This window comes from Oryza brachyantha, chromosome 9 (genome assembly GCF_000231095.2).
Source record: "Oryza brachyantha chromosome 9, ObraRS2, whole genome shotgun sequence".
In the NCBI taxonomy this organism is placed as follows: Eukaryota; Viridiplantae; Streptophyta; class Magnoliopsida; order Poales; family Poaceae; genus Oryza; species Oryza brachyantha.
In genome coordinates, this window is record NC_023171.2 from 3,653,823 (window position 1) to 3,723,824 (window position 70,002).

Below are 70,002 nucleotides of genomic sequence, written 5' to 3' on the forward strand. Positions count from 1 at the left end.
TGTTCAGCAGGTCTTCCAGGTGCCACCACCGACGCCCTCCCCCTGGACAGCTCCGGCACCGTACCAACCCATGGTGGGGTCCCCTGCTTAGGACCATAACTCTCTGGCCTCTACGTTCAGTACCATGACCGTCACCCCGCCGGTAAACAACGAATGGTACCTTGATGCCGGTGCCTCCTCACATATGACCTCCCATGACAGTACTCTTCTCACTTTTCCACTCCCCGGTATCCTTCTCCCACCTCCATTGTTGTTGGTAATGGTTCGCTCCTGCCTGTCACTGCCACCGGTACGACACACCTTGGCTCCCTTGTTTTAAATAATGTTCTTGTTTCGCCACAGCTTATCAAGAATCTTATTTCTGTCCACCAATTTATTATCGATAACAATTGTTCTCCTATTGTTAGTGTCTCTGGTTACAAATACTACTTAGTTGTTCTTGACGGTTGAAATCTGACACCTTTGCCTGTGTCTACCCAGTTCGGCGCCCGTGTCAAGGCCGTCCAGAGTGACAACGGCACCGGGAGTTCGATAACTCCAGCGCACGCTCCTTTCTGACACATGGCATCCTGTTTCGCAAGTCGTGTCCTTACACATCCTCGCAGAATGGTAAAGCTCAACGAATTATTCATACCACTAACGATGTCATTCGCTCCCTCATGTTTCAGGCGAGCATGCCCCCCCCCAGTATTGGGCCGAGGCGTTGCATACTGCAACTCTCCTCCTCAACGTCTTGCCAACCAAGACCCTTGATTTCTCAACCCCACACATTGCTCTGTTTGGCAGTGCGCCGTCTTATGATCACCTGCGTGTCTTTGGCTGTAAGTGTTACCCCAATCTTTCGGCCACTGCTCCCTACAAACTTGCACCACGCTTTGCTCTCGCATCTTACTTGGCTATTCTGCTCACCATAAGGGATACATTTGCCTTGATCCTACCACAAAGAGAATCATCATCTCTCGTCATATTGTTTTTGACGAGTCTGTCTTCCCTTTCGCTGAGCAGGCCTCCCCACATACAGACGTTGCACCACGCGTGGCCATGATTCCCTCATCGCCAGGCCCACCGCCATCTGCGCCACGCGTGGCCACGACTTCTGCCGGTCCCGAGCCACACGCGGCCACGTCGGCTAACTCCGCACCACGCGCGGTGTTGTCGTCTCCACCAACCTTCCCCGTGTCGCCACATGCGGCCCTGCTCTCCGCACCTACTCCAAACGCCCTAAACCAGTCGCATCGACACCGGCCGCACCTCTAGCGCCAGTACCGCCCCGAGGCGCTGTTGCCGTCACCCCAACCGTGAACCAACATCGCATGATGACTCGTGCCAAGGCTGGCTTTCGTATGCCATCTTTGTTCCATGCTGCGTCCTTGTCTCCAGTCCCGAAGACCTTCCGTAGTGCCCTTGTTGATCCCAACTGGCGGACCACTATGGAGGAAGAACATGCTGCACTTCTCCAGAACAAGACTTGGGACCTGGTTCCTCGCCCTCCGCACGCCAACGTTGTTACCAGGAAGTGGATCTTCAAGCACAAATTCCTTGCGGACGGTTCGCTAGAGTGCTACAAGGCTCGTTGGGTTCTTCGCAGTTTCACTCAACGCCTCGGCATTGACTTCACCGAGACATTCAATCCCGTCGTCAAGCCCGCCACAGTTCGCACAGTGCTCTCCCTTGCGATCTCCCACCAGTGGTCGGTTCACCAACTCGACGTCAAGAAGGTTTTTCTTCATGGCACCCTAACAGAGACAGTGTTAGCTACTCAGCCCTCTAGCTTTGAGGATCCGACTCGCCCACACTTCGTTTGCCGTTTGAACAAGTCGCTCTATGGGCTCAAGCAGGCTCCCCGTGCTTGGTACAGTCGCTTTGCCACGCGTCTGGTCTCCCTCGGGTTTGTGGAAGCCAAGTCTGACACTTCGTTGTTTGTGTTTCGTCGTTGCGCCGACACTGCCTACCTGCTCCTTTATGTTGATGACATCGTCCTCACCGCTTCTCATCCCATCTCCTGCGGTAGATTATATCGACTCTCCAGCAAGAATTTGCCATGAAGGACTTGGGCGAACTACATCACTTCCTGGGGATGCAGGTCAAGCGCAACGCTGATTGTATCATCCTCTCTCAACGCCAATACATGCTTGACATCTTGGACCGTGCTAGGATGGCGGAATGCAAACCGTGCACAACGCCTGTGGACACTAGCTCCAAGGTTTCGGCCCACTCTAGGGATCCCGTCGCCGACCATCGGACTATCGAAGTCTTGCTGGTGCCTTGCAGTATCTGACCTTCACACGGCCCGACATCGCTTATGTCGTGCAGCAGGTTTGTCTCCACATGCATGATCCTTGAGAACCTCACCTGGCTGATCCCAACTGGCGGGCCGCTATGGAGGAAGAACATGCTGCACTTCTCTAGAACCAGTCTTGGGACCTGGTTCCTCGCCCTCCGCACGCCAACGTTGTTACCGGAAGTGGATCTTCACGCACAAGTTCCTTGCGGACGGTTCTCTAGAGCGCTACAAGGCTCATTGGGTTCTTCGCAGTTTCACTCAACGCCCCGACATTGACTTCACCGAGACATTCAGTCCCGTTGTCAAGCCTGCCGCAGTTCGCATAGTGCTCTCCCTTGCGATCTCCCACCAGTGGTCGGCTCACCAACTCGACGTCAAGAATGTTTTTCTTCATGGCACCCTGACAGAGACAATGTTTGCTACTCAGCCCTTCGGCTTTGAGGATCCGACTCGCCCACACTTCGTTTGCCATCTGAACAAGTCACTCTATGGGCTCAAGCAGGCTCCCCGTGCTTGGTACAGTCGCTTTGCCACGCATCTGGTCTCCCTCGGGTTTGTGGAAGCCAAGTCTGACACATCGCTGTTTGTGTTTCGTCGTTGCGCCGACACTGCCAACCTGCTCCTTTATGTTGACAACATCGTCCTCACCGCTTCTCATCCCATCTCCTGCGGTAGATTATCTCGACTCTCCAGCAAGAATTTGCCATGAAGGACTTGGGCAAACTACATCACTTCTTGGGGATGCAGGTCCTGTGCCACGCTGATGGTATGGTCCTCTCTCAACGCCAATACATGATTGACATCTTGGACCGTGCTGGGATGGCGGAAAGCAAACCGTGCACAGCGCCTGTGGACACCAGCTCAAAGGTTTCGGCCCACTCTGGGGATCCTGTCGCCGACCATCGGACTATCGGAGTCTTGCTGGTGCCTTGCAGTATCTGACCTTCACACAGCCCGACATCGCTTATGTCGTGCAGCCGGTTTGTCTCCACATGCATGATCCTTGAGAGCCTCACATGGTTGCTCTCAAGCAGATTCTTTGCTACATTCGGGGCACTCTGCACATGGGTCTTGATCTCCGCCCGTCGACTGAGGATGACTTGGTGGTCTATTCTAATAATGACTGGGCCGGCTGTCCTGATACGCACAACTCCACCTCGGGCTATGCGGTATTTCTAGGTGACAACTTGGTCTTCTTGTCCTCCAAGCGCCAGAACAGTGTCCCTCTCCAACGCTGAAGCCGAATACCCCGCTGTCGCCAACGGCATTGCCGAGGCCTCTTGACTCCATCAACTTCTTCACGAGCTTCACATTATGCTTCGTCGCGCTACACTTGTCTACTGCAACAACGTCAGTGCGGTCTACATGTCCTCCAACCTAGTCCAACATCAACGGACGAAGCACATTGTGATTGATCTTCACTTTGTCCTTGAGAAGGTAGCCATGGGTGTTGTGCAGGTTCTTCATGTGCCCACGACATCTCAGTTTGCCAACGCCTTCACAAAGGGAGTGCCTTCTTTGGTGTTTTCGGAGTTTCGGTCCAGTCTGAATGCCCGTGGCTAAGCATTGACGTTCTGACTATGGGGGGGTGTTAGCGTGATGTGTTTAGGCCCATGGGCCCAGGGGAGTTTGGCTGCAACCCTAATAGGGTGCGACTGCTGCCTCCCCCCTGGTTTTGGTTAGTTGATTATGTTTGGCAAGGATCTCCTAGATTATAGCTTTCCTATTGTTAGGGATATCCTTGCTTATATGTACTTGAGCCCCCGGCTCCTCCATAATCAATCAATCTATTTTCCCGCCATACTGTCTTTCAATGGCCAACCAAATAAAGAACTTGCACCAGAGGGAGCCCAACACTTCCAGATGCGTTTCCAAGGAGCAAAACTGATTGAACCCAGGAAATAAGCTTCATAGGTAGATTTACAAGTGTAACTACCATCTGCGGCAAGTTTCCACACATGTTGCAACTTGCCTTCTACGTACCTGGCTGAAGAATTGCATCTTGCAAGAGGAATAGAATTTTTCCTTCAGCTTGTGACATTTTCCTAAAGTACATCCAAACAGAGGAATTAGTCGTGAAAAGAAGAGTAGAAACAATGTTTTTTTTCTAGAAATAAAAAGGATATATGTAAATGTATATATAAATGTTCAAAACCCAGATAGCTAGCTTTGCGCAGCTATTTAACAGGCTAACATCCAATTTACATGGATACATAGTATTTGTTTCATGAAAAATTTGATTTAACTAAACCAAATCCCCATTTCACATGCTAATTGTCTATGGAAATTTAAGAACTGATGTATCTACTATAACTTCACATGTACAGATAAACCTACTGCGCATATGCATCAGGATTATTTGTTCAATCATTCAAATAACATATTCACGACCAATTTATTAGGTAGAAGTTTATACACAACACGTCTTATTCTCACATGCAATTTATATACAACATGTGTCTTCATTCTACCATACCTCCACATATTGACGATCATGTACAACACTGGTTAGTAATAAAGCAGAGTAGAGCTAGGAACATAGCTTGAATTATAGAAGCACACTTACAAAGGTGAGGATAATAAAGCAGATAGTTTGTATATACATTAATAGAAACACCTGTATGGAAACATGAACCTCATTTCATTCTTTGTTGCCTGTAAGATACGGACAGGTTAGTAATTACATTTTTATAATGCTAGCATGGATGTGGGGCTAAACAATTTGGCAAATAAACTTAGAGAAGGTAGTGAGCACCTAAAAACAGTAACGAACTCATTTAATTCTTTGTTGCCTGCAGCATAGTGACAGATTAGTAATTACATTTTTATAATATTAGCATGGATGTGGGGGCTAAACAATTTGGCAAATAAACTTAGAGAAGGTAGTGAACACCTAAAAACAGTAACAAATTCATTTCATTCTTTGTTGCCTGCAGGATAGTGACAGATTAGTAATTATATTTTTATAATATTAGCATGGATGTGGTGCTAAACAATTTGGCAAATAAACTTAGAGAAGGTAGTGAGCACCTAAAAACAGTAACAAACTCATACCTTTTACTTTCATACCCAAAATGGGAACTATATGTGCCTTCTAGAAGTGGAAGATGTACATTAGCTACACCATATTGCTTGCCACAAATTGTTTACATCCATTTGTTAGGTTATCAGTGGTCGCCTATCAACCTGAGAAGAAGCATGATGGTTGAATCACCTTCTGCAGGCTGAATCTGAATCTTGACTTCCATATTATCCATGAGCAACGTTATATGTAGTTTACTGAGTATTGCTTTATGAAGTATACATGTGCTGATGTTTCCACCTGGTGCTCCTCAAAGCATGTTTCTAAACAAATCCAGCCAAAACATTCAGTTATGTTGCAATGCGCTATAAATACTATTGTTAGCTTAGGGCACGGAAGATTGTAAAAAGCACCAAGGAGTGAGCATGCTGGAGACCCTGATCCATATGAGCCAGCTTCAATTTGATGTGGTAAAGTTGTTGAATTTAAACCTACAATACCATTGAAACATGAGTTTAATTGAAGCGACTGAATAGTATTTTAGCATAGTTTAACTTCGCTGCACGTAATTCTCAAATTGTTCACCTTGTTTTGCAGCTGTCTTCTATGCACAAACAAACCTTGTCATGATCTGTTGACAGCAAAATAAAAACAAGAGAACAACCACAACACAAAATTCGAAGAGACCAGCAGTAACAATGATTGACTGGTTAGTCAACCAAATGTGATGATAATTAAATAGGTAATGATATTGATCTAAAAAACCAGTAAAAAATTTCCAAAGTTCGAAACCAACAAGGCAAACTCTAGTGAATCAAATAACCCACAGCTCTACAAATAGGATTATCCACTTCAAAAAAAAAACTGAAGAGTAAGAGCAGAAAAAACAACCTTGGCACAGCTACCGCGATGGGTCACTGTCGTCACCATAGTCATGACCAAGCCGTTGCTCTCCCTCCTACTCCCCTAGCCTCCAACCTTAGCTTGGTTGCCCCACACACCCGATGCTCCTGTGCAGATCTGCCACATGGTGGCATGAAGCGTGAGATGTAGAGGGCGAAGAGGGAGAGGATGGGAGCCCATAGATGGAAAGGAGAGAGAAGAGGGCAGTGACTGCCACATTACCACAAAACTGCTAAATTCGTACAATCACTGTTACTATTGCAGGATTACAGAGAAGAATTATTACTACCTTCTAACAAGATCCCCAGGAGCAACTAAAACTTGGAGCCCATCTATATTTCTCCATCAAACCTCATAACATTCTTTCCCATGAACTTCTCTGCTTTACAAATGTAGATACTAAGCCATGGTACTGGAATCTGTAAATTAGATAATTAGACTTGAGAAAGGTACATGGAAAATGTTTGCTTCAGATGAAGCAAAGCTTTTACCTCACTCAACAAGGGCTTTATTCCTACTGCTGACGATGCAGAGCGAAGGTATGAAAACCTCCGAAGTTCTCTCTCAGCAATCTTGGGAAGTATATATTGATCTGGAGACATATACAAGAAAACAATTCTGGACATTCCATATCTATTGCTAGAATATGTTACTCCCTTCCTATTGCATAAACTAATAAAGCCGATAATAACAATTGAGGATTTCATAAATACCAGTTTTCTCTGGGCTCCAATCTAAATATTCCCCACATATTTGTTGAAGTTGTGGGTGATAAAATGGATGTTGTCCACGTACCCTATGGAGATAGAAGAAACAAATCTTCAGCACAAAACCATTTAGCAACTGCCTATTATCATTTCCCCATGAATCACCCAAAAGTGATAAGTCGAGTGCATTCTGAAAGCAAAGCATCATCTCAACAATTGGGGCTGAACGTGAACCTGACTATCTGAGATAAATAAACCATATGGTGAAGTAGTTTTCCACGAACTCTTTTACCTCTGCACAGCTTATGAATCAGGCGGTTACATTTTGGTTCCAGATATGCATTTATTGAGTCTTGGGTCATCCCAACCTCTGTAAAACAAGGGCAGTGCATAAATAAAAATTTCTAATCCTGTCAATGACATGTTTTCAACAGAGGTAACTACTTAAATAATTTTAGCAAAAACCATAGCATATTATTTTTTTACATGTCATCCACCTTATTTCCAAGCCTATTCTTGTTCGAGAGTGTTGGGCAAAAATCGTACAGAGTAATTGATGACACTTACAGAATTCCAAGCCTTCCTGTGCCAGAAGCAAAGAAGAGGTGCCCGTGGAAGAGATCATATCGACTAAGAGATACATTTAATCCCACTGATGGTCCATGTGCCACAATCAATTTTAACATCGAACAAAAACGCCAAGTATGAATTGATGTCCTGTTGACAACACAAAATATGATCTGAACAATGTCAACCGAAAAGTAAAGGATTTAATATCTTTCAAGCACATCTAGAGTAAAAATCTGCACCTTGTTACCAAAGCGCCTCCCATATGGTGTTCTTGTGAGGAAGATGAATTTCCGGTTCAAGAGGAGGGTGCAGCTACAGAACGTGGGCAGTGGAAGGATGGCAAATCTGATATAAGCTCTGAAGTAATTAATTTAGTTGAAAACGTGCAAAAGGTGCCAAGCATCAGCAATAGAACCTGAACTTCTACAACATTGCACCTAATAGTGGCATAAAAGCAATTGATTTAGCTAAATCTGAAGTGAAAGAGCACATTTTTTTTTGTACAAATATATACATTGAAAAGAAGTGATGAGGTAATGAGTGTGACAAAACTGTGGGAGGTGAATGTGTAAATTCAATGGCAGGTGCAAGTTGTGGAAAACATGCAAGCCCTAAGGAGATGGAGTGTTAAATCGATTGTACAAAGTAGAATAATTCATAAGTAATTCATCGGAATTTGGCGATAGAGTTTGAACAACCGTATCCACATGTATGTTAATACAGAGCTATATTATTTAACTTGACTGTATTAGTGTTTCAACTGAGAAAAAAACAGTCGTGTTATATGGTCAAAGCTAACCAAATATTGGTTGTTACTGACAAAATAGTAAGGGCAAAACCTTCTTCAGCATAGGAAATTTGGAACATTGAAATCAAGGTGGACCTTCTTTGACAAGGTTGAGTTTAAGCAAGTGCCTGGAAGAAAAGACGAAACTACTACAATAATCCAAAACCGATTTGGGCTTGCAAGAAAGAAGGCAACAATTATATAAATGAGTCTAAATGACGGAGTGTGTGGAGCTGACATTGATCTAGGACTGGTCAGCCACCACTACTGTTCATGGCAAGACAACTACCTGGAGATCAGAGGCTTAACAGGATTGACGGTGCTACTCCTCTTCATAAAGAAGAAATGCACCAATTTCTTGTAAATACATATCCTATTTGTCTTTTTCGACATGTATATAACTCCAAACAAAAATGAACAATAGGAAACTAATTTCTTGAGGGTAAAAAGCCAACTAACAGAAAGGAAAAATAGCCTGGTTTTATACTTATTTTTTTTTATTTTCTAGCAACATAAAGTAAGGTGTGAATTAATTAATTACAAACAGAGCAAGAGTGGCAGTTCCATCATTGGTAAACCATTGAACCTAAATTACCTTCCGAATCTTCTGAGAAAAAAGTAGAGGAAAAAATATCACCAAGCATGATGGAGTAACTCAAAGCATGCAATTCTCAAGTATTTGGTAATCATGGAGTAATTTAGGACAAAATACAAAGTTCTATCCACCACATTGTAGGCCGACGATAAAGGCCATGGTACAATGAACTAAATGATCTCATCAACAATGCTAATTAATCAATCAGGTGTAAATTTTTCCATGTGTGTTTGAAGAACAAAGGCAAATAGCAATTAAACATCGTAACACCTGTGAAGTAATAGATAGATGATTGGCACAAATCTATTGAGCACACATCTGTATTTGAACGAATCAATCCGTAACCACTTAGCCCACCTGCCAACCTCAAATAATTTCAGCCTAGCCTATACAAACAGGTTGTACACTACAAAATGACACCATCTATTGTTGTACTACAAGAAAAGGTATAGAAAAGACATGCCACCTATGTGTGGAAGAAAGCTATCTGGTACTAATATTGGGAGAAATAAATCACTATTGAATCAAACAAAGCTAGTTGAAAAGCAACACAGAATCTAGCCAGCTATAATTGCCTCTCTAAGTTATGAGGGAGCTGCAAAATACAGAAGAAAATAGATGGCTGATCATATTAAGCTTGGAAGCACTCCTTTGTTGTACAAAAATGACAACAACCCTTGTGGAGTTGTGGTTGGAGGGTAGGCGCAAAGTAACCGAAGCAGTAATATTCATCGTCAAGAAACAGAAATACCTTCTACCATGCTACAATAATAAATTCAAGATCAAAAACTCAGAAACAATATAACTATATCTCGGTATTTCCACAAATAATTTTCTAATTTTGGAAGCCGTAAGAAAAATTGTACGTATGATCTGCATTTTTTTTGGATAAAAGGCTCTCGTTTGGATTTAATTATTCCAAAGCGAAACAAGTACTTACAAGGCTAGGGACATAGGCAGCTGCTCTCCATCTACATCCAGAACACTACAATTATTACGCATAAATTTTAACAATGCATAATATTGCGGTTGTAATGTATTTCATAGCCATATTGTGTAACCTAGAGTGCAGAGTATTATAATGCATAACAGAAAATAACAGTGAAAAATGAAGTTTTCATTTATAAACATTCAAAACAAATATAGATAATGAGCAATAGAAAAGAATTCACTTTATATGTAGAAAACTACTCCCTCCGTTCCACGTTACAAGACTTTCTGCCATTGTCTAGATTTATAAGTGTGCTAATGAATCTAGATATATATACAAAAATATACATTGATACATGGATGAATTTATGCAAATCCAAAAAAGTCTTATGGAACTGAGAGAGTATGATGTAAGCATCGTATCGAACCCATAGGGGCTATCGAAATTGATGTTGAAAGGAGAGGAAGCATAACTCACCTGGTTAAGCCATAGCAGTGCCTCTAAATAACAAGAGTCTTGGTAAATGGGGAGCCCGGATAGGTTATTAATCACCGTAGAGGACTCCGGCAAGGAGACCACCTATCACCAATGCCTTTTATTCTAGTTATGGATGTGCTGGATGCTATTGTGGCTTGGGCTGACCACGAATTGCTGCTGGAACCTCTTGCTGTCCCGCAAATAACTCACCGGATTTCTCTGTATGCAGATGATGTGGTCATGTTTTTGCAACCTACAGTTGGGGATCTATCTCTTATAAAGCAAATTCTGGAGTTTTTTGGTCAAATTTCAGGGCTAAAGACCAATATGCTGAAAAGTTCTTGTACTCCAATCCACTGCCCGGAGACTGATTTGGAACTAATATCTAATGAGTTATCTTGTCAACTATCAAGCTTGGGCTGCCCATTACAATCAGAAAGCCAACCAAGACAGACTTATTCCCATTGGTAGACAAAGTTACAGATAACTTACCGGGTTGGAAAGCTTCCTTGATGAATAAAGCTGGCCGGCTCACAACTGTTAGGACGGTTCTCTCAGTCATCCCCATTTATGCTATGATGGCCTTGGATCTTCCTAAATGAGTGCTTAGAGACACCGAGGTTTCTTATGGAAAGGAAGTGGCACTGCAAATGGAGGAAGCTGTTTGGTTTCTTGGGATCAAGTGTGTCGACCCCTGTCTCTGGGAGGACTTGGTATTCTTAATCTTGAAAAGATGGGTGGGCGCTGCTCATGAGGTGGCTTTGGCTCCAAAAAACAGACTCTTCTAGGCCTTGGGCAGGTTTATCCTTTAAAGTGCCTATGAACGTCCACTCCCTTTTTAAAGTAGCCATCAAAACAATAGTTGGTAATGGAGAAAATACCAAGTTTTGGAGTGATCGATGGCTGCAGGGAAGGACAATCGCTGAATTAGCTCCCAATCTCACTGCCTTAATCCATAAAAGAGCAAGAAAACAACGTACAGTGGCACAAGCCTTGGCGGATAGGAGTTGGGTTTCTGACATCCGAGGAGGGCTTTTGTTTCAGGTCCTTGCTGAATACCTGGTCATTTGGGAACTAGTAGAAGAAGTGGTGCTGGTTCATAATGTCCAAGATCAACATGTTTGGAAACTCAGCGCAGATGGTAGTTACACTTGCAAATCTACATATGAAGCTTGTTTCCTGGGTTCAATCAGTTTTGCTCCTTGGAAACGCATCTGGAATTGTTGGGTTCCCCTCCGGTGCAAGTTTTTCATTTGGTTGGCTATTAATAATAGGTGCTGGACAGCCGACCGTCTGGCTAAAAGAGGATGCAACACTCAACTAGCTGTCCCCTTTGTGATCAAAGCGATGAATCCATCCAGCACATTTTGATCTCATGTGTTTTCTCTTGCCAAGTCTAGACTACAATCTTCATAAGACTGGGTCTAGCTGAGGCTGCGCCACAACCCACTACCGGTCGTTTCCTTTGGTGGTGGAGCCAAGTGACCAAAAATCGGCCGAAGGAGATGAGAAAAGGGATCAACTCTTTAGTGACTAGTGGCATGGGAAATTTGGAAGCACCGCAACGACTGTATCTTCAATGGAGCCAGCCCTAGAGTTGTGACGGTCTTACAAGTGGTTGAAAATGAAGGATATCTTTGATGTGTTGCAGGAGACACTGCTCTCCAAAAGCTCCTAAGTAGGGCGGCTATTCTAGGCAGCTAGTTTTAGCAAGTTGGGCTAGTGTGTTTCTGTTTTGAGTGTGTGCTTTTTGTGTTTTTCTGTTTTCTTTGTATTGTTTCGTTTATTTCCCCTTATTGAAATGAAATGCAGCTCTCCTACGTTTTCGAGAAAAAAAAAGCAGTTGATATATTGTACGGACAAAATTGCTAGGAGCAATACAATTGCTTTATGACAGGAGGCTATGGATAAGCTGATCATATAAGATAGAAGGCTTCTTGCATAGGGATTTATGGGGCCTAAAATCAAACAAGGAAAATCAGAGCACCTTCAATTTGGTTAACTACAAGGACCTGGATTAGACCGTACCTACAAATAGTCTATGAATCTAATAGTGCTCAATTTTGGCTGCTGAAAGTACAGGACTATGGATGTTTGCATCTTATGCAAAGAAAAAACATGGAAATAAAGGAACCGAAACATTAGAACGGACTGATCAATATATTATATTGAAAAACAAATAGACTAATTCAAAATCCATCTAGTCTATGGATATGAAATCACTACTCTTTAATCTATCGTAAGAATTGAATAGAATCAAGTCTAGATAGATGATAATCAAACTGTAGATAGAGACAACATGGAGGCAAAAAACTAATGCGTAAATGAATACAAAATTGAATAAAACATAGGCAAATTTCTTACATTTCATCGCCAAACTCGTCATTCATAATTTCCTGGATGCTCTCTCTAAAATGCATAACTTCAATCTGTGTCCAATATATGATAAAAGAATATTGATAAGAACTGCCATTATATGTACCTAAGCAGTACATCGGACTGATCAATATATTATATTATATTGGAAACAAATAGACTAAATCAGAATCCACCGAGTTTATGGATACGATACCACCACTCTTTAATACTCCCTCCATTTCATAATGTAAGATGCTTGACTTTTTTGCTCGCAATGTTTGACCATTTGTCTTATTCAAAAAATTATGAAAATATCATTTATTTTGCTTGTGACTTGCTTTATTATTAAATGAACTTTAAGCACGACTTGTCATTTTTTATATTTGTACTAAATTTTTGAACAAGACGAATGGTCAAACGTTGCAACCAAAAAAATCAAACATCTTACATTATGAAACGGAGGTAGTATCTCTTAAGAATTGAACGAAATCAACTGTAGGTAGATGATATTAAATTGTAGACAGAGGGAAAGATCCATGATTTATTACGTGCTGCACTGCTGCCATCACCCACCACTTCCCGTGAGGAACATCTGCTTCAGTACTACTTCAACCGACTGCGTTGTATCAGCAGATCTAAAAAATAAAAATGGAGACGGTAAGACAGGGTTCGAGGTTGAAAGGTAAGGACGGAGCAGTTCATAGTTCTTTTGTAGCTTGGTAGCAGAAATCACTACTAACGTTAGGATTGGAGTTAGACATGAAACAGAAGATAATGATAAAAAACTGCAATCTGAATGTGGAATGATCTATAATTGTTTACGATGACAGTGAATAAAAACAAATGGTTCAGCACATTACCATCTAATATTGCTCCACTGACGTCTCGTTCCCTGAGGGAACATGATGCAGCAGCTAGTACCTATAGAGGAAAACCTGCAAAAAGATGTTATTTTTTTGTCCTTTGATTCAGACCCATTAAAGCATTAGCAAGCAAGGGGAAAATGGGAATTCGTCTATGAATTTCTAGCCATGTGCGCATGCACTCATAGTCACCTATTAATCACCAAGGTCTGTCCACCTATCTTACCATAGAACCTGTTCATAAAATACATAGAAACCTCTTGTAGCCTCAAGAGATGAGATCCAAGAAGCCATTCAATATCTTCCAGAAGTACTTGGACAAAGTTGTGAACATCAAAGTAGGTCAGCTCCCTGCAAACATTGCATAACAAATTGAATAGTGATAGTCAACTGATTTATTTCTTAGATTATTTAACTCAAGGAAAAAAATTAAATGCCTACCTGTTTGCTGATTGGAATCATATCATATTGAATGAATCAGTGACATGTTCCCCTTCACAAATGGTTAAATTTGGTGACAAATGGATAAACCACCCAATATCAATAAAACTAATGAAAATGAAGGTAGCAGGCAGGTAATAAGGAGAGGCTAGACAGATCCTTGACACCGGGATACTATAACCTGGGTACATAAAGGGATAATCCCAGCAGACAAAAGATTTTGCAACAATTTTGCTAACAACATGATGCTACTAAAATCACCTCTTTGTTTTATTAAGCATAGCCACACAAAAAATACAAATAGACTAAGTAAATCTTTGAAAGGTTGAAACTCCCATAACATAGTTCACATATATTGTTCAACTTAAAGAGACATTACCCAATGACCAGACTATTTTCAACTTAAAGAGACATTAACCAAAAAACTCCCATAACTGATAAGCAAAATAACTCTGCTTCAAATGATAGTTCAAGTTCACCAAACTCTATTCCTAAACACACTTCCAAGGTTAGAACTGCAAATCCAATTATACCATGCAACAGTGCATCCTCATGCCTAAAAAAGTTTCTAGGTAAACCTGATGAAGTGTTATATAAGAATTTTTTTCCTAGATGACCATTTACAACTAAATGTGCTCATCTCCACTAACAAAATTTGTTTTTCATATGGAAAGTCAAACAGAAAGGATATATTATCCTTAATAAAATAGAAGTAAATGAGGAAAAAGGACGATGGATTTGAAATCATAATAGAAACATCCCACTATAGTGCATTATAGTACTTAAGCCATTATATCACACGCCTTTGCACGCCACATGGATGTTCATTCACAGAACAAACAATAAGTACTTGCTTACGAATATATTTATTTGTCCCTAAAAGATTTTATTTTTCGTAATTATATTATATTTGTTAAAATGGAGAAAAGTGTACTAAAGTTTGAAAACGTAGAGGACAAACGCATTAGATTTAAAAATCCAAATGATATTATAGTTTTTATGGCTTTTAATTGAGATACGATCAAAATGGATTTTTTTTTTTGTGTGATGAAGTATCTCTTTTCCAAGTTTTCATCCTCCCCTTCACCTATAAGATTCCTTTAGACCAACCTGATTTGTGCTTCCTTTCTGTTCCAATCACCTATAAGATTCCTTTAGACTAATCTTCGCTTTATTTATTCTCTATCATATGATGGTACATATCAAACTCTCTTTACCACTTGATTATATGTATAAGGTTATATATATATTAGAAATACAATATATGAATGTGTTGTTAACATTAATTAGAAATAATTTTCATCTCATATTTCAAAATAAATTAGCACATGTAATGTGAAGATTATCACTGTAGAATAACAGAATTCCTTGTCTTTTATATCTTCCTGTAAATGTTAAGATATTGCTCCTTATAAAGTGCTTTAGACATACTGTAATTATCATTCTGTTTTTGATTGGTTAGAAACTTTATAGTCTTCTTAAGTGTTCGGTCATACTGTAATTACCTGTAACTTCCTTTTCTTAATGAAAATTCACTGCTAGGAAAAGTCCTACCAGTTTTCTGGTCAAAAAAAGTGCTTTAGACATGTATCTCCAGTTACAAATTATAAAACGCTTAGATGTGAACAAGTGTCAAGTACAGAACTTCACTCGCTTACGACACTTTTAGTGGAAGATTTAAACATTAATCTGCCTTCTTAGAGCTTGCACTGGTACAGTGATACTAGATTATCCTTGAGACATTTATTTGTAAAGATCTATTTTCAGTAGTAGACCATTCTTCTAGAAAATAGATTGACAGCAATTTTGTGAATGTTTCAATTTAATTAACTGATGTGCCTTCCCTATCTTATTTATAATCCAATATTATGGCTGTAAGATTCTGGCAAATGAGAAAGTATGGAACTATGGATGTATTCAACATTTACAATTCTCAAAACTAAACATATATGGAAGTGGGTAATGGACGTGTTCTTTTGGTTGATAAAAGCTAGAAACTGAAAGATTATTTGATTTTTTGATAGCTTTTTAATAGTATAAATGATGAAATTAAAAACTTACTCTTCAAAGATGAGCTATTAAACACCTACGTAAAAACTTTTTGTAAAAGATGCACTGTTTACCAGCCTAATAAATGTGCGAACAAAAGCTAAGAAATAATCTAGCCCAAAAGAATACAAAGCCCATGTCCTCATTTGTTGAGTGGCAACTTAAATTTTGATTTAAAAGGCATGGTTGAATGATACCAAAACTGGATAGGTAATGACACTGGTGGGCCTCCTTGGCTGACTTTATTGGGTGTGCAGCTTTAAAGCGACACAAACATGTCCAAGATGATAAAAAAATAATTTAAAATGAAGACTTCTATATTTCTACTCTTATGGGTCCCAAAATTGAAGCCGTGGGACTTGTGACACTTAAAATTCCTTAAATTAGGCTCCAAAAATTCAAATTTGTCACTTCAAAAGAGTGTCTTCCCAAACTAATTCATAAAAGGTATAAAGTTATTTTAAAATTCCCAAGAAGCACACAAAGTAGCTAATTCAAAAATTGTGTAATTTTATTTTGAAGATAGACTGCTCTGGCAGCACTGATGTTTATGAACTCGAAGCAGAAGAGTACAAACATGGGGTGGTTCTTTTAGATAATCCATGCAAGAACAGATGAAATGCTTGTACATTAAGAACGGAACCTCACATTTTGATATCCCCACCGACAACTTTGCATCAAAACCAATTATCAAGGTTAGCATTGGCATGAAGAAGGTAGCTTACCATTTTGTGGAGCCAAGCTAAATAACGCCTTCGCCCTTGAGGAAGGGCAGGAATCACTGCAACTGTCTGTTAAGAGGTAAGCATCCTTAGATGAAGACAAACAAGGAAGCTGACTGTAATAAAGCATGAAAGAAACAGCAGCAACACCTGTATGGCTGCACAAAACTGGTCCTTCATCTCTAGCAATAACTGCATCGAGATGGCATTTAAAGAGTTAACAAAACAAAATTCAAGTTAATTTTCTACAGGAAAACAAAAGAAACCTCCAAGCGTTGCCGTGGAGACCATGCAGAGCTCCAAAGTTGCAAGCAAAATGGTGAATCTGCATGTATGATTGTTGTCGAGACCATCATTGGTATTGAGTACTAAGTTCACTTGACCGCACAATAGATGCCAATTGCAAATAGAGCTTAACTCGTGCCCCCCAAAAACAAAAAAGGATGCCAAATCGCCTTACACGATAGTCTGAACAGACACACATGCTCTTTTTCAAAACAGAGGCTTAACTGGGCAATGGTTAAAATAAATCTTACAAATAGAGTGCAACAGTCAATCCTGTATCATGTTCTTCTGTCTTCGATATTACCCTGCGCTATGCAAGGTAACCATGAGTAATTATATTGTTGCTGTTAATCTAAAACATATTTGGAAGTCAATTGATGGAATATATATTAAAATTATCGAACTGGCGATGGAACACATGAAGATTAATGTTGTTTAGGTATAATTTAGTTACATGTTGAAGCAACCGAACTTAAATACCTATAAGCAGCTCAGTATATGTGTTGAGATTAATCTCCATTTCCATTTTAGCATAGACAAACTAATATTAAATGTCCCTTCAAATTCAAATTCAAATAGTGATGACTTCAAACAGTGGGAAGGTACATATTCAGAACTTTAATCCCTATCCTACATTTCTATTGATGTTAATCTCCATTTCCATTTATTAAATTAAAAGCTAACATGTGAATGACCGAAGCATCTAAAAATTCATCTAGCATTGTGGCTCAACTTAACAAAATGGGAGAAAAAGACACATAGTAAAACATAGAGAAAATCTAACAAATGCCATTGACAAACACTTAATTCTAAGAAATACCATCGACGAATGCGAGTTCTAAGAAATGCCATTGTACAAACGAATTTGTCTGAGAAATGCCATCGCCGTTAGGGTTCCGTCCAAATTTTCCGTTAAGTGCTATAGCATGAACAGTGTATTTAACGGTAGAAACGGACGGAACCCTAACGGCGATGGTATTTCTCAGACAAATTCGTTTGTACATGGCATTTCTTAGAACTTGTATTCGTCAATGGCATTTCTTAGACTTAGACGTTTGTCAATGGTATTTTTTAGATTTTCTCTAAAACATAAGATTTGAGGTTTTAGAATAATGATTGAACCTGGTGCAGCCAAAGTTCTCAAAAATGTTCAATGGCTAATAGACTTGGTGGAAGTGGTACACATGACTCACTGCATTCTGAAGAAGCAAGCTGAAAGCAAAACCAAATGGCCCAAAGAAGTCAATTTAGTCACTAACGCAATGAAATCGGAGTGTTAAAGCATTGCATATACTATATGTTATATAAGCAGTTGGTATAGCTGAAGGTGAGCCAAGTGTAATTCGAACAACAAAATATGTATATTACTTAAGCACCACAAATACAAATAATAATTAGAGACATTTACTGTTAGAAGTAGATTTTCTGAACTAAGTCATCTTTTTAAAAGGGGATATAACCTTATAGTGCGGGTGAAGCTTTAAGAGTGATCCCACAAAATAAAATTATTACTATAAATCAACAAAAGGAAAATAATAGGCAAGGAAAAGAAGTGAGACATGATTAAAATCCATATTTATAAGGTAGATTAAATCAACTTGCGCAAATGACATTATGTAAATAATCATATTAATGGCATGCAAGAACAGTAAAAACGCATAAGGTCACGAAGATGTACCATGACTATAGTTGTAAGATCTAAGAAAAGCATTCCTTAGATGTCAGATTCTGAAGTTGTCTAATTAAAGAGTTACCATCAAGCTAGATCAGCAAATATTTATGTGTAGACAACATTGTGTGTGCTGTTTGCATATTTAGGAGGATTATTCTCAATCAAAACATGTAAACCATCTGCTGATGTTACCCGTGATAAAGCCACATAAAGCTGTGCATGAGAAAAGACCGGGCTAGGCAAGTAGACACCAACTCCACTAAGTGTTTGCCCTAGACTTTTATTAATTGGCATTGCATATGAAGTTCGAACTAGAAATTGCTGTTGTTTTATCTTACTAGCGAAATGCCCGTGCGTTGCGACGGGCTTAAACATAACTTGGAAAACTATAAAATACTCATTTTAAGATTATAGCTGGCCACAATGTCCATTTGCAATTTTGTATTTGAGCTTGAACTTTTTTTAACACGGAAAAGGGGCAAATTCCAAATATATGAATGAAAATATGCGGAAACGGTATTATTAATTTATTTCATGAATCCAACTATTTAGTGTTCACTTCAATACAAAGTTGAAAAAAAATAGAAAAAATAAATTTTAGAAACTTCATCCGTATCCAAATATGTGCAGCGAATGTTAAAAATATTAGTGATATCGATTTAATGATAATTTTATCTAATTAAAAATATCGATTTAATTACAATTTTAAAAAGTGACCAGTATTTTTTTATTTGGAAAATATGTTTTTATTTGATTGACTGATTAATACATATACTGTTTCTAGACATGTTGATATGGTATATTGTGATGAAAATATATCAAATCATAAATTTCTGTTTTCAAGTAAACATGAATTTGAATAATAGAAGGCTATGAGAATACTTACAAATACAATCTTGCATGATCAGGCATTGTGATAACTAAAATGGTTGGCGTTGAAGAGGGTACAGATTATAGTAACGGTAGAGAACTGCTCACAGTTCTCATACATATATACATGCATGTGTAATTATTTGCATGCATGTGTAATTATTTGCAAAATCCAGTTCTCATACATATATACATATATCTTTAGCTGAAAAGAGGTTTAATCATAAATCAGAATGCGGACCATTAAATAGTTGAAATGAAAACTTTGATACAGTACCATCTGTATATTTCCCCTCAGCAGCATTTTCACTGGCTGGATGGAGTAAACTTCCACAACTTCATTTACAACGGAAGGGAGTGCGAGTTCAGCATCTTGTACAAAATAAAATGATAAAGGTAATAATATTCACATATTTAATGAAGCAAAAAAAAACAAGAGTACCTTTGTATACAAAGGTTCATAAAGCTTCTGGTACTTCGCTTCATGCGCATCTCGCTCTTCAAAAAATTTTGCCTCAATTTCATCTTGTTGGCTCTGTATTAGTATAGGGTTCCTTCCTTGACAAAAATATATCACAAATGTAATGGTTTGACTTTTTTTATAACACTAATGTAAGTCTAAAATAGAATCATAAGAATTAAGGGTCACTCATAAAAAAGCAGCAACGTTGTTACGTTGATAAACCTGACTACTAATTATATCCTTATAAATCATTGTCTACCAGAAGCTAAATCTAAAAGTTATATTCCAGCACAAGAATATCTGGCAAAACATTCATATAAAAAACAGAAACTGGGAAATTAATGGCAAGGAAAATCCATGTCCACCTGGATCTCCCTGAAATATTCAACACGCTTCCTGACATTGGGCGAGAGCACCTCAGGCATGTCTGTATGCTGACCCGCCAAGCTCTGCAACTTGCCCTAAAGCCAAATCAGACATAAGGGATGAGAAAACCAACCAACCATGCCTCGTGCCTGCATCCTACACCTCAATACCGATCAAAATCAACCATACCTTTAGGGCATTGACGAGGCTAGTGCGGTCCTCGGGGCTGAGCTGTGGTCGAAACGCAACGACACGGATCGATCGTTTAGGGGACGGTAAGAAAGATATAGGGCACGACTCAGCGGCGGCACGGGAGTTTTACCTGCGGCGGCGGCGAGCAGCGAGGCGTTGAGGTCGGAGAGGTCGAGGCTCCTTGTCGCCGCCCATTGTAGGGGAGCTCTTCGTCGCCGATGCGCCGCCACGGAGAGGAGGCGAGAAAGCGAATGATGCGGGCCTACGGCCCGATAACGAGACCGCACGTTGGCGCGGAAGTGGCCCACTCGGGCGAAGCTCAGTAACGCAGGCCGACGGCCTAGGTGGCGACAGACGAAAATTCCAGGCAGAATCGTTACTGCTTTTTATAATATATATAGATTAAAAGGCCACTTTTGATCGGTTGATGTACTAACTATTCTTGGTATATATGCTTTACATCGTTTAGCTTTTCGAGTGATAATTAGTCCTTCAATAACCCTTCGATTGCATAGGCCTTTTGTTGGGCTAAGATTACGTAGAAACATTATTGGGACTCCAACCTTTAGCCTCGAGTGATTGTCAAGCAAAGCACTCATTTGTATTGTATTGAGGAACTCTGTTGGATAAAGAGCATCAAGTGTGGCACGGTTACTTGTATCATCATCAATTGAGTCAAAGCTATAGTACGGCATCTCCTCTGTTGTTAATTGGGAGACCATATGTGAGATTATAGCGGAAGCGATCTCATTTGTCGGTGCCAAGATAGCTCTCTCACAAAGATTAATGATTGAAGATTTTTTTATTCAGGAGGCAAGAGCAAGTACTCTAGAATCTCAATCCATGAAGCATCACGTTGATCAGTAGGAAAGCAATTAAGTATTGTTCCTTCTCCAACTTGGAGCAACCAATCTGCGAAGTGGTGAAGGCACTCTCGGTGAGTGTTAGACAATAGTGGGGATCGGAGACTCATATTTTCAGTAAGATTCATGGTGATACAATGGGGCCACAAACAGGAACGTGTGATTGAAGCATCCAAGATTTGATTCTTTTTAGCATTGGGTAAAACAGGAAGAGTTTGTCTAAAGTCCCCTCCAAGTATGACAATGATGCCTCTAAATTGTTTATCCCTAAATGTCCTATCAAGGGCTTCAAAGCAGTGCTTATGATAAATTGGTGCTTCATCCAAGGCGACCAGTTGAGAATTGGAAATCAGTAGGAATGTCTCTAGTGGTAGTCAATGGTGGGCGTTTTCGACATTTTCAAGTAATAGATGCACTATGTAGCTGTTGTTGCTCTAGTAAAGAAGCGAAGTGGTAGCATTAGAACTAATTCTATACTTTAAATAATGCTATTAAGTGGCAAGTGCCACACAAATTAATTTCACAAATGAGGCTAGACAGGTGAAACCGGAATATAGCATGTTAAGTAAGGATTTCCTTAATAGGTGATAACTACATAGGCAAGCACACAAATGGGGCTGACAAAGGTAACAATAGATATTGGAAGTACAAAGTGGATACATTGGTGTAGCCTTACCAGGGTGTTGAATAGACATACTTCATCGAACTAAACATGTAGATGGCAAATGAAAGCTCGCAGGAAAATAATCATCATTGTTCTGCACTGTATACTCTTGATGAGAGGAAGAGTGTCAACACAGGATTGAACAATTCTAATTTAAAAGGGAAAAATAGTATGACCATAATTCAACATGAGGAGAAATATGTATCATTATACAATAAATGTCACCCCAATTGGTTTGGGATAACATAAATATGTTAGATAGGGCAGGGGAGCATGCACATAATTTAAACCATGAAGCAAGAATTATGTAAGGTAAACATGCATCTCATAGTGTTTCTAAGAGAACGGTATAATGAGTCTACATGTGCTATACCGGTAGGTTGGATAGATTGCCGCCGCCGTACAGAACGTTGTGGAACTGAATTAAAACCATTAGGGAAGTCACTATTCTCATATACATCACTGCTGAAATACCAACATCTGTCAGAAACAAAGTAAGTTTGGACATTATACATGAGCTTAATAATAACCCATCGAGAGTAGCAGCCACACAGAATTATTATGTAGAACATTAGGAGTAAACATTAGGAAAACTGGCCATACCACAAGTGCGCTTATGGCTCGTAGGAAGCAGGAATGCACTAGAAGATCCAGATATTGTATTATCCCTGCGAAAAGCATGGTTAAACTCCAAAACACAAATAAAACACCGGCTGAAACATAGCGAGATCGATGAATAGCTAATCTAAGCATAGATGAAACACCGGTGAATCTCCTTGATCTGGGAATAAAAAAAACCCATAAACCAACAACTGAGTGGCATTTTTGTTCCTAACTGAAGAATAGCAAAGAGAGGGAAAGCATAGTATTTCCAAAAGCTAACCAATACATTTCAGATTTATGTCATGCCAACACTTGTAAATCACTAATACATCAACCAAGCACCATGGGCCCATGGCACACCCTAACCGAGTAGGAAGACCATCAATGGAACTTCACAACTTGTTGGCCGCGCTTATGCCTGGAGCAGAAGGCGTACAAAATAATATATATTGCTATGTCTTGCTAATTACAATCCTATGTACATCTATCTACACATCCTGTAACATTTAGGTGGCTAAGTAGCCTAACAGCGGATACTCTCTAAAAATATATATTGCCTGAATTTTCTTTGTTGCTTGCTCTCAGTCCTTCCACCAAAAGACAGATCAAACAACGAAAAAAATCAGAGCAATGTCTTGGTTCGACCAAAGTGAGCATGCTCTCCTAACAGAGAAGGGAAATTGCCTGAGTTGAGGTGCATTGCATGAAACCGTACAGATTCTAGCATGTACTCCATACAGACAAAAACAAACCTAGTGCTCTCAGATGCAGACACGCCTAGCAGTAGCCATTGATAGGTTAACCCAGGAAAATGCCCATGAATGCCGGTGACACACCTAGCAGACACACCTAGCAGTAGCCATTGATAGACACACCTAGCAGTAGCCATTGATAAGTTAACATAGGACTACGCGTCCCAGTGACGGCCGGTGACGATAGCAGAGGACGAGTTTGCGAAGATCCGTTGTCGGCACGACAGACCGATGGCCGCAGACGCTAGTGGAGATCCTAGCTCGGTGGTCAGAGTAGGGCCTATGAGAGAAAAACGACGAGGATGATTTCAATAAAATAGTGATCTACTTACATGGGCAAGGAGTGGAGGTATCAGCAACCGACGGGCTGGCAGGGTGGTCGCTGACTGCAGGGACGTTGTTTTGTGGGGAATCCCCTTTAGCCGCCGCCGTGAGTAGAGGCAGGGGCGTGCAGCATGCAGGCATAGATACTGACTTTACCTTTTCTTTTTAGCAGAGTTTGTTACGAAACCTATCTCTACAAATATTAGTTGGATTGTAAGGCTATATATAGCCGGTTAGTTAGAATTAATAAAGGCAAGAAGAAATTCAATCTAATTCCAACTCTCTCTCGTATCTTCCCTATTCTCTAGATCTCCTCTATTCCTACTGGTGCAAGACATGATTAGGGGTTATAAATTATAGCTCCTAACAGACGCGTGTAAGAACTCGCCAGAGAAAATGGGGAATTGAGGCCTAGAGAGGCAGGAATGGTAGAGATGGGAACAAATCGGGAGTTGGAACCTTCTAGGTTATAACGTACGGCTTGATTTAGGAAACCAACAAATCGAACGGCTGCCAGACTTTGGACATGACCGCAAAAACTATAGATATCATATGAACAAACCTCTTATCAATGCAATATGCACTATCTCAAAAGCAAATTAACGGTGATTTGTACATTGAAATTACAACAGCCCTAGTTTTGAATAGTGTAAGCATTGTGCATTATATGTCTAGACCAACTAACTTATGATTTGATATCAACATTAGGAATTGAAATGTAATTTCAGAAATTGAAGCATATATACTTCAAAATTTGAGCTACAGAACAAGAGCAATATCGACCAATGATGCAAAGTTAAGAAACATAGAATTCTAGAATAATTAAGAATCTAAATGGTTATCCCATCATGGCCTCCAGTTGTGACATTAGATAAATAGATAATCATTATGGCACTACTACTACCTATACAAAGTAAAAAAAAAAAGGAGTTCTTTTTGGTCACACCAAATTGGTTGGAGCCTCATCTACAGCTTGATCAGGCTGATCTGGTCCAACACTGCTAAAACAGCCACTTTTGCATCTCATATATCTCGGCAAGCTGATTTCAGCAACAAAAGATTAACAAATATATGTTTTTGAGCCAAGTTGTCACATAGGATGTTAAATCCATCATGAATAAACAACTATAGTGCAAAAATTTTAGATTTTGAACAAATTAGGATGTACATTCAATCAATCATGTTAAGATATATGCTACTTTCTTATCTTTTGTAGTTCTACTACTGCATTTGTATAATGCAACACAAAGAATCCTTGTCTCTTCAATCTACAGTTATGTGTGCTCCATTTGTTATTTTTCTAGCTAACTTAATCACATGTGCATTACAAAATAATATGATGATTTAGATGGTTGTGTGTATCTAAACTTCTCCAACAAAGAAAATGATAAAGCCAGATTCCAATCGAACAGGGAGTAGCAATTAACCACTGTGGCTCTAGGATAGGGTACAAAGCTAGCAGACAATTGCTATGTGTCTACCACGGCAGCAAACCAAACCGGTGCCATGATCGCTAAGCTTTACCTGAACCGATGCTCTCGCGTTGTGCCTTGTTCTACCATGGAAGGAGTTGGGGATGCTCGACACCGTGAAAACCTTCACCACCAAGTCGAGTGCCAGCTCCACCGCCACGAACGCCTTTTTCAACAGTGCAATTCATCTTATGTATATAAGGCAAATAACTCTTAATAGAATTGATGCATAATTAGATAGTGATTAAAACATATTTGTACTTTTGCAACATGCCTTGTACGTACCTGACTGAAGAATTGCATCTTGCAAGAGGAATAGAATTTTTCCTTTAGCTTGTGACATTTTCCTAAAATACATCCAAACAGAGGAATTAGTCATGAAAAGAAGAGTAGAAGCAGTGTTTTTTTTCTAGAAATAAAAACTATATATAAATGTTCAAAACCCAGATAGCTAGCTTTGCACAGCTATTTAACAGGCTAACATCCAATTTACATGTACATAGTATTTGTTTCATGAAAATTTTGATTTAATTGAAGCCTAATCCCCATTTCACATACTAATTGCCTATGGAAATTTAAGAACTGATGTATCTACTATAACTTCACATGTACAAATAAACCTGCTGCGCGTATGCATCAGGATTAAAGCGGCTGAAAAGTTTTTTATCATAGACTCATAGTTGAACTTCGCTGCAGGTAATTCTCAAATTGTTCACCTTGTTTTGCAGCTGTCTTGTATGCACAAACTCTTGCTTAACCTTGTCATGATCTGTTGACAGCAAAACAAAAGGAAGAGAACAACCACAACACAAAATTCGAAGAGCCCACCAGTAACAATGATTGCCTGGTTGGCCAACCAAATGCGAGGATAATTAAATTGGTAATGATAAGAGTCCTAAAAAACCAGTAAAATAATTTCCAATGTTCCAAACCAACAAGGCAAACTCTCGTGAATCAAATAACCCACAGCTCTACAAACAGGATTATCCACTGCAAAACATATATATATTTAAACTGAATAGCAGGCTTTCTAGCAATTACCAGCCACACGTGGTAAGAGTTTTCGTCGCTCTGCCATGAAAAGTCCATAGGTAGCTAACTCCCTTTGGCTGCCTTGCCATAGCGCCAACGAACAAGAGGGTACACCGACCGTGGCAAGGAGTACATGTCCCCATTTCTTGGACCATGCAGTGATGTACAGCAGCACCCTTATTAGCCCTATGAAATCCAAAAAAAATAGAAATGCAATCTTTGACCTTGTTTTGCCCGCGGAAACTCACAAAGATAGTGTGACTACAAGTACAGGTCAAATAATCTTTCTGTAGGTCACAATAAAATAAATCGATTAACTAAAGAGTTTCCATGTAAATCACAAAGAGTGAGCTAAACAGAAGCGAAAAACTTCTTCGGTGGCCACTAAAGAGTACCAAAATATAACATTGTTCTTGTAATTTGTAAAAGATGTCAAACTATTTTGTACGTAATTAGTCATGCAATCCAAGGGAGAGTTGTTCCAACTACTCTTAAATTAGATCATGTTTAAGTTAAGTTGTAATGAAGAGGGATACATCTCCTATTGGACTTGAACATCTCTCTACAAATATGGCAAATTTACCTGATGATATGTTGCAGAAATACAATTATGTGTTCTTGCTTCGTACTGTCTCTTCGACATGCATATTGGAAAAGTCAAAATTAGAATGCCAGGAGGTAATTGAAACGAAGTATATATTAGGCATCTCAACTAATTAAGTATATTGCTGATAGAGAATGGAAAATTATTCTGGATCACTCGCTGGAACTGTAATGCATTAGCAGTCGCTCATGTTAGTTCACGTACAGAAATGGCCTAAGCGATGGGTTGGCTCTCCTAGAGAACAAAAAGGCAAAGAGTAAGACCAGAAAAAACAACCTTGGCACAGCTACCGCGATGGGTCACTGTCGTCACCATAGTCATGACCAAGCCGTCGCTCTCCCTCCTACTCCTCTAGCCTCCCAGCCTTAGCTTGGTTGCCCCACACACCCAATGCTCCTGTGTAGATCTGCCACAAGGTGGCATGAAGCGTGAGATGTACAGGGTGGAGAGGGAGAGAGGAGGGGAGCCCAGAGATTGAAAAGGAGAGAGAAGAGGGCAGTGACCGCCACATTACCCCAAAAACTGCTACATGCCTACAATCACTGTTACTATTGCAGGATTAGAGAGGAGAATTATTACTGCCCTCTAACAAGATCCCCAGGAACAACTGAAACTTGAAGCCCATCTATATTTCTCCACGAAACCTCATAACATTTTTCACATGAACTTTTCTCTGCTTTAAAATTGCACATACAAGCCATGGTACTGGAATATGTAAAATAGATAATTAGACTTGAGAAAGGTACATGGAAAATGTTTTCTTCAGACGAAGCAAAGTTTTTACCTCACTCAACAAGGGCTTTATTCCTACCGCTGATGATGCAGAGTGAAGGTCTAAAAACCTCCGAAGTTCTCTCTCAGCAATCTTGGGAAGTATATATTGATCTGGACACATATACAAGAAAACAAGTCTGGACATTTCACATCTATTGCTACAATATGTTACTCCCTTCCTATTGCATGAACTAATAAAGCCGATAATAACAGTTGAGGATTTCATAAATACCAGTTTTCTCCGGGCTCCAATCAAAATATTCCTCACATATTTGTTCAAGCTGTAGGCGCAAAAATGGATGTTGTTCACGTACCTTATGGAGATTGAAGAAACAAATCTTCAGCACAAAACCATTTAGCAACTGCCTATTATCATTTCCCCATGAATCACCCAAAAGTGATAAGTCGAGTGCATTCCGAAAGCAAAGCATCATTTCAATAATTGGGGCCGAACGTGAACCTAACTATCTAAGATAAATAAACAATATGGTGAAGTAGTATTCCACGAACTCTTTTACCTCCGCACAGCTTCCTAATCAGGCGAGTGACATTTTGGCTCCAGATATGCATTTATTACATCACAAAATTGACCATATGAGTCTTGGGTCATTCCAACCTCCATAAAACAAGGGCAATGCATAAATGAAAATTTCTAATCTTGTCCATGACATGTTTTCAACAGAGCTAACTACTTAAATAGTTTTAGCAAAAACCACAGCAGATTACTACCTCTGTTTCATAATGTAAGATGTTTGACTTTTTTGGTTGTAACGTTTGACCATTTATCTTATTCAAAAATTTAGTAAAAATATAAAATATGACAAGTCGTGCTTAAAGTTCTTTTGATAATAAAGTAAGTCACAAGCAAAATAAATGATATTTCAATAATTTTTGAATAAGACAAATAATCAAACATTGCAAGCAAAAAAGTCAAACATATTACATTATGAAATGGAGTGAGTATTTTTTTCCAAAGGAACTTGATTTGGGGCACATGTCATCCACCTTGTTTCCAGTATTTCCCCCCCTACATTTTCTTGTTAGTCGCACAGAGTAATTGATGACACTTACAGAATTCCAAGCCTTCCTATCCCAGAAGCAAGGAAGAGGTGCCCGTGAAAGAGATCATATCGACTAAGAGATACATTTAATCCCACTGATCGTCCTTGTGCCACAATCAATTCAAACAAACACGCCAAGTATGAATTGATGTCCTATTGACAACACAAAGATGTGATCTGAACAATGTCAACTGAAAAGTAAAGGATTTAATATCTTTCATGTACATCTAGAGTAAAAATCTGCACCTTTTTAGCAAAGCGCCTCCCATATGGTGTTCTTGTGAGTTGGCATTTGTTCTTCTTCGCCACCTAATGTCAGGCAACTAACAAATTTCCACAATAGAAGTTTTTCGGGAAATCACTTCAGGATATACACTAAAAACTTGGCAAAACAAAAAACTTTCACATATTTTCACATAATATACACTAAGAAGACCGAGATAAATGAGTGCTCACCAGAACCAAGGTGGGGTCAAGCGCGCGGTTGATAGAAGAGGGGTCGCTGCCGGAGTCGACTGCAAGGCGTGCTAGCTCCATGAATTTGGCGATAGAGTTTGAACAACCGTATCCACATGTGTGTTAATACCATAGCTATATTATTTAACTTGACTGTATTAGTGTTTCAAATGGGAAAAACGGTGACATGTTATATGGTCAAAGCTAACCAAATATTGGGTGTTACTGACAAAATAGTAAGGGCAGAACCTTCTTCTGCACAGGAAATTTGGAACAGTGAAATCAAGATGGACCTTCTTTGACAAGGTTGAGCTTAAGCAAGTGCCTGGAAGAAATGACGACGACATAATCACCGCCACTCCAATAATCCAAAACCGATTTGGGCTGGCAAGAAGAAGGAAACAATTTTATAACTATCGGTCTAAATGATGAAGAGTGTGGAGTTGACATTGATCTTTTACAGGATTAGAGAAGATATATCTAGGACTGGTCAGCCACCACCATTGTTCATGGCAAGACAACTACCTGCAGATCATAGGCTTAACATGATTGACGGTGCTACTCCTCTTCGTAAAGAAGAAATGCACCAATTTCTTGTAAATACATATCCTATTTGTCCTTTTCGACATGTATATAACTCCAAACAAAAATGAACAATAGCCAACTAACAGAAAGGAAAAACTAGCCTGGTTTTATACTTATTTTTTTTATTTTCTAGCAACATAAAGTAAGGTGTGAATTAATTAATTACAAACAGAGCAAGAGTGGCGAGCGACCTGGATGTTGGAGATGGAGATGGCAGTTCCATCATGGGTAAACCATTGAACCTAAATTGCCTTCCAAGTCTTCTGAGAAAAAAGTAGAGGAAAAATATCACCAAGCATGATGGAGTAACTCAAAGCATGCAACTCTCCTAAGTATTTGGTAATCATGGAGTAATTCAGGACAATACACAAAGTTCTATCTACCACATTGTAGGCCAACAATAAAGGCCATGGTACAGTGAACTAAATGATACTATCATCAACAATCTAATTAATCAATCAGGTGTAAAGTTTTTCATGCGTGTTTAAAGAACAAGGGCAAATGGCATTTAAACATCGTAACATCTGTGAAGTAATACATAGATGATTCGCACAAATCTATCGAGCACACGTCTGTATTTGAACGAATCAATCTGTAACCACTTACCCCACCTGCCAACCTCGAACAATTTCAGCCTAGCCTATACAAACAAGTTGTGCACTATAAAATGGCACCATCTATTGTACTACAAGAAAAGGCACATTAAAGACATGCCACCTATGTATGGAAGAAAGCTATCTGGTACTAATATTGGGAGAAATAAATCACTATTGAACCAAACAAAGCTAGTTGAAAAGTAACATAGAATCTAGCCAGCTAAGTTATGAGGGAGCTGGAAAATACAGAAGAAAATACATGGCTGATTAGATTAAGCTTGGAAACTCCTTTGTTGTACAAAAACAACAACCCTTGTGGAGTTGTGGTTGGAGGGTACGAGCAAAATAACCAAAGCAGTAAAATACCTTCTACCATGCTATAATAAATTCAAGATCAAAAACTCTGAAACAATATAACTATATCTCTATATTTCCACAAATAATTTTCTAATTTTGGAAGCCGTAAGAAAAATTGTACGTATGATCTACATTTTTTTTGATAAAAGGCTCTCGTCTGGATTTAAATATTTCAAAGTGAAACAAGTACTTACAAGGCTAGGGATATAGGCAGGTGCTTTCCATCTACAGCTACCAAAATCACATCAGTGCAGAACACTACAATTATTACGCATAAATTTTAACAGTGCATAATATTGTGGTTGTAATGTATTTCATAGCCATATTGTGTAACCTGGAGTGTAGAGTATTGTAATGATAACAGCATACAAGAGGGAAAAATGAAGTTTTAATTTATAAACATTCAAAACAAATATAGATAGTGAGCAACAGAAAAGAATTCCCTTTATATGTAGAAAACTATTCCCTCCGTTTCACTTTATAAGACTTACTGCCATTACCTAAATTCATAAGTGTGCTAATGAATCTAGATACATATACAAAAATATACATTGATACATGGATGAATTTATGCAAATCCAGAAAGTCTTATGGAATGGAGGGAGTATCATTTAAGCATCGTACTAAACCCATAGGAGCTATCAAAATTGACGTTGAAAGGAGAGGAAGCATAACTCACCTGGTTAAGCCATAGCAGTGCCTCTAAATAAGCAGTCAGTATGTTGTACGGACAAAATTGCTAGGAGCAATATAGTTGCTTTATGATAGGAGGCTATGGATAAGCTGATCATATAAGATAGAAGGCTTCTTGCATGGGATTTAAGGGGCCTAAAATCAAACAGGGAAAATCATAGCATCTCCAATTTGGTTAACTACAAGGACCTGGATTAGACCGTACCTACAAATAGTCAATGAATCTCCATTTTGGCTGCCGAAAGTACAGGACTATGGATGTTTGCATCTTATAGAAAAAACATGGAAATAAAGGAACCGAAACATTAGAACGGACTGATCAATATATTATATTGAAAAACAAATAGACTAATTCAAAATCCATCTAGTCTATGGATATGAAATCACTACTCTTTAATCTATCCTAAGAATTGAATAGAATCAAGTCTAGATAGATAACCAAACTATAGATAGAGAGAACATGGAGGCAGAAACTAATGCGTAAATGAATACAAAATTGAATAAAGCATAGGCAAATTTCTTACATTTCATCGCCAAACTCCTCATTCATAATTTCCTTGATGCTCTCTCTAAAATGCATAACTTCAATCTGTCTCCAATATATAATAAAAGAATATTAATAAGAACTGACATTATATGTGCCTAAGCAGTACATTGGGCTGATCATATATTATATTGGAAAACAAATAGACTAAATCAGAATCCACTGTGTTTATGGATACGATAGTGCCACTCTATAATCTCTCTTAAGAATTGAAAGAAATCAAGTGTAGGCAGATGATAATTAAATTGTCGACAGAGAGGGAAAGATCCATGTATTACGTGCTGCACTGCTGCCATCACCCACCACTTCCGTGAGGAACATCTGCTTCAGTACTACTTCAACTGACTAAGTTGTATCAGCGGATCTAAAAAGTTGGAGACGGTAAGACAGGGTTCAAGGTTGAAAGGTAAGGATGGAGCAGTTCATAGTTCTCCCGTAGCTTGATAGCAGAAATCACTACTAAGATTAGGATCGGAGTTAGACACGAAACAGAAGATAACGTAAAAAACTGCAATCTGAATGTGGGATGATCTATAATAGTTTATGATGACAAAGTGAATAAAAATGAATGGTTCAGCACATTACCATCTAATATTGCTCCACCCATGTCTCTTGTTCCCTGAGAGAACATGATGCAGTAGCTAGTACCTCCAGAGGAAACCTGCAAAAATATGTTAATTTTTTGTCCTTTGATTCAGACCCATTAAAGAAGCAAGCAAGGGAAAAAATGGGAGTTCATCTATGAATTTCTAGCCATGTGCACATGCACTTACAGACACCTATTAATCAGCAAGGTCTATCCACCTATCTTATCATATTACCTGTTCATAAAACTAGAGGGCGGGGCACGCCACTGGCGCGCCACATGCGTATATTTAGGCAACAAAACATACGATTAGCAGGAGAAAAGAAAGAGATCAACAAGGAGTGTAGGCCTAGCTCGTTTCGTGGGCTTTAGCATGGCTAGCCTATTTCGTGGGTCTTAGCATGACTGGCCCACAGTCATGGAAGGATTTTTGGCCAGCGTTGCGATGGCTTGAGTCTTTACTTTCCCTTTGTTGTCTGTCGGTGGCTCTTGTATGGACTGCTCCACTGTGGCTTGTGGAGGTCACGTAGCATACGCCTGTAGATGCAAGAAGCAGAGCCAGAGGTTAAGGCGACAAGCACGACGATCAAGTTGATCGACCGATTGATGTGTCGGGTGTTTACGTGGGAGGGACGGGGGCCTCATATCAGGTTGGTATTGAAATACTGCATGTGTGTAGTACAACCGTACAACAGGCTGACATATGACCAAAAGGGCATGCATAAGCAGCAGGTGGGTAAGCTTCTATGCACAATATCCACGAGCCAAAATCACAAACAGAGGGCACCAGAGGTTCATCAAGCCGTGCCGTTACCTACAACATAGATAGAGATAGAGTCTGGTGCATGAAGGGCACAAAAAAACATGTGGAAGAACCGATATCTTAGGAACAGAGGTAGCAGGAAGCACGAACCAACACAAAACACTGGGCTGCCAGCCGACCGTTTACTTCCTAGATGAAGGCTTGAGCTTCTGGTTACCGCCTGAAGACACAACACTAAGAAACAAAGGGAGCAAAAAAAAGAAGAATAAGCGAAGGCTATAGTCCATATGGAAGAAAAAGACGAGGAGGAACAATGAAGGCCCCTTCCTGCCTAAAAACAAACCTCTTTTTGTTAACATCATCAGGACCCAAACACGTAATTTGAACGCAGAAAGGGTGAAACCATTAGATTAACATAATCTTTAAAAAAATTACCATTAAATAGATGGTATGAAACAATGCAGACATGGATATAAATGGGAAAAATAAAGTGAAACAGTGCAGCACGGAGTAACCTAAGCCTGGACTGTCCGCAAGCAGATGAGAACTCTGAGGTGGGACGGTGCTGATCAAGCACTATAGCAGGCAGCTGGTTGGTAGGTCCATTACCATCAGCGAAGATGCTGATTTCTGGGAGAGGAAAAAAAATACTTTGCTAAAAAGGGACTTAACAACAGCAACAGATAGAATAATTGCGGTCTTACTCGTCAGAAGTAGGAGGTGGCGCTACGAATTTCTCTTTAGGCGGGACTGCTCCAAAAGACAGTTTCTTCCATGATCCCAGAGGCTGCAACAACAGGGGCAAAAACGACGAGTGAAATAGAAGAACAAGAAATAGAGGCCTCATTACTTGTAAAGAAGGGAACAGAACATACCAAGCATACAACAGAGCGACGTTTCTTAGAATCAGCATGCGACGCCTGCACACTATCAGGATAACCGAGAGAAGAACCAGGTGGTGTAGAGGGACGATTAGAAGAGCTGTTAAGCACAACCACAGCTAGAGCATGAGCAAAGGGCGGACTGGACGGGAGAATCGCAGGGAACACCTGCTGGCTGACCTGCGGAATAGCGCCTTGTCTGCCAAAGTCTCAATACTATTGACCTGGAACGATATGTTCCTCTGCACCAATCTCTTCTCAGTGACGAACACAGCGATGGTGAATTTCTGGGACACAACAACATCGATCTCTCGAGGAAGGCTGTCCGATTTGCCTTCTGACATGATAATGCTCATAACAGTTTGGCCAACAACCTGCTGAGCAACACACCAATAACGCAGAGATGATGTCTATCACAGAAACAGACAGCATGTGAGGAAAAATGACCGGTATAAATAAACTGAGAAAGATGTACTAAATGAAGAAGAGAGATATGAAAGCACAACTTTGGAATAGCAGTCACCGACGAATAACCACCAAAACACCTATAAGAAGCTATCCTATGGTAGCGAGTGCACGATAGGAACCACCATGGCTGAGAGGGGGTCAGCCTAGCAACAGTTACCGTGCATGCAAAGGTACATGCCTATAGAAAGACAAGCAACAAAGAACATATCATATATCCATCTAAAAGAATAAAAAAAGATATGAGATAACATATGGACAACCAGATAACGACCTGAGTCTCCCATGGATCAATGCTCTTGAGATCCACAACCGTTTTTTGGTTAAGATGTGCTGGCCGATGCGAGGGATGAAAAGATTCAAACCCTGCTGATATCCACTGCACTTTAGGAGGGTCACTGGTTAAGCTGATAAAAAAAGAAGGAAAGAGGTCAGCAAACCAGTGGCACGGATTTTGACTATGAACGAGATCCACAACCGTTTTTTGGTTAAGATGTGCTGGCCGATGCGAGGGACGAAAAGATTCAACCCCTGCTGATATCCACTGCACTTTAGGAGGGTCACTGGTTAAGCTGATAAAAAAAGAAGGAAAGAGGTCAGCAAACCAGTGGCAAGGATTTTGACTATGAACATAACATAATTTTTAAGCAATACGTCAACCTATCAAAGAACCCATTAATCTCTGATATATCTTCGTCGAGGTACCACTTACAGGCTGCTCCACCCTGAGGGTTTCTTCATCTGCACAATAGAAAGCAGTATAGATTATAGGCACAACAAAAACTGACTGAAAGCACTGGCTTAATAGATGAAGAGGCGTGGGAGCAGCATACTGTGGTAGGACTTCATTAAGTGCCAACAAAAACACCGACAACACTGTGGCTTTGACCTGTATCATGGATGCTATCAGCATCAAACTCCAGAGCATGCTAGCCCAAAGAGCAAGCTTAACTTCACAGCTCCTATGAAAAGCAAAAGCAAGCAGAGGATCTCAGCAAGATAAATAGGGAAGAAGCCATTGTCTATGCAAATGCACAAATCAGGACAAGAGACGACACATCAGTACAAAGCAACCAGAGGAATATAGATTGATATCTTTACATGGCACATACTTTGGCGCTTTAGAACTCATGACTCCCATACGTAATCCCCAGCAGATGACATCGAAGAACACGCTGCGCAGAAAACAACCAGCGACCTTAAGGACCTACAAGAACAGAATGTAAAATCCTAAATAACGCAAACAACATGGGAACCAGACAAATACGAAAGGTTCAGCACATTACCATCTAATATTGCTCCACCCATGCCTCTTCTTCCCTGAGAGAACATGATGCAGCAGCTAGTACCTACAGAGGAAAACCTGCAAAAACATGTTAATTTTTTGTCCTTTGATTCAGACTCATTAAAGAATTAGCAAGCAAGGGGGAAAATGGGAATTCGTCTATGAATTTCTGGCTGCAACGATAATGTTGAGAGAACTAACCACAATTACGAAGCAACCAAATCTGTGTACTTAACATTAAAGTAGATTATTAAAGCAAAAATAAAAAAAAAGAACTTTATATGAGCTCTCGGATTAGCAAAATAAGAGTTATGTGGAAGCCAAATTTTCAGTTCACTGCAGACACTGACATGAAAGCATAGGTCATTTGGGCAGCAGCCTGGACCAGGGCATCTGCAACTACACAGCTCAGGAATCATTATTCACATCCTCCAGAAGTACAGTTATATGCATGGCATGAATAACGTAGTGAAGCAAATCTCCAATCATATCCAGGTAAAGCAGATCATTTTTACATAAATTGGACATCAAAAGCATACATAAGTAAATAGGTAGGCGTGTTTGTTTGAAGTTATGGATGCTCCCCTGATGCAGAAGCTGAAAAGGCAAATCTTTGCTAGGTAATAAGCCGGCCACTACTGGCACTCCACCAAAATCTAATCTACCATGATTCAAGCATGAAGCAAGAACTGAACATACCGGGCCAGTTGAGATGGAGGTGCCCCTATGTCGGCATGGTCTCAACGCGGACGAGGGGGTGGCCAAAGTCAGAGCAGGCAGTAGAGGTCCAGCCGATGAGCATCATATCCAGGGGATTTCTCGAAGTCAGATGATGCAATGGCGGAGACAGTTGTGAGTCGCAGGACCTGCGTAACATACCATGGTCAGTGGCTCGACCTGGTATAGGCGAGGTCCAAGGATGAGGAAGCAACCAACAGGGGCGACGGTGGCGGCAATCTTGTTTTGATAGAAGAAACTGTCTATATGACAGCAGGCTGAAATTTTTTGTTTTGTCAGACGAATTTGTAGCCATCAAATTAGACACTTGTCAGCATCCAGCACCTCTCCTCCCATGAGAGTTGTTCGTGCCTCACGCGAGCGCGCTTCTGCTCACCCTGCTGAATCATTTGTCAGCTTAATGTACGTTTGTATTGTCCTTAAAAATGGCCCAACAAATTGCAGTACAGAGCCTTGAGAATAAATTTGTGGTACATCTTCATGATTGATTGAATCTTATAATTTGTGTTATGTACTTTCATCCCATGTGTCCTGGGGTATGATCTGTGCTTCAGAATCCACAAATGTATTTTATCTGTCCACAATGATGCGCTTTGTTAACTTCAATTTGCTAACCTTAGCTAATTAAGTTAGGACCAACCATACTTTTTTCATAGCTGATCAATTATCCACTACTTTGGAAATCTTCCATAAGAAGTGTAATGTGCTAATTTATAAATATTCTGGTTCCCTGAACATCCAACACCCCTGGAACAAAAAAAAGCTAAGGAAACTCTAAATTCAAAGCCACTAGGGCACTACCTGTCCATGTCTAAAGTCTAAACAAAAAAAGCTAAGGAACAAATAGTACTAAATCACTAGGGCACTACCTGTCCATGTCTAAAGTCTAAACAAATTGCAATCGAATATAAAACATGCTTAACCTTAAAACAGAAAAATAATGGAAGCCTTACCTTCTTCAAACTTGAAAACTACGTACACTGGATTAGCTGTGCTTTGCTAAAAGATAGCCCTACACTTTTCGTCATCGTCAATTAGTGGGTATATGAGGTTTCTTCGGGCCTACAACAGTGGTGAATTGTTGATTCTACAATAACTAGAGCTGATAAATTCAAGTATCAGCTAACAAGACAGGAGTCATGCATGTTTAGTAACCGATGAAACTACAAAATTCACAAAACTAGGCATTTCTAGTAGCTTACAAAACTAGACATGATTAGTAGCTGACAAAACTACAAAATTCATAAAAACTAGGCATTTCTAGTAGCGGTTTGCTTGGAAGTTTTCTGACAAAACTAAATTAACAAAACTATTTCCTAGTGCAACAAATTTGCAAACAAAACTAAGCTCTATTGGCTGATAAGGTGCTAAAAAACTGACAAAACTAAAAGTTGTTGCCAGAAATTTGATAACAAAACTCCAAACAAAAAAAACTAACAAAACCAGGTACCACTAGTACGAACTCCCTTCGTTTATGAATTAACAAAACTAGAGAGATATAAGTACTAAAATTCCAAACAAAAAACACATCATCCAGCTCTCACCCTAGTACGACATCAATTGATCTGAGTAGCTACCAAAAGAATTTGTCAACAAAATCAACAACATCAATCCGACCAGCCTTGCCGCCTACTGAAACCACAGAGCCCTTCCCTTCAGCCTCCCATCTGGTGGTAGACCGACCATTGTTGGCTACCGTCGCCGCCGCTTGCATTGACGCGACCTCCACGCGCCATTGTCGCCGCAACCACTGATGCGCCAGTATTCTCCGCACCGCCTCCATGGCATATCCACAACGAGGAAGTCGAGCGACCGGTGACGGCGAAGCTACGAGCAATCACGCGTTGGGAGGCCGTCGCCCTACGAGTGGCTAGAAAGCAGGAGAGAGAAGGGGGGAGGATGGTAGCAAAGGAGCTCACCGGGTGTACCTAGCTCCGCCGACCCGCGCTTCGCCCGCAGCCGCTGCGCCGAGCTCCGCCCGCCGCCCCTCGCGGCGCTCCGCCCGTCGCCGTCCCGCGCTCTCCCGCAGGTGCCGCGCGTCCCCAGCCGCCGCCCCGCGCGGAGGTCCGCGCTCCGGCCGCGCCGCCGCACCGATCTCCTCCCGGCGAGGCCGCGTCGCCGGCCGACCTCCTCCCCGCGCCGCCCCGAGCTCCTCCCGGCGAGGTACGCCGTCGCCCGAGCAGCGCCCCGGCCGCGCCGCGCCGCGCCGCTGAGAGAGAGGGGAGATGAGAGAGACGATCGGATCGAGGATTAGAGAGCAGTGAATGTGCCTGGCAGGCTAGCTGTACGCTCGCGATCGCAACGGCTATAACCTTTTCGACCTTGGGCTGCAAAGCACCAAGTGGGCTTTTTTCGACGGCCCATGCTTGGACAAGTATCGGGCCTCCACGCTGTGGCCCTGACTCCGAGCTCGAATTATTTGGATTTTTGATTTTTTTTTATTAAATATTTTGCAAATTTGATTTTTCGTTTCAAAAAATAACACTTCTAACCTCCTGCCGTCCTCTGGGAGGGCAGAGGGCAAAAAGCCTACGTGTCAAACCACATGGTGGACGAGAGGGAATGGGATGATGGCGGGGTGAAAAATTTGAGTTTGGCCCCTTACCGCCCTCTATATGCGCGGCAATGCCTATATGCAAAACAGCCATGGCTGGCCAAGAGGGGGAGGAAGGCCAGGGGCTGGCTGGATTATCCGGAAAAAACCCCCTTGCCGCCCATACAAAGAGCGGCAAGGGCCAAATGCAATTTTTTTCTCCCCACCGTCATCTCCTCCGCTCCCGTCCGTCCAAACGTTTCTCACGTAAGCTTTCCGTCCTACCAGAGAGCGGCATGAGGTTAGAAATGTGATTTTTCAAAATACAAAATTAAATTTGGAAATTATTTAATAAAAAATCTAAAATCTAAAAAATTCCTCCGAGCTCCCTCTCCTCTTGCCTTCCTCCACCCCAAGGGCCTGTTTGAGATAATTTTTCCCAGTTGCAGCTTTCCCAGGCTGTTTTTGGCAGAAGCTGTCTCAAACCGTTCAAAGCTTCTAAGAATCTATAATTACAGATTCTGAAAAATGAACTAAGAATCCAAAAGCTGGAGAAGCTGGGTTTAGGAGCTTTTTTAGATTCTCAAGCTACCAAGAAGCTGCTTCTCGGAATCTAAAGTTCCCCCAAACAGGCCCTAAGTCGCTGTCGCCACCCCGTCTCGCGATTCCGCCACCGCCAGAAAGGCACACTCGCACCGAAGAATCCCTCTCCGGTGGCAGATTTGGCATGGGGGCGGCCCGAGCAGGGTCTTGAGTCCCCACTACCGTCCATAATCCCATGGAGACCCTCATAAGCCCCCCTAAAAATTTCTACCATTGTTTCCTCAGATGAGAGGGTTGGAGTTCTTCAGTTCATCTGTTTCTGACTAGTCTGGCAGCTGGAGGTGGAAGATGAAGGCCGTATTCGGCATGGGGGTGTAAGTTAACTTACCTCTGGCGTGGAAAATGCAGTAATAGATTATTACATGATTAATTAATTATTAAAAAATATAAAAAAGATTGATATGATTTTTTAAAACAACTTTCCTATAAATTATTTTTGCAAAAATACACTGTTTAGCAGTTCGGAAAGCGTGCGTGTGGAAAACAAGGAAGTTAAGTTAACTTAGGCACCAGGCGAACGCGACCGAATTCAGTTGGGCTATTATGAAAGGGGGCTGCTACCCTACGGGACCCCGTTTTGAAAACATGATGATATCGATGAGGTATCAAACACGATACCTCGTCGGTATCAGATCCGATACTAGAAACAACATGATTCCGACGATGTATCAAACACAATACCTCGTTGGTGTCAGATTCGGTACTAGAAACAAGATGATTCCAATGAGGTATCAAACATGATACTTCATCGGTATTAGATCTGATACTGACACGAAATGATTTCGACGAGGTAACAAACATATACCTCTCGGTATCAGATCTGATACCACACTAGTATCAGGTGATACCAGTATGGTAACATCTGATGCTCGGTTAGTATCACTCAAAAGCTTTTGAATCCTTATCGTCGTCGTTGTCGCCGCCACCGTCGCGAGCTTTTGTTTGATTTGATTCTTTTTGTTTTGGTTTTGGTTTCCTGTGAATTGTGAGCTTGTGATCTATGAAGAAGCATCGGTTTTGTAGGTTGGCTGGGAAGGTGGCGGTGATCACCGGCGTGCCTAGTGGCATCGGCAAGGCGACAACAGCGGAGTTCATCAGGAACAGCGCCAAGGTCATCATTGTTGACGTCCAGGACAACCTCGGCCGCGCCGTCACATCGGAGCTCGGCATGCATACACGCGTTGTAATGTCATGGACAAGGCGCATGTCGCCGTGGCCGTCAACCTCGTGGTAGCGCGACACGACCACCTCAATGCTCTCATCAAACAACGTCAGCGTCGTGGAGAGATCGTATGGTCGTATCCCATCGTCGATAGAGAGACCGTTCTCTAGTATTCCTGGCTATGAAAAGAAGCCCAAAAAAATTTATTTATTTGGCTCGGCCCACTTCGAACACAACTATAGCCGTCATTTCCACCTGTTTCCATGCAGACCGTCGGTTCCCATCCAAATCCACATCTCCTCCTCCTCCCCACCACCCCAATACCCTAATCCCCACTCCCCGCCACCCAGTTCCAAGCAACGCAGGCGCAAGCATCTCTGCAAGCAGGAGGCAGCGGCCGGCCGGCCAACGGCGGGCGCGCGCCGCGGCGAGGCGACGGGCGACGGCAGAAGCTGCGGAGGCGGCTGGAGTGCGTGCGGCGCGCGGCGCGCGGCGCGGCAGGGAGGTCGGCGGACGGCGGAGGCGGGCAAGCGGCGCGGCAGGGAGGCCGGCGGGCAGCGGGGGGCGGCAGGGGCGCAACCGCGCTGGGCAGCCAGTGGGCGGCGCCTAGCTAGGCGACAGCCGGCAGGCGCTCAGGCGAGCCGCTTCTAGCGGCGGACGGCGCAGGCTGCAGCAGGTGGCACCGGCGACATCCAAGATTTATATGTGAGGTTGTTTCAATTTATATTGCCCTACTTTGTTGAGCCCCCCCTATTGTTTTTTGCTAGATCCGCCCCTGTCCCTCTCGCATCCTCCCCGGCGGGGCTGGTGACGGGATCGTCCGGCGATGGAGCACGTGAACCCTCTCACCGGCTTCCGCGTCGACGGCCGGCGCCCCAACGAGGTGACCCTCCGCCCTCTTTCCCCCTGCACTTGTTCACCCGCAGTACTATCTTACACTGGCCGGGTTTCGCAGATGCGGCAGCTCAAGGGTGAGGTGGGCGTCGTTGCTAGGGCCGACGGGTGAGAGAAACTTCTATATGCCAATGGTTTCAGAACTATCATATTGGAGTTTCGTTGCTGGTGTTCGTTGTGGCTTCTGATTGGAGCATGTAAATTTGTGCTTGTTTGTTTGCGCAGGTCGGCAATGTTCGAGATGGGCAACACCAGGGTTATTGCCGCTGTCTACGGCCCTCGAGAGGTTGTTTGCTTGATCTGATTACCGTGGTTTCTCGTGCATAGACGGTAGGCCATGTGGATGACATGCTTGATGAAATGCCCACGTGGTATTTACTGTCAATGTCTAGCCTATCTTATACTCGGAATTACGATGATTGACCGACTTTTGCAGTGTTTTTCAGAAGGCATGATAGGATGGATTGATGTTTAATTAAGCTAAGACATTTAAAAAAACCATATAACATGTCTGAGGACTCAAAACCAATGAATTTCACTTGAAGACATGTGATATGGTTCCTCAATGAGACACTATATAGCTGAAAATGACTATCGTAGGTTGGAACCTTTTGCTAATGGATGCAATTGATACCTCCTGTGGTTCTCCATTGTGTTGCTCTGCTATTGCTTTTATAATTTCTCTTACCCCCCTACCCAAAAGAGATCATGCGCACACAGCTCTTTGCTAATTATCATCTCATGAAATGTTTGTGCTTTTGGGCTTTCAGGTCCAAAACAAAGGTCAACAAGTCAGCAGCAAAGAGGCTTTGGTAAAGTTTCATTGTCCACACACATTCATCATCAAAACTCTTTTTCTAGGATGCATTCCTGAGAAATGTGTCTGCAGGTGCGTTGTGAGTATAGGATGGCAGATTTTAGTACTGGGGATCGAAGGAGAAAGCCAAAGGGTGACAGGTATGTTCCAGATTGAATAACAAAATCTGACGAAAAGTAACTCATTTGTTTATAGTAATAGGTTGTCTTTTATTACTGAGATTTGACATAAGTAATGGGCATGTGCTGCCATTTCCAAAATATCGCAAATGCCCTTTCATGTGAAAACTTGAATATTCTAAAGGCCTCCTTACTTAAACGTCACACTAGCTAATTTTGGTATTTTCAAATTTTGGTAAGGTTGATTTTGGCATCAAACTAAACATGCCCAATATTTTTTGGTTATTTTTTATCCTGTTTCCACGAAGGTATTCTCTAATCAAACTGTAAGTGTTCCCTTTTGGGGCCTCTAGCATAATGTGGCAAGTAAAATAGTCTTAATTTGGATTGCATAAACATGTACTGGATGTCCCATTTTACACAACTTTAGTTGTAAGCTATAGACTATTAAAGCTGCAATCATGTGACAGGCGATCAACAGAAATTTCACTTGTTATCCGGCAAACAATGGAGGCAAGCATTTTAACACATTTAATGCCACGTTCACAGGTTAGTTCCTTGTATTTAGTTATTCTTCAAGGAACTTAAATTTTCAATGACATCTTGATCCACTATCAATGCTTATTATTCTTGTTCACAGATTAATATATTTGTCCAAGTTCTTCAAGCTGATGGTGGTGAGTGCACTTTCAGATCTTTCAAGCTTCGATCTTCACTCCATATACCTTGTGTTCCATCCAATATTTATGCTAGAACTGTCTTTTTTTTCTTTGGCAAACCAAAGCAATGCAAAACTATCTTCTTGTCCAGAAAAGAGGCTGATTAAATCTGTGTTTTTCTACCAAATAACGATACATGCACTTGAAAATTGGAATGCCTACCAATTCCAGTGACTTCTTTTTTGTTGCTTAGTCCAGCTACAGCACATTTGCCTATTTATGAATGCTTTTGATTTCTAACATATTTTGAATATGACTCTGTGCTTAACAGGTACAAGGGCTGCATGCATCAATGCTGCAACACTAGCACTTGCAGATGCTGGGATTCCCATGCGAGACATCGTTACATCTTGCAGTGCTGGTTATCTGTGTTCTACTCCTTTGCTCGGTATGACATTGTTATACAATCTCTCTATAAAGAATTACCCATGCGAGACATCGTTACATCTTGCAGTGCTGGTTATCTGTGTTCTACTCCTTTGCTCGGTATGACATTGTTATACAATCTCTCTAGAAAGAACCATCGGACATTAAGAAGCCTAAATCATTTTAATATGCTATTTCAGATCTAAATTATATAGAAGACAGCGCTGGAGGTCCAGATGTCACTGTTGGCATTCTTGCAAAGATGGACAAAGTTACTCTTCTGCAGGTCACAAAATATCGTTGGTTACTTTTGATTGCTGCAAGTTTTTTTAAATCTCCTAGTTCTTTCATCTATACACACAAACAGCACAACCACAATTCTTCATACAATCTGCTCTCTCATGGAACACTTCTCGTGCCATTTTTATGCTGAAGAGCATAGTTTTTTTTGGGTAAAACTTCTAAGAGCTCAAAAGCAAGGCTAACGCTTGGAAGTTATTTACAGATGGATGCAAAATTACCAATGGATACATTTGAAACTGTAATGGAACTTGCAATTGAAGGCTGCAAAGCTATTGCAAAATACATCCGAGAGGTAAATAATACTTTGTTGCTTAGGCCCATTATTGCTGGTTGCATTTATTTATCTTGATTTTTTCTGCATTGACTTATCCACCCACCATTGGCATAAAGCAGCTGACCAGTTTCCTTTATGTGAATAGTCAGGATTTTACTTATGTCCACTATGATGAAACAGGTGCTATTGGAGAACACAAAACGGCTGGAGTGCCAGCGTTGTTAGTTAAAGCTCGCAGGTGAAGCCCTCTTCTATCGAGCTGCCTTTGACTGGTTTTCTGATAATCAGGTTCCTTAGGGATTCAAAGATTAATGGTGTCATCCAAATACATAATGAAGATAACCAACACATCACCCGAATTCGACCTATGCTGATTAAGAACAGTTTCTTTGCCATATATTTGCCATCGGTTTCAAAATTATGTGGAGCTGGAGGTTGCAAAATTATATTTGCCAACTGTTTAAATTATTCCATGGCATTTCCTGGTCAAATAGTACAAATCCAATATGGAGTTATTTGATCATTTTCTGACGTACTTGCTATCTGAGTGTTCATACCAGTGATGATCAAGTCTCACGTGTTCAAGTGTTATCTTCATTATAAATTGCGTCATTCATGCTATCACGTAATTATCAGCCATTGGATAAAAGTCTCAATCTGTCAATGTCACGACCCAAAGTCTCAATTTATTTGTGAAGGGTACTAGGCAGGATGTGGAGTTTTCAGACCAAAAGTACGGTTCCATTTACTTCAACTTGCTAGTATATTGCTGATCACGTAATCCGGGTCTCGGACCAGACTCTTTGTATCAGGCCACTTCCTGCAGCAGACAAGGCTTCATTCGGAAGTGAAGATTGACAGCATCATTAGCATACGATTGATTAAGTAGACAGCATCCCTGGGACTGGACGTCACCACCCCCACTCAAACATCTCATCCTGACTAGTTCCGTGCAAATCAAATAGCAAGAATAATGAGTATACTACACATAGTCAGCAAGATTGATATTGGTACACTGTTAAAAATGATTACAAGTTGTTGTTCATAACCATTTCATTATAAAGGATGTTAAATATATTAGTTGAGTGATACACACTCGGCAGAAATTATAATAATCATCGTAATCTTATTCCATCCGCCTATCTTTAGGAAAATCAAATAGCAAGAATAATACGAGTATATTACACATAGTCAGCAAGACTGATATTAGTATATTGTTAAAAAGTTATTCATAACCATTTCATTATAAAGGATGTTAAATATATTTGGTGAGTGATACACACTCGGCAGAGATATTATAATAATCATCCTAATCGTGTTCCATCCGCCTATCATTATCTTTATATATACTAATTGAAGGCCCTCATATGTGAGATTTTTTTTATTTCTTGTACTTTTTAAAAACAATATTTTATTAATAGATCCTGCACAATTTTATTTCCAAAACCGAACATTTTATATGGCCCGACATTTTACTATGGCAAAAAGTGTCACGCAGACATATACTGTCCACCGCCAATAGTATTGTCAGTTTAGCTGTGTGTCTGTAATTAGGGTATGTATAGCAGTATAGACAATTATTGTCTATTTGATATATACATATAGCTAAACAGACCATCCAATTCACATGCATTTGATTTTTTTTATTTCATGCCACTTTTGCTAGAGGAGCACATGAGGCAGTGACGAATGGCCCTTAGCAGTGGTGGCGATGATAACAGTGTGGTGGACAACGGGTGGTGGCTCTCGTGCACAAACCAAATCATGCTCTAGCGTCAATGGAGCTCGGTGTCAATCGTTGCATTGCCATCTACACCATGATGTGCTGCTCCTGGCTGACCATCCATGCTCACCTTCGTGGGTTTCGTGGTTGGCAGTCTGCTCTGTGGCGTCCCCATTGGTGTCTCCCCACCTCGTCACGCCGCCGACGGGGACGGGGTTTGTGCCTGTCACCCATGCCGCTATTGCATCTTTTTGCTATTTCTTGCATGGCTGGCTTGTGTTGTAGTGGCGAGGAAGAGAAGACGGCATGGGGGACTCTGCAAGGTGAGTCACTGACCGTCATCGCCACCTCAACCGAAGGCCACTACCTGCCATGGTGCCACCGCCAAGGGCCACAACATCTTGTCCTTCTTTGTTGAAAATGACATGAAATCAAAAAGTCCATAGTCCCAATGGCATTTTATCAAAGACATACAAATTGAATGGTAGAAAATTAAACACATGTGAATCTGAAGGCATATTTCAAATTTGCCATCGGGACGATGTGGTTTGTTTGGACTTGATGAAGCCGTCACCAATCATGTTGCCATACTCCCTAGATGTCTAGATGTTTATTTCACCAGCTTTGAATAAATCTGTTAGACTTTTAAGTTTTGTCTAAATTCATTCATCAATGAATATATATAATTTAATATGTGTCTAGATTCATTAGCATCTATATAAATCTAGGCAATACTAGAAAAGTGTTACGTTACGAAACGGAGTGAGTACTCATTAGCTTCCTCACTTTCGATCTTGTTGCTCCTTAAAATTTTTTTTTATTGCTAGGAGACAATGCCCCTTGATCCCTCCTCCGATTGCTCATGGACAAGGTAGATATAGAGGAGAGAGTGTGTGTAAAAGTCTAGATAGGTAGGTATGGTAGAGAGAGAGCATGTTGATTTTATTTGATACAAAGTCTATCTTTTAGATTGGAAGAAGCTAAAATAGAGAGCATATAATTCTCTGTTAATTAGGCACTGGTTAAAGTTGCCACCTAATTTCATTGCTTATTCGATGCCCATCAAGACTTATGGGGATTGAAGAGAGACATAGTAATTACTACCGCATCAATTTCATAATCCATTTTATAATGTAAAACTTTTTAGCATGACTTACATTAACACATCTAGACATATATATAAATAATATACATGATCAATAAATATATATAGGCATTAAAAAGTCTTACAATAAGTAATTGACGAGATATGGAAAACTTTGTTCAAAGAACATTCTGGTGCATACGAATTATTAGCATTGAGAAGTGATGTCCATCAATAAATGTGTATATACTACTACTCAACAAGAAATCTATTTAGACTGTACATAAATAAGTTTCCTTTTGTCAATATAACAAAGAATATGCTGTCGTAATTGATGATACATATGCTTTACTCACTCTGTCCCAAAATAAATTTAGTTTTTAGTTTTTTAATATAATATTTGACTCTTTCTCTTATTAAAAATATTGCGATTAATTTTTTTATTTTTATTAGATAATAAACATGAATATTACTTTACGCAGGAGTAACTTTTTTGAGTTTTTATATAAATTTTTAATTTTTTATATAAATTTTTCAAATAAGACGGATTATCAAATGTTGGATACTGGAATCAAAAATAATAATAAAGTCTTCTTGGCACAGAGCCAATAGCTACTAAGGTCATGGATTACGTCATTCCAAAAAAAAAAAAAAGGTCATGGATTACGATAAACCTTACTTGCGGTAACTGTATTTGAAGTATTTTTAGCGTTTGTCTTTTCATCTAACTTTTACTCCATATACACGATATACTCGTAGAGAGACAATATAATCGTATAAGAAATTTTGTCCAAGCATACATAGTCCTAAAGAAACATTATAGACTCTCTTTCTTTGGCCTTAGGCTTTAGCTTAAGCCAGTTTATTGATTTTTTTGGGATTATGGTTTACTACGCAGTAGGGCATGCTCGCTCCCCCGTTTCTAAACCTACTTTCCTTCGTTTTTCAGGCACACACTTCTCGAACTACTAAGCAGGTATACTTTTTGCGAAATTTTTTTATAAAATAGTTGTTTTAAAAAATCATATTAATCTATTTTTTATTTTTTAAATAATTAATTAATCATCTACTAATTTATTACTATATTTTCCGCGCCAGATAACTAACCCACCTTCCCCTCCACCGAACGTGGCCTAGCTTAAAGCATCTCCAACAACTTAGCTATTTGACTCTCCAAGCTAAATTTTATCAATCTTATCTAAAATTTATACTGTAACAGATTTGCCAACCGGGCTGGCTAAACTACTTCCACTGCTAGCCAATGTTGGCCAGCCAAAAGATACTTGTCAAACGTGGGTCCTATGCTTGGGCCCACCATCTCCTTTTGTCCTCCCAGTCTCCCACCCATGTCGAGCTCAACCAGTCGAGACCGTCGCCGCCGCTAAGACCGGCCGAGACTGCCGCCAGCCAAGGCAGCCGCTGCCTGCTGAGATCGCTGGCGCCACCGAGAACTCCGTTGCCGTCCAGATCCGAGCGAGCCAGTCACTGGCTCTCGCCGCTCACCGGGGACGACCGCCCGCCCCGCGCCGGCCGCTCGCTAGGGATGACCGCTACCGACATCCGCCCGCCTCGCCGCTCACCGCTGCCTTGCTGCAAAAATCTTCACACTGCATTACATGGAATTGATTTTTTATGTGTGAATATAATTAACGAATGCACTTACAAAGTGAAATTGGTTTATTGCACTTACAAAGAGGAGGAAGAAGGTTAACAGAGACTGTCGTATTGTGATAGATTTGTAATGGAGAGAGTAGATAGAGAGGGTGTTGAAGTGAACAATGACTTTGACTTGTCAAATCAAAGGGATAGCTGGTTATATAGATGTTTGGAGAGTCTATTTTAAAGAGGGTGTAAGAGATGCTCGCTTTAAATTTAATAGTGCACCTACTATCATCTTCTCCTACCAGTGTACGACCTCTGTCCTATAATAACTTTATTTTCGAATTTGTGTCCAACCGTTTGACCATTCGTCTAATTACAAAAATTTGTTAAAAAATTTTAAAAAGTATGTCACGCATAAAGTACTATTTATATTTTACCATCCAATAACAATAAAAATATTAATCACAAAAAAATTCAAATAAGACGAAGAGTTAAATATTGTATCTAAGAACTAAAAAATAAACTTAAATAGTGAGCTGAATTTATGTCACAGATTAAATTACCAATCTTGTCTCCTACCACCTGTATCCGACGGCTAGTATGTAAGCAGAGAGTACTAGACTGACTAGAGGGAAGAAGCATCTTAGACTCATCTTGATCGTCATAGGGGTATTAACGGAACGGATTCGGATGGATAGTTGTCGTATCATATCCTAAACTATATTTTTTAAGCGGATACGGAGCGGGTGTGGATGTTTACGGATGCGGATACGAATTGTTGCAGATGTCAGAAATGGTGCGGAGTCGGTTCGGAAATAGATTATTATGATCGGATGTGATAGGTACATGTAATCAATACATTGTCATTCAATATTTAATTAAAAATAATTGAGCTATTGATGGACTTTTGATAGAGTGCTTTATGAGCTAAAAACTTAGATTATCCACTAAAATGTCTATCGGATAATCCAGTAAGAAAATGGGATAATCTGTATCCACCGAATATTAAGTTATTAACCATACCACATCTGTATCCGAATCCGTAACTCACCATCCGAATCCGACTTCGTGTCTAAAGGATAACGGATAGTTATAAATCTCTGCCGTATGCTTAATTCAAGCTGTTTCGGATCGGGATGCCTTGATCGATCTCCCATCCCTCCCTCCCTCCACCCTGCCGTTGCACGTTCCCGTGTCGTTTTCCTCCACCACCGCGATCTCCTACCCCCTAAACCCCTCCGCCTCGTTCACTCCGCCCGCCGCCAGATCCAGCGCTCCTCCACTCCCCTCCCTCTCCTTCTCTCTTCCTCCTCCGAAGCCCGGGGGCCGGATTCGCCTCCACACCTCTAGACGGTAAGCTGCTCAGCGAACCCATCGCGGTGCTTGCTTGCTTGCCATGGCCGGATCGCCTCCTCTGCACGCGCAGTCGGAATCACGCGTCTTGTAACACGCCTTAGTCTAGTTTGCAGGTCGGAGCGCTGGACCTTGGAGGGGCCATGGCTTCGGACAACGTTGGCTCAAGAGGTATTATTAATCATCTCCTGTTGTCGCCATTTTTTTCCTTTTTATTTTACTGAACCGCACTTCAAGTTATCAAATTTTGATCTCATACGCTGCAAGGAGGACAAAAAAGAGAATATTTTGATTGTTTTGGGGGGCTTCATTCTGCCAAATCCATTTTGCTTTGGGTGCTTTCATGCGAAAGTTACTTGTCAAAATTGTAAACAGGAATGAATAAACGGGGAAATTGGATTTAAATCTTGCATCGAGTTGCTAACTTCCCTGCTCGACATGTTTGTTCATTCCACCAGAGGACAGAGTATACCTTGCTCTGCAATCAACATGTGTTGACCATTACAACTATATACTGGTAAAGGCACTGTGATGGACTGCAAAAATAATATTTTTGTTTTTACTTCCATGGTGACAGACGTATGTGTTGTTGGGGTTGCACGCACCCCTATGGGTGGCTTCCTAGGTTCCCTATCTTCCTTGTCAGCTACTAAACTTGGTTCCGTAGCAATTGAAGGTGATATCAATATCTTCTCATATATGTATAGTTGTTCTTTTTAACCCAAATAGTACTAACATGATCGATGCGGTGTCCAGCTGCTCTGAAGAGGGCAAATGTTGATCCAGCCCTTGTGCAAGAGGTCTTTTTTGGTAATGTGTTGAGTGCTAATTTGGGGCAAGCTCCAGCAAGACAAGCTGCTTTAGGTGCAGGGATACCAAACACGGTTGTTTGCACCACAGTTAACAAAGTTTGTGCGTCTGGCATGAAAGGTTGGAATTGATGAGGAATTTTTTTTTAATTCCTCCATCCACATTTTCAAGAAATTATGTATTAATCTGACCATGATGCTGTTTTTATTTCCTTTCTGCAGCGACGATGTTTGCAGCGCAGTCAATTCTATTGGGCATCAATGATATTGTTGTGGCTGGTGGCATGGAAAGCATGTCAAATGCTCCCAAATACATTGCTGAAGCTAGGTCTGCAGAGTGTTCTTTTGGTTGTATCCTGATACAATGCAATTGAAGAAAGTACAACCAAAATTTAGTTGGTCGACAATAGTATATCAGGACTTGTAAATATGAAAATTTAAAATTTGCATTTCAAAAACTTTCTGTAGAGCCTTATTTCTAAATGATTTCATGTGCACATTGCTTTCTCTGTACTTGAGTACTTCTGTAAATGAACCATAACTTTATAAGTGTATTACCATTCACCTTCAGTATGGTAACTGGACAAACATCTCAGTTTAAAATTTTAAACTATATGATATTCTTTGTTTTGGTTTAAGTGCAATTTTAATTTATGGATGTAGTATATTTGCAGAAAAGGATCTCGTTTTGGACATGACACTCTTGTTGATGGCATGCTTAAAGATGGCCTTTGGGATGTATATGGTGATTTTGCCATGGGAAATTGTGCCGAGCTTTGTGCTGACAATCATGCTCTGACAAGAGAAGACCAGGTATCTTATTGGTACTAGAAACAGGAGTAGCTGCCTTCTCTTGTAACTTGTAATGATATTCTTACATTTGTCTACTTGGCATAAAAAACCAAAACCTAGTTATTTCTTCTAGATTATTGTGTGCATAAACAATAGTTGGTTCTTTCCAGAGTGCACAGAAGTTTTTATGGTCCATAACTCGATACAGACTGAATTTTGTATGGTATGGACCAATATTGCATAACTGCAAGGAGCCTCCACTTTCTATACTAGGGATTCTCCATATGGAGTAGCCAGGGTAGATTCATATGATGTGCCATATCAGTAAACAAACCTTCTGATTTGCTTGCTTACAAGGAACTTGTTATAACTATTGTGAAAGGAAAAATGTTTTGTTTCTTTATATTCTTGTTCACGATATATAATCATTTTTTTCATATAAGTTACTCACTAAACAACATATTTTTGTAAGTATTTTCACTTTTATTCTGGAGGAAGTTGATATGTAGCACACTATTATAAGAACTGTCAGATGTCTTTGTGACCCTTTGATTTGATGCAATACTTTTATTATACTTCATAATGCATATATTTATCATTAGTGACATCTGACATTTTGTAATTCTTCTATAGGATGCCTATGCTATTCAAAGCAACGAGCGTGGAATTGCGGCTCGCAACAGTGGTGCTTTTGCCTGGGAGATTGTTCCGGTGATTTTCTGTCAGTCTGTCACTACAAGTTTTATTACTAACCAAATGGCATTAGTTGCAACCGATTTCAAATAATTTAGCACAGTTTTAAATTTGGTAGGCTGTATATATTTCTTGGGAAAAAACACAATTATACATCAATCCTTGTATATCACCTTATTGTAAACTGCACACACAAATGATATAATTATCCAGAGAAGATCACACCAACTCTGGGCTCACCTGTCACCAGTCACCACCACTAGGTTCTTTTCATGTGATTTTCTTTCATTATCTTCTTTGCATCCAGATTGAAGTTCCTGTTGGGAGAGGGAAACCACCAGTACTTGTTGACAAAGATGAGGGCCTGGACAAGGTAAAAATATGACACGATAAACTATGCATTGTATTTTAGTTAGTCCCTCCATCCAACAATATAAGGATGTCTGGAGTTTTTTCTTTTGTTGGAAAAGATTAAGATTGAGATGAGGGAGGATTATGATTGGTTGAGATGGGAGGTAGGTGGAAAAAATAAATGATGGATGGTTGTGATTGGTTGAGATGAGTGTGTAGGTGAGGATGTCCTTATTTTCTTGGACAAATTTGCAAATTCTAGATGTCATATTACTCGAAGGAGGGAGTCGCATTTACCAGTAGCTGCAATTTTCTTTGAAGAAATAACCAAAATTTTTGGACCAGCCTATGTCTCCAAGCTTAACTTACTTTTCATGCTAATAGGCACTAGGCTCAAGAACATGTTAGTAGGCAGTAGAATCTTTTTTTTGGCATAGTTTTTGAAAGTTTGCCGACTAAAAGATCACATTTGAACATTTGTGTATTATTTTAATGCCATAATGCTACTATGGAATTTGATCATCATGTGTCTCTTAGTTTGACCCAGTGAAACTGAAGAAGCTCCGTCCTAGTTTCAAGGAGAATGGTGGTACTGTTACTGCTGGGAATGCTTCTAGTATAAGGTGCTTGCTTCTGCATTTAATTTAGCTTCTTTTTAAGACTTGTGAGGTACATGATTTTAGAACAACTGATGTTAGCATAACATGTTGTATGATCAGTGATTTACACAGCTAGGATGTAAATGGGCTGAAAGATGTAAGCAGAATGTGTTGTATGATCAATTAGTGATTTACACAAGTATGTGCAAATAATGAAGGACTTATTATTTAGGTATTATTTTATTGCAGTCTTGTAGTTTCTTCTTTCACTAGGTGTTGCATTTGATTTGTTTTCCCTGTTATCCTCTGTAGCCAAATTCAACTGTTGTCCTTCCAAATAGTCATGTAGTGTTTTTTTTATTTTCTTAGTACTATTTCTATTAAAATAAAAAGGAGAAATTCCTTAGGTACCACTAAAATTTCACCCATCCCCTGTATGCCACTTGTCCCACATTGTTGAGTCATCAGTGGCATCTAAGGGATGAATGAGATTATCTTTTCCATGGCATATAAGGAATTATCCCAAAAAATAAATTTTGAGGTCTGTATATAAAGATCATTCTTGCTTAAGGTAAGGTGAGAGCCGTCTTCATCTCAATTTTCACTTGCATCCTTTGTTCATCAATTTCTATCAAATTAGTGTGTAAAGTCCCCTGGTATATTTGTTATCCAGCGAGAATGCGATGCTTGTTAGCTAATTCGTTTTACATGGAACAGTGATGGTGCTGCCGCATTAGTATTGGTGAGTGGGCAGAAGGCTCAAGAACTTGGACTGCAAGTTATTGCAAGGATCAAAGGATTTGCAGATGCAGCTCAAGTAAGCCACAGTATCACTTTTAATCTCAATTAAAGAACCTTGGGCCCTCTTTGAGGTACCTTTATAAATTGATATGGTTTGTCAACAGAAATAATAATCCACATCAGTGGAATACCTTTTGTGTTTTACTAATCGAAGGTTATTCGCTATCTCGATTTCTAATCAGAAATTATATTGTTAACTCAGTTATCAATTTTATTATGCAGGCTCCTGAACTATTTACCACTTCCCCGGCACTTGCCATACCAAAGGCTCTCATGAATGCTGGCTTGGAGTCCTCATGTGTTGATTACTATGAAATTAACGAAGCTTTTTCAGTATGAAACAATTGTGTATACTCTACTTATTAGTTATTCCTTTTTCGTAATTATAATTTGTTCTAAATATTCTAATGGTATTTATTTCTGTTTATCAACACAGGCTGTTGCACTTGCAAATCAAAAGCTTCTTGGCATTCCTTCAGTAAGCTGCCTTAGTTCAATAATAATTACTTTTGGAACTAGTTTTTTTAGACAAAAAATTGTTCCCAGAAAATGCATGAATTCTCTTTACTATTTGGCATTCACTGGCAATCTTTAGTGCAGTCTAAACTACAGATATTAGCTCCTTATATTTTCTGTGCGATTATTTGTTCTTGTAGGAAAAGATTAATGTACATGGTGGAGCTGTGTCCTTAGGACACCCTCTTGGATGCAGTGGTGCTCGCATTTTGGTCACCCTTATTGGTGTAAGTTTTACCTTGAATTGTTCTTTTGTTCTGTGATTTTCTGAGTAAGATCCTCCTGTTTTGGAACTCTCTTCCATGCTCTTTTAATTGTACTGTCATATTTCTTTTGCCCCTTTTCTCTTGTTTGGTCTCCTTTACTCTCTTCAAGTATTCTCAGTTGTCTTTTATTTTGAACATTGCATCTGGAGTACTTAGTCCCTGATATATAAAAAAAAACTTAACATTGTCGTTTCAACAGGTTCTTAGGGAAAAAGGTGCCAAAATCGGGGTTGCTGGTGTCTGCAATGGCGGAGGTGGAGCATCTGCTCTTGTTCTTGAGCTCGCATAAGAAAACTCGTAAGGTGCAATACACCTGTCGTTTTTAGTACATGATATATAATTGACAGATCCTCCCGTCATTTTTGGGTCAGGTGCTAACTGGTACCAACTTATGATGTTGCAGGTGCAGCTATATCCAGCTCCCAGGATGTTTGTGTACTCTAGTTTATTTGATTATCTGATTTAGCTGTTTGGACATTCTTTTATCTTAATAACTGGGTAATAAAGCATGTTTGTTGTGCCAAAGTTAATCCGGTCCACTTTTTGTCACTATATTTCTCCCCTAAATGGAATGCAGGAGTCTTTAGGTTCATTTGTCCATATAGAAGTTCTAGATTGTTTCTGTTACACTCGACCGGTAATGCTCAAATGAAGCTTTCGTGTTAGCTGGCATAATTTTTAGTGGGCTATATGCATCTCATGATGGGAGGGAGTATGGACATATGAAATGTGCACACAACACACATAATACTGTTCTAGTTTTCATCCAGATACTAGAGTAAGGCCGCCTTCGACAGCCCCCTTAGTTATAACTCGTTTTTCGCGCGTACGCTTTCCGAACGGCTAAACGATGTATTTTTAGCAAAAAGTTTCTATAGAAAAGTTGTTTTAAAAAATCATATTAATCTATTTTATTTTTTTAATAATTAATAATTAATTAATCATGTATTAATCTATTACTATGTTTTCCATGCCAGGGCATAAGTTAACTTACACCCCACCGTCGAACGCGGCCTAACTGGAATCTGGCATAAATTCCATTGATATTTGCTGATAAAACAGTGAAATGCACAAAATGATGTACATCAGGTGCACCAGAGTTCACTCTTTGAAACATTGAGCACCAATAATGGCAACATTATATTTTTCGGTCAACTTGTGCGCAAGATTTGCTATTCCTGCATTCTTCTGGATCGCCACCCGAAACGGCATCATCAGCTAGTAACAGCGAAAACGTGCTGTTTGAAAATTTTCTCGTTTCTCGGATTTTTTTTTTCCTGGGATGTGCGTGCGACGTGTAGTTTTCGACGTGCATGGGAAGGATGGGTGTGTATGTTAATTTAGCGTTTAGTTTTCGAAATGGACAATTAGAAGGAAAAAAATTGGAAGTTTCAACTTTAAAAGTTTCATAAGAGTTATGCCCTGCTACTAACCCCATTAGAGCAAGTTCAATAGTATAGCCAACTACTAGCTTCATAGTCAATCTAATAGTTAATTCATACAATAGTTATACATGGTCCTAATATCATACACATATTTTGTCTTAGAGCCCCTGTGCAGTTGGCTACAAATTAGTAGTCTATCTTCCTTCTCTCTTTTCTATATCTCTTTAAAATATGTTTATAGCTGACTGATAGCCTGCTATTGTACTTGCTCTTAAGATCTTATCGATTGCCGATGTTGTAGGTCGGACTATATGTCCTTAAAATGAGATAATACCATACTTTTGTAGGTCTGTAGATTGATTGTCTATAAATTAGATTGATTGTCTACAAAGCCTCTTTACGGTGCATAATGAATACAATGTATCCGAACAATTTTACGTTAATCAGAGATATAACTTTACATAAAATAAAGACGAAAGATGATCGTAAGAAAAGGAAACACACGCCAAAGAAAAAATGGGTGGGGAGGGAGGGAGGAGGTAGGCAGCCAGGGAGGCGGTGGCTGGTGGCTAGGGCAGCCATGGACTGGGCTTGGCATCAGATAGACCCAGGGCGCACGAAGCACCGCGACCTAGGAACAAGAAAGGGAATGGAAAGAAATGGTCGCCTTCATTTTAATTAATTTCGAACGACTTTTATTCGTTGAGATTTTAATGTGTTTTCTCCGTCACTCCCACCGTAAATCTTATTAATTAATTTTGGAACAACAAATATGACAAAAATACTCGTGATCCTGAGGTCATTTTAATTAAGTAATTTATTTTGTCATAGAGTTAACTCTTGACTTAAGCAATGAACAATTTCTTTATTCTTTTTCTAATTACGATTCAACCTGGGGAAAAACTCGGGATATTACATTGCGCCAAGTGAATATGTACCTAGTTGGGTACCACGTTGTCCTTGAAAGCAATTCGTAATATGTAGGGCCTATCATTCTCTGAAATTGCCTCTTGTCACTAATGCAAGAGACACAAAGTATATGCAACTCGACTTCTCTCCGAAGTGGTTTTTCAAACCCACAAAAGAGATTGAAGGTGGATTCCTAGTGATGTCTACTGTTGTAGTAGATTCAATGAGTAGTTTAAGGAACTAGCTCAAGTTTGTGATTATAAACAATATTTTTTATTTGTTATTGGAGAGAGAGAGAGTCAATAACATAGTATATAAAAATCCATCTCAAACCCTCTAGCAGGGATGAAGGAAGATTATCAAGAGCACAAACTCATAGAGTTCTCAAGCGCTCCAAAAAACTTGCACGGACTTTTCTAGAATTGATCAAGAACATGAGTAGGTTGGTATTCTTCGGTAGGTGTGAACCTATATATTAGCCGATGTTCTTTCTTACTCCCGGGCACACTTAGACATATCGTAGGCACTTAAAATCTCTTGGTCGATCACGAACACGCGATCTCTAATGCATACAAGTGCTTAGATGATGACATAAAATATTGTAATTCGTTGATCATTTAATGTTATATGACTATCCATTGGTACATATTGTTCTCTTCATAGCAAAACTATATTTCTTATACCGGTAGATGTGTAGGGATGAGCAATGACACATGTTCCATAGGATATGCTCAATTTGTGACTAGGAGCATACTATTGTGGAAGAACCAATGTGGTTAGTGCTAGATCTAAGTTTGGTTTTGAGGTTATATTTTCATTTTTAGGCTAGGGAAAAATATGATAGGAGGTATAAAGATAATGAGCCTATCTTCGTCTGTCCTAATTAGAGCATGTAACAATAGTAGCTTAAAGACTAAAAAAGATATGAGAATGAGAGGAGGAATGTGGGAGGGAGGGAAGAGGCACAAAGTTTTCTTTGCTTGATAATGATTCGCAAGTGGATTGACATAGAAGGACATGTCCTTGGTGTCTTGAACGGACAACAATAACATGTTTGATGTAAATTGTAATTGAATGATGGTTATATGTAATGTCTTTTGCTCTAAATGCTTATTCCTGCTAGTTAGACCGTTGACCAGGCTTAACATCATGATTCTCGTTGTTTTCAACTAGAGTGGTCAAAATTTTAAAACTTTGACTATTTGATTTGAAAACACCAGATAACTTAAATCTTAAAAAAATAAATTAAATAAATATTTATTTAATAATATATATTATAGTAGAAATTTTCAGTTAACCATATCTCTATATAAAATAAGATAAATTATCAAACTTTCCGTGGTCAAAGCCACACGTACCAGAGGAGATTTATCAGGTTACACGCTGATGCAGAATACACCTAAAACGTGCGCCGCCGCTTGTATGCGCATCTTATCGCATCATCCACCATCCTTGTAACACTGTAACCGACCTTGGACCCGCGTTACGTAGAACGCGACGCCTAGCAGCGTCCTCCGTCCAACCGTCCTAGCAGCTCTTTCTCTTTCTTTCTTTTTTTTTTCTTCCTCCGCTCCTCCCCTCTTTCTCTCCAAAGAGACCAGGAGAGTCCAGGGCGACACGCGCATCTCCCTGCTGCTTCCCACCCCCCCTCGCTTCCGGTTCCCGATCGCACGCGCATCGATCGATCGAGTGCTCACGTCGCAGCACCCTCCCCAAAACCCTAACCCTAACCCGTCCCCTCCCCCTCCCCCTCCCCCGCCGGAGACTCGCCTCGGGGCCCCCTCGTGGCCGCCTCGCCCGGCGATGCGAATTGCGGGATGAAGCTCAAGCGGCGACGCGCGGTGGAAGTGGTACGTGCCCCTCTCCTCGTCCTCTCTCTCGATTGCCGCGATCTGGGGGGCCCGATCGCCCTGATCGCGGCGGCCGGTTCGGCCCGATTCCCTGGTGGCGGTGTGGGGGGTATGCGGTCGCGTTTTGTGCTTGCGATTCCGGTTGGGGTGGGAGAGGTTTTAGGGGTTGGGGTTGGGCCTGCGTGCGCGCTGGTGGATTCTCGATTCCCAGTGTGTTTGGTGGTGGGGGGATTCGATCATGTGGGCGGTTTCTCTGGCGGGAAGTGTTCCTAGTGCGTGCTGAGAGCTGAGCAGTGAGATGATCGTTTTTTCGCTGTTCTTGATCAGGGATGAGTTGGTTAGGGCCGAGTCTGCCTAATCAACTAGTCTGTTAGATCAAACACAGTTGATTTCAAAGAATCTCATGGCTATGGTTTAGGGAACTAAGAAATTTCGTAGATTATTGACTGCAAAGATGTACTGCAGGGATTCCAATAAGGTCATATGATTCTCTTTAATTAATTTGCTTGTCATTGGCCTCATGGCTATATAGAATGACGAAAAAGATGATATCTAGCAGGGTTTTGTCAGGGAGTAGCGGTCGTACTACATTAAGCTGAACTGATTAGGTTATTTGCATTTTACTTTTTTCATGCAGCAACGTGCCTGTTATAAATTTGGATTAGCATTTCCCTTTTGTTCATGTGAGATGTGCTACATATAAAACTTGCCTTCTCTTATATTTGGAAATGATTTGCTTTTATTCATAGTTGCAGTTGTATGTTTGATGCGTCTAATAGTTATTGTTGCAAGTAGTAGGATTTTGTCTTTGTAAAAACATTAGCAGTCATTGTTTCTGCCTAAGCATTGTCTTTGTAAAAACATTAGCAGTCATTGTTTCTGCCTAAGCATTAAGTCATTGAGTAGTATGATTGGCAGTTGCAAGTAAAACTACTATCTGCTAGATGACCATCAGTGCCTATCTTTGCCCTTTAAAAAGAATGTACTGTATCTACCACCCCACCACCTACTGCTATATATTTTATGGGTTGCTCCTGACATTTTGTAATGTTGCATACCAGTCCTTCTGTATGTTATTATCCTTATTTGGCTTTGTAAAAATCACAATTTTTTAACATGTCAAAGCATAAAATGTTTGAATGGGTGAGTTAATCACACAATTAACACGTGTAAACACTACCAAGTGCTTTTGTAACCAAAAAAGAGCGAATGCCATGTTTGATGTAAAGATCACATTGTTTGAACAACATAAGGAATAGATGATTCATTCTGTCCATTGCAAGTGCACATGCATTAAGAAAGTCTTTGAAAAATATATTTGTTCTTCAGACCACATGATCTTTTAGTTATTAGATACATCTTTTTTCTCGTTTTCAAAAGAAGTGAAAGTTCACTTGAAGTACTTGAATGTTTTAAGTTAAATATTATTTCTGTATACATGAATAATATGTTATTTTTCTACTAAGATTCCAAGAGATATGCCTGTATATTTGTATTCAAGGCCTGAGGTATGCATAATATATTTCCTTAATATGTTCAATAGTATGTCTATGAATGCATTTGATTGAATTTATTAGATGCAGGGTTCCCCTTACCGTTTTTACCGCGAAAACCGCGGTACCGCGCTCCCGCGGATCCCGCAAGGTAACCGCAAAAACCGTAAAAACCGCAACGAATTTGAAAACAAAAAATTTGAATTCAAAACCACGTGGTAAACGTGGTTACCACACGGTTTTGCACGGTTACCGCGCGGTAACCGCGGTGAGTACGTGCTGAAACAGCGCATGAGAATGGTGGAAACCGTGATTTTCCGCGCTGTTTTTATAGCCGAAACCGCGGTTACCGCGAGCAAACCGTGGTTACCGCGAGGAAACCGCGGGTGTTGATGTCAAATGCAAAAAAACATTAAAAAAATCTTAAAAAAATACATGAAAAATAGGAAAATATTTTGTGACTATATTTGTGAGTTGTGACATAGAAAAAATAGGAAAATAGAACATGTTTTAGGGAAAACAAGAAAATTTTCACATGACCTTTTCTAAATTCTTAATATTGCAACATACAAACATACACCGTCGTATGACTCATATCGTCCTTCACCAAATAACTCACACCAATAACAAGTAACAACTTCATTTTGATTGATACATCACAACTATACCTACTACCAATTATTACTAAAGTGCACGTATAATTTTTCTCCATACATATTTTTCATATATCCATCGTTGTATATTTGTATTTTAACATTACGTACCCTAGTGTCCAGTGTAAATTAATAATGACTTAATAACAAAATATTCTTAACCATTTTCCTATAAAATATTATTTGCAATAGGCTATTTTTTAATTTTGTTTCCCGAAATTCTTGTTTATGATTTTTAATTACACCAGAAATACATTTTTTTCATGAATTTCTTTGATAAAACTACATTATATATCAACATATACAACATATATTTTTTTAATTAAATTTTCTCAAATTTTTTAAATTCTCCTCAAATTTAAACTCGGCTACCGCGGCTTACCGATCCCGTTTGGTAACCGCGGTTTTGCGAACCCTGATTAGATGGTTGATTATTTATGTCTGGAACACAATTTACAGAACTTACTCCTCCATCATACAGCTACATAGTACATGACAGTTCTTACCTGATTTGGGATTCCTTTGGTTGGTGCATTTTTTATGATTTATAAAGTCAACAGAAAAATGTTTTGTAAATTTTACATAAATTGCTTAAGAGCCATAACTTTATTCGATGTATGGAAACAACTTGCTTACGTTGTACCTGTTGGTCTTTCACAGTTTTCCCAAACAAATTTTTTTTCCTGCTTTGGAAATAGACAGTCTTTGCAATTACTCATGTTTTTTTGCTGGTTGCTTTGACACCTCCACTGTGACATAGCTTACCAGTGGTACAATGGATTGAAACAACTATTGCTTTGTGATTTACGTATAACCTTGAAAACCTAGATATGGAACTATGGAACTTTCCAGTTTAGTTTTTTGCATGTACCTTTATTTTGCTCCTGAAGATATTGGCATAAAAGAGTTATATTTCACTACCTAAGCTTATGAAATGGTAAACCAGGGCAAACACGGCACCTGTAGACTGGGGATTAGCTAATACCATTGATTGATGTTGTCAAACAGTGTGCAACTGGGAAACAGACATCATTTCTTTCCTAGACCTCTGATATTATAGAATCTGCATCGGTTCTATCAAATTATCAGTATTGTTCATGTTTCAGTTACATATATCATTCACTTCGTCCTGTCCCAGACCACAATACTTAGTGAGAAATACATGTTGACATGTTGGTGCCACATCGACTTCAATATACCACCTACAATTGTTTGAACTAGCATGAAGACAAACTTGCAGTTACAAAGTTAGATGAGAACATGCATGTAATAATAAAGATGATTGCTGGTTTTCGGGTCTTCATTATTTTGTTCTAGTCAGGACTCTAAATACTTTGAACCATGTTTGGGGTGGAAAAAAAATTGTTATGGAGTTTGTAGGAGACACGAGAAAGTACTATATATGACCCACACTTAAAGACACATATTTGATTTGCATATTCACCTTCACTTTTTGGTTGCAATCTGACATACCTATTTTGAGTTCAAATGCAACTTGTTTTCTATACTGTCATGATGATTATATTACTAGAGGATGTATTCTTTTCCTAAATTTATTTTCACTTGGATAGTCACTTTCAATCATTGTCTGATATTGCATGGGAATATAGGATGGTATTGCATGAAGCACCTAATTGCAAACCATCGACTCCTAATCTGATTTAGTTGCTGTTTCCTTTTTGTGTATCGTTTCTCACCCTTGACACTGTTTGATCTGCAGCCTCCGAATATAAAATCTTTCATAGACTGTGTGACTGCCACTCCTCTCGAGAATGTAAAGTTGCCATTGAAGGATTTTGTGTGGGAGTTTGGCAAGGTATGCATATCCTACCAGTTAACCATGTAAATACTTTTTATGAAGAGAATGCTGACTTCTAATATCTTCTCATCAAACGTCTGCAGGGGGACTTTCATCACTGGGTGGATCTTTTTAATCACTTCGATTTATTTTTTGAAACTTATATCAAACCAAGGAAAGATTTACTACTTGAAGATGATTTTCTTGAGATGGACCCTCCATTTCCTAGGGAAGCAGTTCTCCAAATTCTTCGAGTATTGAGATTAATATTGGAGAACTGTACAAATAGACACTTCTATAGTTTGTTTGAGGTGAGTGTTCTGCACCTATTCCATTTCATTTTGTATATATATATATATATATATATATATATATATATATATATATATATATATATATATAATCCATGTCTCAAGTTCCCAATTCAACATAGCCTTGTGGTTTCCTTAGTTTGTCTTGTTATAGTACTGAATTGTGTTAACTTTTCTTATTATACTGGTTACAGCAGCATCTTTCTTCTCTACTAGCATCTACAGATGCAGATATTGTTGAGGCAAGCTTACAGACATTGAAGGCATTTGTAAACAAGTCGGTTGGTAAAAGCTCTATACGTAGTGCATCACTTACTTCGAAGTTATTTGCCTTTTCTCAAGGTTGGGGTGGAAAAGAAGGTGGTCTTGGATTAATAGCTTGTTCTCTACCCAGTGGATGTGATCCGGTTGCTGCTGAGATTGGCTCCACACTCCACTTTGAGTTCTATCGAGGTACTGATAAATCAGACAAGTTCCAATCTGTAGATAATTGTAACAGGTTGGAAATCATACACTTACCAAGCATCAGAAGCTGCAAAGAGAATGATCTTGAAATATTGGATAAGTTGGTCAAGGATTACAATGTGCCACCATCTTTAAGGTTCTCTCTTCTTACAAGATTGAGATTTGCAAGGGCATTTGACTCTTTGACACATCGACACCAATATACCTGTATCCGCCTGTATGCTTTTATCGTTCTTGTGCAGGCAAGCCATGACTCTGAAACCCTAGCATTGTTTTTGAACAATGAACCAGAATTCATTGATGAACTATTATCGTTACTAAGCTATGAAGATGAGATACCAGAGCAAATTAGGATATTGGGGATCCTTTCATTGGTTGCTTTGTGCCATGATCGGTCACATCAACCTACCGTATTATCCTCAGTAACTTCTGGTGGTCATCGTGGTATCCTTCCCAGTCTCATGCAAAAGGCAGTGGATTCCATCATCAATGGTTCAACAAAATGGTCCATAGTATTTGCTGAAGAACTTCTCTCTCTTGTCTCCATGTTGGTATCATCAACTCCAGGTTCTTTAGCTCTTCAAGAAGCTGGCTTTATACCCACTATTTTACCCCTCCTGAAAGATACAAACACAGATCATCTACATCTAGTTAGCACCGCAGTACATGTCATTGAGGGCTTCTTGGATTACCACAACCCGTCTTCTGCATTGTTTAGAAATTTAGGTGGCCTGGATGACACTATTGCACGCTTAAAAATAGAAGTGTCGCTGGTTGAGATTGGTCCAAATAAACCAGAAGAATATCAGTCTATGGATAAAGGTAAAGAAGTTGAAAGTAGTTTGCCTGTGCCAGGTGTGCAACCTCTTCATTCTGATGCGTTAATTTCATATAATCGAAGGAACTTAATGAAAGCCTTACTGCGTACTATATCTCTGGCAACTTATGTGCCTGGTAGCTCTGCCCGTGTTGATGGCTCAGAAGAGAATGTGCTGCCCCCTTGTTTATGCACCATATTTAGGAGAGGCAAGGAGTTTGGTGGTGGGGTGTTCTCACTTGCTGCAACTGTCATGAGTGATCTCATACACAAAGATCCAACTTGCTTTGCTGTCCTTGATGCAGCTGGTTTGCCACAAGCCTTCATTGAAGCCATAATGGGTGGTGTTCTTTATAATTCTGATGCTATCACATGTATACCACAGTGTTTGGATGCACTATGTTTAAACAACAGTGGGCTTCAGTTAGTAAAGGACCGCAATGCTTTAAGATGCTTTGTGAAAATCTTTACTACTAGATCATATCTGAAGGCTCTGGGTGGGGATACAACAGGGGCCTTGTCAAGTGGACTTGATGAATTAATGCGTCATCAATCATCATTACGGTCTTCTGGAGTGGACATGCTTATTGAAATCTTGAACACCATTTCAAAAGTTGGGTGTGGTGGAGATTCTAGTTTCTGTACAGAATCTGATAACTCCATTATGCCACTTCCCATGGAAACTGATGTGCAGGTAGGTACTTCAAGTAATGAAGCTGAAACTTCTGTGGTGGGAAGTTCTGAGAAGATGGTAGATACTTCTCTAGATGCGTCATCATCGTCCATTGAGTCATATCTTCCTGAATGCATATGCAATGTTGGCCGTCTTATTGAAACTGTTCTGCAAAATTCTGACACATGTAGGTTGTTCAGTGAGAAAAAGGGCATCGAAGCTGTTCTTCAGCTGTTCAAATTGCCATTAATGCCTATATCTGTTTCAGTTGGGCAGAGTATTTCAGTTGCTTTTAAAAACTTCTCATCTCAGCATTCGGTTTCTCTGGCTAGAGCAGTTTGCTCATTCTGTAGAGATCATCTTAAGCTGACTAATGAACTGTTGGGTTCAGTTTCTGGAACCAAGTTGATTAATAGTGATCCTGCGAAACAATCACCTCTCCTGAAAGCACTTTCTACTCTTGAAGGGCTCTTGTCTCTTTGTAATTTTCTTCTGAAGGGAAATGCCTTTATGGTCTCGGAACTGGCTTTTGCTGATGCTGAGATATTGAAGGAACTAGGTAAGGTTTATACTGAAGTCACATGGCAGATATCTTTAATCAATGATTCCAAAGTGGAGAAGCAAGATGTGGAACAAGATGATGTGCCTAGAGATGCTTCAGTCTCAAATCTATCTGAAAGGGACAGTGATGATGACACAAATACAGCACCAGTTGCAAGACATATGAATCCGGTTTCAGTAAGAACATCTTCTGTATCACCATGGACTATGGAACAAGATTTTATATCAGCAGTGCGATCTGCTGCCAGCATGCACCGCCATGGTCGGCACACGCTATCAAGGATACGTGGGCGCCTAAGTGGCGTGATAGATGCAGCACATGCTGACATAGACAGTCCTTTTTCTCCAGCAGAAAGTTCACAAAGTCATGATGCTGTAAAAAAGAGTCCTGATGTTGTTGTTTCTGAACTCCTGACTAAGCTTGGACAAATGATGCGTTCCTTCCTTTCTACCCTTGTCAAAGGATTACCAGCTCGCCGTCGGGCTGACTCAAGTCTGACTCCAGCCTCTCGGAGTCTTGTGACTGCTCTTGCACAACTTTTTCTTACTGCTCTTGGTTACTCTGGACATTCTACTGCTGGCTTTGAGATGTCATTATCTGTGAAATGCCGATACCTTGGGAAAGTTGTGGAAGACATGGCAGCACTTACCTTTGACATCAGGCGTCGATTGTGCAATTCTGCAATAGTTAATAGTTTCTATGTGAATGGAACATTCAAGGAGCTTCTAACTACTTTCGAAGCTACCAGTCAGTTACTTTGGACACTTCCTTTCTCAGTTCCAACTACTGGGTCGGATCAAGCTTCCTCTAACAGCGTGAAGGTGTCACACAATTCATGGCTGCTGGATACATTACAGAGTTATTGTAGAGTGCTGGAATATTATGTGAACTCTTCATATTTACTGTCTCCTTCTCATAATCAGCTGCTTGTTCAGCCTATGGTCACCGAACTATCCATCAATCTGTTCCCTGTGCCCTCAGAGCCTGAATCATTTGTTCGTATGTTGCAATCTCAAGTTCTTGAAGCAGTCCTTCCTGTTTGGAATCATACAATGTTCCCTGAGTGTTGCCCATCTCTTATCACCTCCTTAGTCTCCATTGTAAGCCATATATGCTCTGGTGTTGGGGCTCTAAAACAAAGCCGTGTAAGTGTTGGAGCTGCAAACCAACGTCTTACTAGCCCCCCTCTTGATGAGTCTTCTATTGCTACAATTGTTGAGATGGGATTTTCGCGAGCTAGGGCAGAAGAAGCCCTGAGAAGTGTCAGAACTAACAGTGTTGAAATGGCAACAGATTGGTTGTTCAGCCATCCAGAAGAATTTGTTCAAGAAGATGTCCAACTTGCACAAGCTTTAGCATTGTCACTTGGAAACAGCACTGAAACATCCAAGGAGGATGGCAGCAATAAGAATGACCCAAGTGTCGTGGAAGATAAAGGTGTCCTCCTGCTTCCTTTGGATGACATTCTTGCTGTAACAACAAAGCTACTCTCTTCTAGTAATAGCATGGCTTTTGCATTGACTGATCTTCTAGTGACACTGTGCAACCAGAATAAGGGTGAAGACCGTCAGCGGGTTATCTTATACCTTTTTGAGCAACTTAAACGTTTTCCATCGGATTCTTCATTTGATGCAGGTGCATTATATTCTTTTGCCCGTTTGCTGGCCTTACTTGTGAGTGAAGACAGTAGCATACGTGAAATTTGTGCAGAAAATGGTGTGGTCCCTACTGTTCTTGGTATATTGGAAAACCTTAAATCAAGGACAGAGAAATCAGATCAAACTTGGAATTCTATCAGTGCTTTGTTGCTTATATTGGACAACATGATACAGTATACTCCGACACTTGATATAGACATGCCAGAAGGGACTTCTAAATTTTCTTCTGATGCATCAAGTGCTGAATGCAAGGTAAATCCTTCACAGTTTGCTGAGAAGAAAACTGAAACTGTTCATTCAGCGAAATACCCAGATGTGAATGTGTTTGAAAAAATCTTGGGAAGATCTATTGGCTATTTGACTGATCAGGAGAGCCAAAAGATACTAACGTTGTGCTGTGAATTCATCAAGCAGCATGTGCCAGCAATTGTTATGCAAGCTGTTCTGCAACTCTCTGCCCGTTTGACGAAAACACATACCCTTGCTGCCCAATTCTCTGAAAACGGCAGCCTTGCATCTCTCTTGAGTGTTCCAAGGACTTGCATCTTTCATGGATATGAGACTTTGGCATCTGCTATCGTTCGTCACCTCATTGAGGACCCTCAGACTCTGCAGAGCGCCATGGAACTGGAAATTCGACAGTCATTAAGTACCCGTGGCAGTCATACTGCACGCTCATTTCTGACAAATATGTCACCACTAATATCTAGAGATCCTGTGATCTTCATGAAGGCTGTAACTTCAGTTTGCCAATTAGATTGCTCAGGAGGTAGAATGAGTGTAGCTTTGTTGAAGGAGAAGGAAAAGGAGAAAGATAAGGAGAAACAGAAAGTTTCATCGACTGAAAGCGGTGCACTGTGTAACGAGCCTGTTCGGGTGACTTCTGATATTAAGACGATTGAGACAGTAAACAGATGTTCACGAAACCAGAAAAAGGTATCGACTAGTCTTTCCCAAGTTATCGATCAGCTTCTGGAGATCATTATGAGCTACCCATCCTCAAAGAAAGAACTGGGGTCTGACAGTTATTTTATGTCGTCTCCTATGGATGTTGATGAGCCAAATACCAAAGGGAAGTCAAAAGTTAATGATGGACAAAATCTTGATGGTGATACCCTTTCTGAGAAGTCATCCTTGCTGTCGAAATTGGCATTTGTGCTTAAGCTGATGAGTGAAATACTACTCATGTACGTGCATGCAGTTGGGATAATACTTAAACGTGATATAGAGTTATCACAGTTACGAGGTGGTGATCAAGTACCTGGACACAGTGGGTTACTGTATCATTTATTTCATTTGTTATCTTCTGACAGATCTGCTGATGTATCGGATAATTGGATGGGCAAGTTATCTGAAAGAGCATCTTGGTTCTTGGTAGCTTTGTGCTGCAGATCTACTGAAGGCCGTAGAAGGGTAATTTCTGAAATTGTGAAAGCATTTAGTTATTTCATAAATTCAGCAAGCAGCACCTCTAGAGGATCTTTGACACCTGACAAAAAAGTTTTAGCTTTCTCTGAGCTGATCAATTCAATATTGTCCCGAAATAGTCAGAACAACTTGCCTGTCCTTGGTTGCTCACCTGATATTGCAAAATCTATGATAGATGGTGGAATGGTGCAGTCCCTTTCTGATTTGCTCAAAGTAATTGACCTGGACCACCCAGATGCTCCAAAAGTTGTCAACCTTATTCTGAAGGCTTTGGATAGCCTCACAAGGACTGCAAATGCAAGTGATCAAGTCCAAAAGTCAGATCGATATGCTAAGAACAAGCTAACTGGGTCACATGAACAAGCCCATGAGGCTAATGAAAACCGTGAACAAGGTACTAGTATTGGACATGGTGCTATCGATACGGTCCAACCAACAAGGCAGCAAGTCCAGGAATTATCGCATAATGATGGGAACAATGCTGGCCAAGATCAGCCTATCGAGCAGACCAGAATAGATTTGGTTGAGAATACTGCTGGTAACTCTTCAACGGGTGGCGTCGAGTTCATGCGAGAGGAAGCTACTGAAGGTAACTTGATGACTAATACTACTGATGCGGGTTTGGCTTTCTCAGCTCAGCATCAAGCTGATGATGAAATGGTCGAGGAGGAGGATGATCTAGGTGAGGACGGTGAGGATGAAGATGAGGATGAGGATGAGGATGAGGAGGAAATAGCAGAAGAGGGAGCTGGTTTGATGTCAATAGCTGACACAGATATTGATGACCAGGAGAATACTGCCATGGGTGATGACTACAATGATGATATGATGGATGAAGAAGATGATGATTTTCTTGAGAACCGTGTTATAGAAGTGAGATGGAGGGAAACTTTAACTGGAATGAATCGTCATCTGAGAGTTTCCAGGGGTCGTGGAGAGGCTAGTGGTTTTATAGACATATCTGCT

The 70,002-nt window shown here is 40.2% G+C and overlaps 3 protein-coding genes and 9 long non-coding RNA genes across 19 annotated transcripts in view; 3 read left to right on the forward strand and 9 right to left on the reverse strand.

The window, feature by feature from the left end:
• Nucleotides 1–5,335: 5,335 nt before the first annotated feature.
• On the reverse strand, nucleotides 5,336–6,795 carry LOC107304989. 2 transcript variants are annotated; one of them, XR_005812409.1, is made up of 6 exons: nucleotides 6,701–6,795; nucleotides 6,499–6,628; nucleotides 6,198–6,316; nucleotides 5,892–5,937; nucleotides 5,720–5,797; nucleotides 5,336–5,629 (listed from the first exon to the last, which is right to left on the reverse strand). It is a non-coding gene; the product is annotated as an uncharacterized LOC107304989 (long non-coding RNA). The 2 variants fall into 2 exon arrangements; XR_001551069.2 differs by having other exon boundaries at nucleotides 6,198–6,326.
• Nucleotides 6,796–6,931: 136 nt separating this feature from the next.
• LOC107304990 lies at nucleotides 6,932–7,625 on the reverse strand. Its single transcript, XR_001551070.2, has 3 exons — nucleotides 7,484–7,625; nucleotides 7,209–7,286; nucleotides 6,932–7,005 (listed from the first exon to the last, which is right to left on the reverse strand). It is a non-coding gene; the product is annotated as an uncharacterized LOC107304990 (long non-coding RNA).
• A 5,015-nt stretch (nucleotides 7,626–12,640) lies between these two features.
• On the reverse strand, nucleotides 12,641–13,581 carry LOC107304983. The gene is made up of 3 exons (XR_001551041.1): nucleotides 13,495–13,581; nucleotides 13,183–13,269; nucleotides 12,641–12,705 (listed from the first exon to the last, which is right to left on the reverse strand). It is a non-coding gene; the product is annotated as an uncharacterized LOC107304983 (long non-coding RNA).
• Nucleotides 13,582–16,870: 3,289 nt separating this feature from the next.
• LOC121055371 lies at nucleotides 16,871–20,077 on the reverse strand. The gene is made up of 4 exons (XR_005812508.1): nucleotides 19,979–20,077; nucleotides 19,814–19,872; nucleotides 18,117–18,206; nucleotides 16,871–17,299 (listed from the first exon to the last, which is right to left on the reverse strand). It is a non-coding gene; the product is annotated as an uncharacterized LOC121055371 (long non-coding RNA).
• Nucleotides 20,078–26,281: 6,204 nt separating this feature from the next.
• LOC107304957 lies at nucleotides 26,282–28,380 on the reverse strand. The gene is made up of 6 exons (XR_001551019.2): nucleotides 27,878–28,380; nucleotides 27,656–27,756; nucleotides 27,386–27,576; nucleotides 27,148–27,277; nucleotides 26,851–26,895; nucleotides 26,282–26,453 (listed from the first exon to the last, which is right to left on the reverse strand). It is a non-coding gene; the product is annotated as an uncharacterized LOC107304957 (long non-coding RNA).
• Nucleotides 28,381–28,657: 277 nt separating this feature from the next.
• LOC107304982 lies at nucleotides 28,658–29,638 on the reverse strand. 2 transcript variants are annotated; one of them, XR_001551040.2, is made up of 4 exons: nucleotides 29,412–29,638; nucleotides 29,163–29,297; nucleotides 28,953–29,029; nucleotides 28,658–28,859 (listed from the first exon to the last, which is right to left on the reverse strand). It is a non-coding gene; the product is annotated as an uncharacterized LOC107304982 (long non-coding RNA). The 2 variants fall into 2 exon arrangements; XR_005812513.1 differs by having other exon boundaries at nucleotides 29,163–29,638.
• Nucleotides 29,639–31,406: 1,768 nt separating this feature from the next.
• Nucleotides 31,407–32,323, reverse strand: LOC107304980. The gene is made up of 4 exons (XR_001551038.2): nucleotides 32,216–32,323; nucleotides 31,918–31,982; nucleotides 31,599–31,661; nucleotides 31,407–31,528 (listed from the first exon to the last, which is right to left on the reverse strand). It is a non-coding gene; the product is annotated as an uncharacterized LOC107304980 (long non-coding RNA).
• Nucleotides 32,324–33,782: 1,459 nt separating this feature from the next.
• On the reverse strand, nucleotides 33,783–34,436 carry LOC102708646. Its single transcript, XR_005812410.1, has 4 exons — nucleotides 34,348–34,436; nucleotides 34,162–34,267; nucleotides 33,991–34,073; nucleotides 33,783–33,916 (listed from the first exon to the last, which is right to left on the reverse strand). It is a non-coding gene; the product is annotated as an uncharacterized LOC102708646 (long non-coding RNA).
• A 483-nt stretch (nucleotides 34,437–34,919) lies between these two features.
• Nucleotides 34,920–35,786, reverse strand: LOC121053227. The gene is made up of 5 exons (XR_005812400.1): nucleotides 35,745–35,786; nucleotides 35,466–35,594; nucleotides 35,293–35,373; nucleotides 35,111–35,204; nucleotides 34,920–35,039 (listed from the first exon to the last, which is right to left on the reverse strand). It is a non-coding gene; the product is annotated as an uncharacterized LOC121053227 (long non-coding RNA).
• A 5,475-nt stretch (nucleotides 35,787–41,261) lies between these two features.
• Nucleotides 41,262–45,559, forward strand: LOC102711914 (exosome complex component RRP41 homolog). Of its 3 annotated transcripts, none has more exons than XM_040527872.1 (13): nucleotides 41,262–41,629; nucleotides 41,721–41,836; nucleotides 41,909–41,955; nucleotides 42,073–42,133; nucleotides 42,618–42,659; nucleotides 42,737–42,804; nucleotides 43,254–43,332; nucleotides 43,424–43,460; nucleotides 43,774–43,890; nucleotides 44,069–44,154; nucleotides 44,374–44,463; nucleotides 44,626–44,683; nucleotides 45,244–45,559. In XM_040527872.1, exons 2-12 carry the CDS (start codon nucleotides 41,780–41,782, stop codon nucleotides 44,668–44,670), a joined length of 729 nt encoding a protein of 242 aa, XP_040383806.1. In that variant the 5' UTR covers nucleotides 41,262–41,629; nucleotides 41,721–41,779; the 3' UTR covers nucleotides 44,671–44,683; nucleotides 45,244–45,559. The 3 variants fall into 3 exon arrangements, with proteins under 3 accessions (XP_040383806.1, XP_040383805.1, XP_040383804.1); XM_040527871.1 differs by lacking the exon at nucleotides 45,244–45,559 and adding an exon at nucleotides 43,940–43,988 and having other exon boundaries at nucleotides 41,265–41,629; nucleotides 43,774–43,841; nucleotides 44,626–45,193; XM_040527870.1 differs by lacking the exon at nucleotides 45,244–45,559 and having other exon boundaries at nucleotides 41,265–41,629; nucleotides 44,626–45,193.
• A 4,505-nt stretch (nucleotides 45,560–50,064) lies between these two features.
• LOC102712566 (acetyl-CoA acetyltransferase, cytosolic 1-like) lies at nucleotides 50,065–55,559 on the forward strand. Of its 3 annotated transcripts, none has more exons than XM_006660400.3 (15): nucleotides 50,065–50,207; nucleotides 50,324–50,378; nucleotides 50,785–50,883; nucleotides 50,964–51,137; nucleotides 51,239–51,344; nucleotides 51,691–51,829; nucleotides 52,442–52,519; nucleotides 52,809–52,874; nucleotides 53,390–53,475; nucleotides 54,169–54,268; nucleotides 54,475–54,585; nucleotides 54,689–54,730; nucleotides 54,909–54,995; nucleotides 55,234–55,331; nucleotides 55,438–55,559. In XM_006660400.3, exons 2-14 carry the CDS (start codon nucleotides 50,351–50,353, stop codon nucleotides 55,321–55,323), a joined length of 1,206 nt encoding a protein of 401 aa, XP_006660463.1. In that variant the 5' UTR covers nucleotides 50,065–50,207; nucleotides 50,324–50,350; the 3' UTR covers nucleotides 55,324–55,331; nucleotides 55,438–55,559. The 3 variants fall into 3 exon arrangements, with proteins under 3 accessions (XP_006660463.1, XP_015696872.1, XP_006660462.1); XM_015841386.2 differs by having other exon boundaries at nucleotides 50,070–50,207; nucleotides 50,317–50,378; nucleotides 55,234–55,336; XM_006660399.3 differs by having other exon boundaries at nucleotides 50,070–50,207; nucleotides 55,234–55,336.
• A 3,322-nt stretch (nucleotides 55,560–58,881) lies between these two features.
• LOC102708924 (E3 ubiquitin-protein ligase UPL1-like) overlaps nucleotides 58,882–70,002 on the forward strand; it is a 21,676-nt gene continuing 10,555 nt past the window's right edge. Inside the window, exons 1-4 of one of the 2 annotated variants that reach the window (XM_040527388.1) lie at nucleotides 58,882–59,178; nucleotides 63,045–63,140; nucleotides 63,227–63,433; nucleotides 63,628–70,002. The exon at nucleotides 63,628–70,002 is cut by the window's right edge and continues 1,482 nt beyond it. In XM_040527388.1, coding sequence (XP_040383322.1) covers nucleotides 59,146–59,178; nucleotides 63,045–63,140; nucleotides 63,227–63,433; nucleotides 63,628–70,002 — 6,711 coding nt within the window. In that variant the 5' untranslated portion in view covers nucleotides 58,882–59,145. The remainder of the gene's footprint in view (nucleotides 59,179–63,044; nucleotides 63,141–63,226; nucleotides 63,434–63,627) is intronic. The other variant, XM_040527389.1, reaches the window with a different exon arrangement.

Bases quoted from the DNA above. Each gene is read 5' to 3' on its own strand.
- LOC102711914 (XM_040527872.1), top strand. From the start codon at position 41,780: ATGGAGCACGTGAACCCTCTCACCGGCTTCCGCGTCGACGGCCGGCGC. The intron at 42,134-42,617 runs GTTGTTTGCTTG...TTGGGCTTTCAG, and splicing joins CTGTCTACGGCCCTCGAGAG to GTCCAAAACAAAGGTCAACA. The intron at 43,333-43,423 runs GTTAGTTCCTTG...TCTTGTTCACAG, and splicing joins ATTTAATGCCACGTTCACAG to ATTAATATATTTGTCCAAGT.
- LOC102712566 (XM_006660400.3), top strand. From the start codon at position 50,351: ATGGCTTCGGACAACGTTGGCTCAAGAG. The intron at 51,138-51,238 runs GTTGGAATTGAT...TCCTTTCTGCAG, and splicing joins TTGTGCGTCTGGCATGAAAG to CGACGATGTTTGCAGCGCAG. The intron at 51,830-52,441 runs GTATCTTATTGG...ATTCTTCTATAG, and splicing joins CTCTGACAAGAGAAGACCAG to GATGCCTATGCTATTCAAAG.